This window comes from Amborella trichopoda, chromosome 2, assembly GCF_054954075.1.
Source record: "Amborella trichopoda isolate Santa Cruz 75 chromosome 2, AtrichopodaSantaCruz75HAP2 v2.0, whole genome shotgun sequence".
Taxonomy (NCBI): domain Eukaryota; kingdom Viridiplantae; phylum Streptophyta; class Magnoliopsida; order Amborellales; family Amborellaceae; genus Amborella; species Amborella trichopoda.
The window spans coordinates 57331705-57403793 of record NC_142337.1 but is presented as its reverse complement, the minus strand read 5'-3'; the positions used below and the strand labels follow the sequence as shown (position 1 = coordinate 57403793).

General features: G+C 33.9%; 3 protein-coding genes across 6 annotated transcripts; all 3 read right to left on the bottom strand.

The window, feature by feature from the left end:
* Positions 1 to 26413: 26413 nt before the first annotated feature.
* LOC18431317 (uncharacterized) lies at positions 26414 to 27856 on the bottom strand. Its single transcript, XM_006841442.4, has 2 exons — positions 27555 to 27856; positions 26414 to 27436 (listed from the first exon to the last, which is right to left on the bottom strand). Exons 1-2 carry the CDS (start codon positions 27685 to 27687, stop codon positions 26667 to 26669), a joined length of 903 nt encoding a protein of 300 aa, XP_006841505.1. The 5' UTR covers positions 27688 to 27856; the 3' UTR covers positions 26414 to 26666.
* Positions 27857 to 44102: 16246 nt separating this feature from the next.
* On the bottom strand, positions 44103 to 44847 carry LOC18431319 (chlorophyll a-b binding protein of LHCII type 1-like). Its single transcript, XM_088858803.1, has one exon. It carries the CDS (start codon positions 44740 to 44742, stop codon positions 44260 to 44262), a length of 483 nt encoding a protein of 160 aa, XP_088714929.1. The 5' UTR covers positions 44743 to 44847; the 3' UTR covers positions 44103 to 44259.
* An 18091-nt stretch (positions 44848 to 62938) lies between these two features.
* LOC18431320 (enolase (DUF1399)) lies at positions 62939 to 70382 on the bottom strand. 4 transcript variants are annotated; one of them, XR_016049763.1, is made up of 8 exons: positions 69905 to 70326; positions 69615 to 69723; positions 69102 to 69506; positions 68260 to 68517; positions 66636 to 67242; positions 66433 to 66557; positions 64244 to 64389; positions 62939 to 63493 (listed from the first exon to the last, which is right to left on the bottom strand). XR_016049763.1 is itself a non-coding variant. In XM_006841445.4 (8 exons), the coding sequence occupies exons 1-8, from the start codon at positions 70105 to 70107 to the stop codon at positions 63002 to 63004; spliced, it is 2289 nt and encodes a 762-aa protein (XP_006841508.1). In that variant the 5' UTR covers positions 70108 to 70382; the 3' UTR covers positions 62939 to 63001. The 4 variants fall into 4 exon arrangements, 2 of the variants coding, with proteins under 2 accessions (XP_006841508.1, XP_088714928.1); XR_016049764.1 differs by having other exon boundaries at positions 66636 to 67226; XM_006841445.4 differs by having other exon boundaries at positions 66636 to 67186; positions 69905 to 70382.
* Positions 70383 to 72089: the final 1707 nt, after the last annotated feature.

Below are 72089 nucleotides of genomic sequence, written 5' to 3'. Positions count from 1 at the left end.
AAAATATATTATATATCATATTATGCATTATATTATATTAAATAAATATATATTATATATAATAGCATAAATCAAATGTATGTAATAATTTATTTATAACATAACTATAATATATAATATAGTTTATATTATAGTTATTTTTAATATATATAATAAAATATATTATGTTATGTATAATATATAAATATATATTATATAAAATACATAACATAATATAATATACAATATTATATACTATATATAATATATAACGTAATATAATATATAATATAGTGTATTTTATATTTATTTTATTATATAATATATACTACATAATATATTATATACATAAATATATACTATATAATACAAATGTATTAATAATTCAAAATTAAATACATAATATATATAATATAACATAATATAATATAATATATTATAAATTATATTTATATTTATTTTATTAATATATATTTGTATTATATATAATATATAATATAATTAATTATTTTATTAATATTTATTTGATATAATATATAATATAATATAATATAATACAAATACAAATACAAATATAAATTAACAATATAAATATAAATGAGTAATGATCCTATGGGACCTTGGCACGCATAATAGCACAAGACCCCAACATATTACTGTTGGTTCGAATCCAAATCTCGAGGTAAGTTTTAAGTGTCACCGGTAATAAGAGTTCTCTCTCTTCCTTCAATCGTACTCTCTTTCATACTCCCCCCTTATTCATACTCTCCACGTAGGATTTACTTTTTTCCCTCTATCATTCCTCCTCTCCCCACTTGCCTCCAAATTTCACCGCAATAAAGAGAGAGCTCAAACTTTGGACTATAAAAAAAAAAAAATGAAAGAGGCTATATTTCATGGCAACATAGAGAGAGAGAGCGCTCGGACTTCGGCTATAATTCATGCAAAATCCCAACAACTCTCTTCTCTAAATTATCACTGTTTGGATTCAAATCACAAGAGTTTTCATATGGATATATTGGAAAGCTTTTGCAATTCTTCAACTAAATCTTCGATTTTTTATTTTAATCGAGGTCCTTTTGAGGAGTAGAGAGTGAAAGCAATCGCCTACCTTCTATGTAACTCCCTTCTCACGTAGAATTTTACTGAATAAAAGATATGGGTAACTCCAGTGTTTCACAATTCAAGCTTAGAACTTGTTTCCCATCTTCCATATTGTAGAGAGAAAAAGCCCTATTATAATTAATATCTAAAACCTTCAAATAATCCTTGGTAAACCCAAATACCACTTCATACCTTCGATTATTTGTAAAGGAAGCCTTTTCTTGGGTATTCCTAATTCATAGTTGGGTTTTGTTGGGTATTCCTAATTCACATATCTTTTTTGAAATGCATAAGATTGGGATGCAAGAGTCTGGTTCTTTTATAATAGAGTCTTCCACAATGAATATTGCTTTGAGGTCATAGATTTTATCCAATATAGGAAGAGAGTCTAAATACCGGTCTTTTTTCCAGTTCATTTTGACCTCGACAGTGGAGAACCTCTGCATATAACAATGGTGGGGTTGCTTTGTGAGAAGTTCTATGGGAGAGAAAAGTGAGGATTTGCAGGTCAGGAATGATATGTTTTGATTTTCCTCATTAGACATTAGGGTTTTTTGCATATCTAGTTTTAGAGAGAGAGAGGAGAGAGAGTATTTTTAGAGAGAGAAGACAGGGTGGGAGTTTTAAGAAAAAGACAGGCGTTAACCTTTGACTTTCTTAATAGGTTAGTGAGTAGCCCCTTAATCTCGCCTTGAGATTTGAGATTTGATCTAAAGGCTTTCATTAAGGGTCCTATGCCACTAAGTGTGGCAGGTCTCACAAGGTCATTTCCCAATATATATATAAGAAAGGAGGCAGAATAGGGTTTGAGGAACCAAGTTCCTATTTTAAGTTTTTACTAGCTGATTCACTTGGCCAAATTGCCAATTCTGCACCGCCAAATTACCAAATCGGACTGGTTTTTCAAATGCACGATTCAAGTCACTTATATGTTTTAAAGCCTTGCTAATTATAGTGTAGGTGAAACTATTGCAAATTGTGGCCCCTCACGCCCTTTTATTTAAGATATCAAATTAATATTGGCATAAATATATTGCTTAATAATATCGTTGTATTGACATGGAAAGAGTTATACATAGATATGAATATTACTAGGTCTACAGTGGCTTCAGTAATTCTAATGGGAGTTTTAACAACTAGACGACAACTTGTCTTCTCAACTCCTATAGCCATTAACTATTATAATTAATTCTATGAGGTAGGGACTTTATAAAATAGAGGGATTCTTGAGGAATGTTAATAAATAAAAAATAAAAAAATATGACGAAGAACGATGATTTACTCGCATTGTATACCCGTCACCATGGCCAATAGGATTTGGATTACCCCATGCTCCTTGTGTAGTTTGGGGACAGATCCAAGTATCGGTATTCCTATAAATGTATTATATTTATTTATTTATTTATTGTGTTTGGTTTTTATAGGGACCAACAAAATATTATAAGAGTAAGGTTATGCTCTGATTGTTTTATGAAATGTTTGGGACAAAACTTTTCTCATTTAGGTATATGTTATGGCAAAACATTGCATTGTATCACAACCCTAGGATACAATTCTCCATAGACAAGTTGGTTCTTAATTCGAAATTTTAAAGAAAAAAACTTAACTATCCTTAGTTAGAGAGAGAGAGTGAGAGAGAAACTTAAATTTCGATAAGACTATGCGATGTACGTTGATTTCATGCTATTAAGATAAAATAGAATTTCAATAAATTTCTAATTTAAGGTAATAAACAACTTACTAGAAAAACATTGCAATTGAAACCTACCCGACACTTTTTATATTCAAACTTACCCAAAAAATATTTTTATTTTCATAATTGGAGCTTACCAATTATATCGAAACACTACCCAAGGCCATGGTCCTTAGAGGACTAAACTTTTACAAATGAGCAGTTTAACACAATTAGAAAGAAGCCTACCAAGAAAGTCAAGGGAGTTCCTTTATGGAATTTTATTTTAATGGCACCAGAAAGAAATCAAGTAAAAAAAAGAAGAAAAACAATCTTAACGATAAATTCCATTGAAAATAATACAAGAGTCCATAAACATGTAACTAAGATGAACCCCATTTCACACATATAAATGCATGTGAGCAAAAACACACTATCTTATGAGAGATTTTACAAGCCGACCGCGGTACTGCTGCACTATAGGTGGCAACGGGTCGGGTCCAGCTGGATATGGACTCGAACTCAAATAGTATCACCCAGACTTGTCGAGCCCCGGATCTATTCATTGGGTCCTGGGTATGGTCAGATCCATTGCCACGTTATGGCTATGAACTTATTTGTTTATTTATTTTTTTGCCATTTTTTTGGCCATTATATACCCTGTGATTATGAGCTTCTTTTTTATGTTAATAATATTGTAAATGTGGCCAATACTGCGACAATATGAACACCTAGCGCATGCTTAAAGATACATTGTTGCCATCATATACTCTATGACTACGGGTACGGGTCGGGTTCGGCTGGACCCAGACCTGAATAGTATTTGGGTCCCAATTTTGGACCTATACCCAGACTCGACGTCGGGTATACCCGTCGGGTCCCAGGTCTAGTCAGATCCATTGCTACCCCTATGCTGAACATGTGGATTCATTTTACTCTAAACTTTTATTGAACAATAATTTTAGAACAATTGTTTTATGCAGGCTGGACCGCATATCTACAATATACCATCTAGAGGTATAAAGCATCATAGAGCATCCATCTCATAGATGAATGCAAATAGGTGGTAAATCTAAAAACAATTGTAACTAACCGTTCAAATGTTTTCTTAATATAATTATCATTTTTAGTTTTTAATTTTTTTTTTTCATACTCATGATTTCTCTCTAAAAATTAGGATCAAATTATATTTTAAAAACATATTTATTTCCAATCCCGCATTTCCACATGTGTGGCCGTAAGCTAACCGTGTACATAATTTTAACTCATTTTACTCCGAAGTTCTCTAATTTTTCTTTTGCCAATCCCGCATTTCCACATGTGCATGCTAACCGTGTCCATAATTTTAACTCTGAATTTTTCTTACTTTTCTTTTGTATTTTAAACATCTAAGTGAGACCCACGTGTGGGATGCATTGGACCCTTACTTTTCCCAAAATCCTAATTCTATTAACACACGAAATCTATGGCGTTCGTATCTTTTCCTTTGATCATGGCCATTCGATCTAATTGCGCTATAAGCGGTCCGCTTTTGTAAACGTTTTCCAACTATTGTCTCTTGCCATCTACCTATTTCATTTTAAGATAACTAAAATGTGCGGAAGACGAATAATCAAGGACAATATATAATAGAACTATGTGTTGATAATCAGGTACATTTATAAGGGAAAATTGACCCATTTTTCTTTTTGGGATTTCATAATAGGAGATTATTTATTTTTTATATAAGGAGATCACTATTTCTTATAGCTATTAGATGTCAAATTGGACGGCTTGAAGTATGTCACGAAGTTTAAGTTGGTTTTTTTTTTTTAATTCATTTTTTTACTTTAAATCTAGTCAATGGCACTTTCAAAACCACTTAATTCAAAACCTGCGGAACAAGAGTAATTCTGGTTTCCATAGAACAAAAGCTAATGGTCCCCTTGTACACTTTTCCTTTCCTATATTATTATTAGATATACATTTTGGTAGGATCTCTCAAGGATTGTTAGACGGCAAGTTGGATCATCCATAATGTTGAAAGGGCATTTTCTATAATTAAGGGGAAAATTTACCTTCATGTATGCTGTGACCTAATTTTTAATTGCTACAAGTCTACAACGTTACAACCAATTGTTAATTTAGAATGCGTAGTGGTATTTGTTTAGGAATTGTATACCATGAAACTATTTTGAAATAAAAAAAACATTATATATAATAAAATTATTATATTCATTACAACGAGATCACAATTATTTTTAACCATCATGTAAAATAAGATATTTAGAGTATGCCACAACTTTGACCTGTAGCAGAAAAACACATACCCACGGCTCTCTATGTCAACTGCTTTATTGCTGGAGTGATGTGTTTTTTACTGCAGTAAACTGTCACGCTCGTTGTATACGAGATATTTGGTGATTATTTTCAAATGGCTGGACTCTGGGAGACTGGACAAATGTTTTGCTCGGCTTCAAATTTATCAAACATTCTTAAGACCGTGAATATTATGAAAGAGTTTATCCAAGACTTCAATCTTTAACTATGAAAGTAAGCAAATGATTCACCTAGAAAAGGTTATTTGAACGTTAAAAAAGCTTTCAATTGATTGTACGTTAAAAAAACTTCCAATTCATTGTTTCGACCTCGACATGCATGGATAGAAAAAATAAATAAAATATTTTATGTTTTAAAAATAATTCATCTTATATGACATTATTTAAATTGTCATTTTTCAAAAAAAATCAAGTGTTTATAGATATGCTCAATCTAAATTATTTTCAAAGTTTTAAATTTGATAATTTTAGATGAAAATAGATTTTCAAGCCATTATGGGATTTTCAAGACATAATTTGTACTTCAATTGTTCAAGGTTAACACCTCATACAACTCCTACCCTTAATATTGCAAACGTTAGATAAATTTATGTATATATCCCCCTCAATAACTCTTATTTAAAAGTTCATTTTTTAAAGCATAGTATTACATTCATTCCCTCTTTTCATAGGTTTTTATTTTTTTCAAATTGCTGTATTTGCTTTTCCAACACGAGACCTTTGAGGTCCCAAATTGCCCAAATTTGGCGAAACTCCAAAGTTTAAAATGTCGGACCTTAAGGTCCAAAGTTATCGAAATTTGTTTTAAACACGAGACCTTTAAGGTCCCAAATTCTGATGGTCTGTTGATAAAAAAAAAAAAAAAAAATTTCTATAACTTCAAAGGTCCAAGACTTAAAGTTTTAAACTTTCGACTTTCAAAGACCGAATATATACATAGTGAAAGAAAAACCTTTGACTTTCAAGGTCTGAAACGAGAACAATTTGGAAGAATAAAAAAAAAAGCCAAAAAGAATGAAGTGTGGAATACCAAATTTGGAAGAAAATTTCTTAATTAAATGGCGGTATTCTAGGGAGATATACGCGTATATTATTCTAATAATTATGACAGACACCAGCTTTTCAAAGGCTACAAAACAAGAGTCCACTAAGGTGCTCATCGTAGCTAAGGAGTTAAGCCATGGACAAAGTCGAGATTTCTTGGCTGAGGCTTATTTAAATGAACAGTGTACGTTGAAAGATTCAGCGAATGTGATCAATTAGTGCAAATCTTATCATCAAAGATTCAGCCAATGTGATCAATTAGTGCAAATCTTATGATGAAAACCATACAATGGATCTCCATTATAAATGAAATCTTGTATGGTTTGCGAAGAAAGGAAGTCCCATTTAACCATGTCCATGGAGAGTAAAAGGAAGAAGCAGTCAGACTTCCTAATGTTGCATCTAGTGATTAGGATCAGTGCTGGTTAAGTCTGGCATTATTTAGAGGCCATATCACTTTTACATATCCCTCTTATTTCTTTTCCGGACTTTTTTGGCTTTTGTTTTCCTTTATTCCACTGATGTACTTTCATTCTCTCAATGAAATCTTGATAAAATAATATAAAAAAAAGTTTGTACATTGAAAGACATTAAGAAATTGATCAAAAAATAGTTTATCGAGAAGTTACTTAAAGTATCATATTTGTTGTGCGCGGAAGCTCTAAATTCAATGGGTTGGTTTTTGGCAAATAAAGTACGAGAAAAAAAATCGACAAAAAACAAGCAACAAGTAACAAAAATAAAGTAGGAAATAAATAAATGCAAAATAACATCAGGATTAAAATGGTTCGTCATAGATGTGACTACATCCAAGGGCGAAGATGATAGATATTTTTCACTTACTAAATCCAAAAAAGAAAATTATAAAGGCAACTTACTTCAGATAACAAGAGACTCAATCACCCACAAAGCCTTATCCCTCTATTTTTTTGGATCTTTTTCTCTCTCTAAATAACCCATTATATAGAAAAAACAAACCCAAATAAAGCTGTTACATGAGGTTTTTTCCCATAAAGTTAAGAAACATAACTTTAGTTCTATCTACTTATGGACCTAAGGCTCCATCCGTGAATCAACTTGTGGACCTAAAGCTTCATCCATACCTAAAGCTTCATCCTAATCTTGGTAGGACTTATCTACAAACTTAGATCCTAAATAATAGGCTCTCCCCAAATAAATAGGAAATTTAAATTAAAGGAAATAAATTCAAGAATTCAAGATAAATATCAACAGTTCCTATAAGTGGGAGTGCATTGAAGACACTATAAGTGGGAGTGCATTGAAGACAATCGCATTCGTAATTGTAGTTATATGTATATGTGCATTACCATTTTGTATTTTTCATTTATCATAAATTATTTCCTTTACTACTTTAAACTAAACTAGAACTTATGCAAACTAACTCTACCCATCTTGATATTCGGCTTTGGAGTGTATTGTATGAAATATGTGTGAATTGAATAATACTTTATTGCATTGATTGTTATAAGTATTGAACATGTATTGCATGTACTATAATGATTGTTAGAGGTTATTGGTCAATGGGCATGCATGAACTGAAAAACATAGATATAAATTCGAAATGTTTTTTGGGAATTCGATTTTGCGCATGTCACTTATTAATGCGGACATATATTTGACATAGAATGCTATTAAAAATCTAGGATGGTTGTTCATATTACTCTACCAAGTGGTGATGTTTACATGTGTATCAATTGGGCTATCAAACATGACAAAACCATGTTCAAAACATGGTAGAAGTAGGTGCTGTGAGGAGGTTCGGCATTGTCCTACCACCAATCCATCTCATGAGCCCGGTTTTGCAGATGGCATGGAATAATAGATTTCTATTGTGGTTTGAATTTAAACATAGTAGATTGCAAGTACTTAAGTTAAACTTAAGTTAAATGGAAGGACCTATGTAGCTCTTGAACTTTCCAAAATTTATACTAGATTTTTGTATTGTTTGGATACAAGCAGCAATTGACTTGAATTTATATCTAATTTTTGTCCACTCACTATCCCTTCTCTCTTGGCATTTAGTTTTTGTCCTCCCAATCACCCTCAAGAAATTGAGAAGTCATTCATTTGGAATGGCATTTAGTTTTTGTCCTCCCAATCACCCTCAAGAAATTGAGAAGTCATTCATTTGGAATGGCATTTAGTTTTTGTCCTCCCAATCACCCTCAAGAAATTGAGAAGTCATTCATTTGGAATGGCAAAGGGCAATACTCTACCTTTCCTAAAGGATCAAACTACAAACAGTATTACTTCCCACTTGCTTGAAATGTTTTTTAAGGTAACAAGACTCAAAGCCATAAAATTAAATAAAGAAAACAAAAGGAATCAAACCCACTCCAAAATGCCATCCAAAGGTTTCAACTTTCAACAATCAATTTCAGCTTAGTCAACTCCGTACTCACACCATATCCCTTGAAATCATGAACCTCAATGCATGCCCCATGGTGCACGAGTATATCAGCTACTTCGGTAGAACCTCAAACTGAGGCCCAATGCAGTGCTATTTGTAAGGTATTATCAGATGCATTAACATCAGCTCCATGCTTCAAGAACATAAGAATAAGACAAATGAGATATCAAAATAAATCCAACATAACGCAATCCATATAAAAATGGTTAATGACAAAGCAAGAGAAAACATAATTTTATAACCACATTGATTGACAATACCTAATTGTATCCCTTAAAAAATCGATCATGTGTTTTGTGATGGACGTTTTCTAATTAACTAAAAAATTACAAGTAGAAAGTTCAATAGTTCATCTATTAATAGATATTGAAATAGATTTATTTCTTCTTTCTTTTTCACAAGCTACAATGTTTGCCCCACAAGAATGAGAGATATTAATTCTAAGTTTCAAAATATCAATGTATATAACTTGATTTTAAAAAACATTGACATTAATTGAATCTTTGGTATGTAAGATGTCTATTTATAAGGATATAACGGAAAGGAATAAAAAAAAAAAAAAAGAAAAAAAAAAAGAGGATTTCATCATAGTTGAGAAATAATATTTAAGTTTTGAATGAATGTACGGAGTTAATTAATATAAAATTAAATGTAAAGTAATAATACAAAAACGGCAACTAAATTTCCATAGATTCGCATCTTCTAGGGAATCCAAACAGTGGATAGGCATATCCAAGTTTTTTATCAAGTGCTATTCAAATAGCGGACACCCCTATCCCAGGAATAGGCAAATTCCAGGATAAGCCAATTCCAGCATAAGCCTATCCCAAGTACAGGCTTCTCCAGGTACCCAAACAAGCCCTTAAAACATACTTTGTCGTAAGGAATAAATATTCGAATATTTTGATGAGTTCATGATATATATATATATATATATATATATATATATATATATATATATATATATATATATATATCATGAAAACATAATTTAAGACATTTTGTTCCCTTAATGTACCTTGCAATTCTTTTTATTGTTTCCAATGGGCTATATCTAGATTACTTTGATATCTACGTACAAAACATATACCATAGTTCAAATATGGTCTTATACATCGTACTGCATATAGCTTGTGCATAGATAATCATAAGTTTTTCTTGTTTTTCTACTGGACAATCCTTCTTGCATAACTTTACTCCTTTTTTAACAGGAGTGGACAATGGTTTACAATTTTTCATTTTAGATCTCTTAAGAATGGAGTCAAATTATCGCTCTTGGCTCAAGCATTACATTTTAAATTTTCTATTTCTAGTTATTTTTATTGATAGGACATAATATGCTTTTCCCATATCCTTCTTCTCAAACGGAGAAGAAAGCCATGACTTAGTTTTATCAAGTCTATTTACTTCATATTCCATTTAAAGGACAGCATAATGAAATGTTAAGTACTTTTGTCTTCAAAAATATTTTAAACCGTATAAAACTTGTTTAATTTATATATTTTATTTTTTTAGCCTTCAATTATGAAGGCTTCAAGTTGCTTCATTAGATTGTTTCCTTTAATTAGTTAATCAAGAATGTCATCTTTACATCTATTTGGTAAAGTTCTAAATCATAATATGCAATGATTGTCAAAATTATTCTAATGGGATATAAACATTGCAACAAGAGAATAAATATCAACATAATCGACTCACTTTCTTTGGGTAAAACCCTTTCTTACTAACCTAGCTTTAAATTTGTCAATTGATCCATCAGATTTTAGCTTCATTTTAAGTACCCATTTAGAACTACTAGGTTTCCTATCTTATGGTAAATCACATATATCAAACTTTATTTTTTTCAATAGAATCAATTTCTTCTCTCATGGCATTAAGCTATTATTGAGATTCTTGTGACTTCATCACATCATTGAAGTCAAAATGATCATTGAGTTCATATAGGTCAATAAGATTCCTTATCTCCTCACTCATGTAGACATAAAAATCATCAAGGTAAGATGAAGGAGCTCTAGACCTCTTTTGACTATTTAACATAGGGTATGTGGATACATTAACATCATCATGTGATGATGATCAGGGTTATCCATATCCACTATATGTGGTGGTTCTAAGTCACCTATGATATTCAGTAGATCATCATTATCCACAACAGGTAAGTTTTCTTCATAGAAATCTTGTAGGAACTCAACACCTCTGCTTTCAACGAGTCATTTATCTTTATGATAAAATATATAGCCCTTTGAACGTTCAAGGTATCTTATAAAATTACAAACTAGAGTTTTATTTTCTAACTTATTTTTTTGCTGATATAAATGAGAACATGTGTCGTTAACCTCTATTCCATTAAGTTGTTTAGATCAGGTTTTCTACCTATCCACAATTCATAAGGGGTAGAATCTATTATTTTAGTTGGAACCATATTAAGTATATCATGGATGTACTTATTGCTTCTCCCAAAAAGGTATTGAGTAGACTATCATGAGTCATCATAGATTTAGTCATTTCTAAGAGGATTTGTTACGCCTTTCAGCTATACCATTTCGTTGTGGCCTATAAAGCATAGTGGTATGTCTTTTAATACCATTTTCTTGACAATAAGCATTGAAAATTACATACATGAATTCACCTCCCCTATCAGTTCTAAGAACTTTGATGTTCATGCCCAGTCAGTTTTTATTTTCTTTTTATATATTTTATAAATTTCTAAAGCTTTGATTTATGGTGGATTAGATAAACATATCTAAACCTAGAAAAATCATTAATAAAAGTGATGAAGTACGACATCCTCTATGAGTTTTAATATTGAGATGCCCACAAATATCTGAGTGGACCACATTCAATAACTCATTAACTCGCTCCTTTTTATTAAATGGTTTTGTAGGTCATTTTTCCTGACAAGCAATGCTGACAAGTTGGAAATTCCACATTATTTAGATATGGAATAAAACATTTCTTTGTTGTCCTATTTATTTTATCTTTTCTTATGTGGCCAAGCTTAAGATGGCAAGTGTATGCAATCAATATAACAAAAATAAGTAGAAAGTTTATTATCAACTTTTTAATTTACACGAAGAAGGAACATATTATGCTCATTAATTAAGTGTTTCTAAGCATAAATTCGCCCACTCTTTCTTATTGATACTTTAAATGATCGGAAGCAAACATCAAAGCCCTTTTGAGTAAGTGACCTTATACTAGGGACAAAATATATATAAGTTAATATAAGATTGACTACCCCAACATGTAACCTCCATGTTCCTACACCTAATGTATCAGAATAAGTATTGTTCCCCATGCAGATGAGTTTCTCCCTAGCTTTTATTTTTTCAAAGTCCTTGGAAAAGCGTTTTATGTTTGCAATATGACACTTAGGTTTTGAATCTACCCACCATGCTTTGATGGCGTGGTCAGCAAGTAAGTATTCTATGACCACACAAACAACTTCATGCCTGTTACTCACATTGCTGCTATGCTGTGGATTTTATGAGTTTCTATTATGTGGGTATCGATTTTTAAAGTGTCTTAGCTAGCTACATAAGAAGCATTTTGGCGGTCATTGTTTAGTTTCTTGGTTGTAGGGTTTGGTTCATTTGTTTTTTGGACCTATTGTTCTTAAAATTAAACTTTTCTTGAGATTTTTTATTATTAAATTTGGATTGGCTCGATTTGGGAGGTCCTTGAGCAATCATGAGCTCACTCTTTGTTTTGAACCTCTTGTTCCTCTTATTACACTTTTTTTTGAAAAATCTAGTTTTTAGGTTTGGGTTGGCTAGGTTTGGGAGGTCTTTGAGCAAGCAGAAGTTCATTCTTTTTATCTTTGTTTATGTGTTGTTGTTCTAAGGCTAGTTACATGGGGAGTCTCCTAAAGTAAGAGATTTTGCATTCAATCTGACTACTATGGTCGCCATCCTCTAAAAAGGTCGAAGACTATTTAATAATGTGGAAACTTGCATGCGCTCGGGAACTTCATTTCCAACAGTGGCTAAGTCCTTAGCCATAACTAGCAATTTGTTTACGTGCTCCTCTACATTATCATCCTCCATCATTTTACTCTAATAACAAATAGAGGTGAATATCATATGTTGTATCATATTTTGCTTTTATTGCATTTAGCCTTTTTTTAGATGTTTCATAATATTCGAATACCTTAATCAAGTCATCTTGCATAGAAGTTAGTATTGATGTCTTAGCTAAGAGGTCATCTTTTAATAATCTTTGTAACTTTATATATATATATAATTAGTTTATCACGAACTACTGGTGGGTCTTTTTCTAGCACATATAAAATTCTATCTTGAATAAAAAGATATTTCATCTTCCTCTTCCACATGCCAAAATAGGTCTCATTCAGTTTTTTTAATTTTTGAAAGGTTTAGTCATTACAATTCTACTAGCCATTAGACTTGCTAGGTTATGAGGAAGAAGCCTAAATAACTTCCAGGTTCTAAGCAAAATGAGATTGTCAAAGAAATTAAGTAGAAACGACCAAAAATAGTAAGTGTTGGTTTATGCTTGCAAAGAAAGTTAATTGTTCAACGCAATAGTAAGAACTTCGGCTGAAAATATATAATTGATCAATGGGAAGAACTTTGGCTGGAAAATATATAATTGATCAATATCACGTTTAATTTTCATAAGCAAATGTTCGGTCCGTGATTGGAGTTGATGCTTGTACAATCAATATGTAAAACACGAACATGTGTCTCACATAGAAGACAAATCAATGTCGGTATAATTTTTTAAAAAGTCCATAATTTTTTTAAATATAATTTTAATAGATAACTTAATCATTAATACTAACGTAGTAAATACATCAATTGCTTTAAAGCATTAGCAAAAAAAAAAAGAATAGGAAAATAAGATTCTCCAAATCACAATCCCGCTTTTCTCTGTCTCCTCCCACCAAAAGTTTGAAAGAATGACCTATATAATCTTATGCCGGGGAAATACAATTTTTTTTTAATAATAATCACCCCTTATAATTTGGCAACAAGATCACTCACAGGTGGTCTTATTATAAACAATAGAAATTCTAAAAATAAATAACACATCAATAAAATAAATCTCAACTATTTGACGCCATTCATACAACCTAATACTGTGCTTGAGAATATAAAACAAAAGAACAAACAATTAAAAGAAAAGATGCCGGAGATTACTTCAACCGAGCTTTTTACACCCCACACGAAGTCACCACATCCAATGGTGCGAGATCAGCTGTCTAGCTTCAATCTCGAACCGAAAAAACTAATTTCGGCCAAACTAGTTAACCACCCTTAATCTCTACAAAACGCTAACTCCAAACCACCCTTAAATCTCTACAAAACCCTAACTTCAAAATAATTAGGCTCAAACCCTAATTTTATCAACCTTTAGAATGATCATGAGAGAGAGAGAGAGTGAGAGAGTCTCTATATTCCCTAGGGTCCTTTTTAAGAGAGAGAGAGAGAGTAGAGAGAGAAAATAAGAGAGTAGGGAGAGAGAGAGAGAGAGTGACCATACGAGATGAGTGAGCCCACAAGTGCCACGTTACTAACAATGCCACATTACATAACGGAGATTTGGACCCAGGATTTCTCGTTACGTTGCCATCGTTTTGTGGAGGAGGGGGTTTGTAACACATGTTTAAGGTTAATACTGGGTGTCAACATTGTAATGTCTTTTAGTATCTCAAGGTCACATATATAAAGGTTAATTTTGTGTGTTGAGATTGTAATATCTTTATGTATCCTATATTTTTTTTTAATAAAGTTTTTTTTCAACTTTAACTTGGTTTTTCTTCTTCTTTTTGTTTGCTTGTGCTTGTGAGTCTTGAGCTGGTGTGTTATTGTCATATTAATTGAAAAACATATTGTTTATATGTCTTTTTTTACATGGTATCAGAATCACGACGGTGGTGGTGATGCTGACTTCCTTGATGAAGAAGACCAATTGTCTTTTTAAATATAGATTCAGGAGGGGATCGTAACACCTATGGGTCCTTCGGTGAGGCGTTTGGCGTGGCCACGCCTTGCTTTTGTCCAGTAAGTTGGACGGTCCTTGGTGCAACTTGGACGGCGACAGGTCCGTGTTATCATTTGGGGTTGGTGAGATGTCTTAGAGTACACTCGTGTTTTGATGAATTGTCTAAGATACCCTTTGCTTTTGTGTATCACGTTTTCAATGAAACTTAAAAGCAACCATCTTAAAGATGGATGAAGTAGGTATTCCATAAAAAAAAAAACCAATAAAAATTAACCGTCTGAATGCGTTTTTATTAGAATTATTATTTTTAGTTTTTAAAATTTATTTATTTCTTCATATTCATGATCTTTGTATTAGAAATTACATATCCTTAAAAATTAAATCTTAAAATCCATCTCAAAAACATATTTATTAAGATGCTGCATTTCTTCATATGCTTACTTAGCCACATAGAAATCGGGTCCTTTCTAAAAATGTTGGACTAATTTTGTATTTTAACATGAAAGAACTGCTCGATGTAACTAAGTGTTAGTTTCGTATTTTAACATGAAAGAACTACTCTATGTAGCCAAGTGTTGGATTTTTTTTTTTATCACTTAGTCCCAGTGTATTTTTCATACTAATTGACAATCAATTAATATAAAATAATGGGAGAGTTCTTTTATGTAGAAATACTATCACAAACTTTTTTTTGACCAATATTAAAAACTTTTATGGCTAATGGAAAAGGATTACATCAAATTTACATCACGTGAACATGAAAGCGAAGACAGAGAAACTCCTCGCTTAGCCAACAAATCAGCCCAAGCATTAGCCTCTTTGTAAACATGCTGAAAAGAAACTGTGAGACCTCCTATCAAATCCATAATTTCACACCACATAGGCCTAAGGATGCAAGGAACTCTCTGCTTATTAGTGCACCAATTGATCACATTAATAGAGTCCCCTTCAACCACGCAATGATTCCTACATTTTTGTCCTTAAAAAATTTTAAATCTTGCAAAAGAGTTGCAAGTTCCGCAAAATTAGCAGTGGCTTGACCCAGAAGGCCCGAGTAACAAAAAACAATTCTTCCATCAGCCCCTCTCACACACCTCCCAAACCTGCCCCTGATACTATCGTAAAAATTATCTGACGTGCCCTTAAAACAATCCTTTACACCACAAATGAGTTTTTAGATTGATTTATTTCATAAGATCGTTGTATCCCTTGTTTTTTTACGTTTTCTTGGTGGGAAAAGTTTATACAAGGGTGAGGCCTTAAATAATCAAATTAAGGCGGACCTCATACATTCATTAGAAAAAGTTGTTTTGATGTCAAAAAATTCCTCATAAGTGTGGACATGAGAGAAAACGGTTTTCAACCCAAAAAATAATGTATTTTATAATGTATTTTTAGACGGTCAATTTTTAAGATTTTCAAGTGTTCAAAGATCTACTCGATCTATACTATATTTAAACCGTCAATTTTCAGGTGTTCGAAGATCTACTTGATCTATACTATATTTAGACCGTCAATTTTTAAGATTTTCAAGTGTTCGAAGATCTACTCGATCTATACTATATTTAAAACTTTAAATTTTATACTGAAAGTTGAAAGTACATTTTTCAGGCCATCATAAAGGTTTTCAATAATAAAGCAACATCTTTAGACATCAGTTAAAGGTGCGCCTTGTTGCCTAGGGCCCAGCCTTATATAAACCACACCCTTTCTTAATTGGCATGATGATTAGATATTAGGTTATTATATAAACCACACCCTTTCTTAATTGACATGATGATTAGATATTAGGTAATTATATAAACCACACCCTTTCTTAATTGACATGATGATTAGATATTAGGTTATAATGTGAAAGGGCAAAACATTTGGTGATTGTCTACCCAAGGGTGCATGGCAGCATTAGAGCATTTTTGGGATAAATAACAAAGTCGTGAAATATTTTTGAAGAAAGATCAAGAGACGTAATTGACATGATGATTAGATATTAGGTTATTATATAAACCACACCCTTTCTTAATTGACATGATGATTAGATATTAGGTTATAATGTGAAAGGGTAAAACATTTGGTGATTGTCTACCCAAGGGTGCATGGCAGCATTAGAGCATTTTTGGGATAAATATCAAAGTCGTGAAATATTTTTGAAGAAAGATCAAGACAATTTGTGCTTTTGTCGGGGAATAATGAACAAATTGATAAAATTTTGGGCATAACATGAAAGAAAGACCTATGTAATTTTTTGTCGGGGAAATACAACTTTTTTTTTAAAAAAAAAATAATCACCTCTTATAATTTTGGCAACAAGATCACTCACAGATGGTCTTTCTACAAACAATAGAAATTCCAAAAATTAAATAACATATCAATAAAATAAATCTCAACTACTTGATGCGAGTCATATAACCTAATATTGTGCTTGAGAATATAAAATAAAAGAACTTAACAAATAAATGAAAAGATGTCGGAGATTACCTCAACCGGGTTTTTTACACCCCACACTGAGTCACCACATCCAATGGCACGAGATCTGTGGTCTAGTTTCAATCTCGAACCGGGATAACTGATTTCGGCCAAACTAAGTAACTACCCCTTAAAATCTCTACTAAAACTTTAATATCCAAAATTAACTTAGGTCTAGAGAGGAGAGAGAGTACCACCTAAAACTTGGAGACATAAAATTAGAGAGATAAAGACGGAGGAGAGAGAGTGGGGCGTGCCCCTCTAGGAGAGAGAGGTGAGAGAGAGGTTATGGGAGAGAGAGAGGGGTTGTGTAGAGATTGGGAGATAGCACTTTTATTTATAATGAATATTTAGGTTTAACGTTTCTTAGGGTTTTTTTATAGTTTGCATCTTTCATGAGATTGAATCTAGACCGTTGATCAAGGTGACTTGTGGGGTGAGAGATCTGAGTCATCCATTCCATAGATGGGCCATCAACATTATGGAATGTGCTTGAACCATTATCCCCCTTTCCTTAAACCATTTTCCCATCAATATATTTAAATAAAATAAATATCATGCATTCCATAAAATTGCATGATCCATGTTACATATTCCATAAGGATATGTCAAATATTATCAAGTAAATAAATACTACCAAATATAAATAAGATAAGATCAATATTTAATATCAATTCAAATTAATCATATATCTTTAAAACAAAGTTGCTATAAAACAGATAAAGCCATGGTCAATATTTACCTTCCAAGATTTGACCACATGCCACAAAACAAACTTATCTTATCTTAAAACTTGAACATCAAGCAAAGAGAATCCAAAGAGGGTGGGGCGTGCCACCCTTTTGTGGCACATGTAGGCCCCCCACCCACATGCCACATAGTGGGCCCATGTGCACTATAGGCCCCATGGAATTTTTATAAAAAAATATATTATTTTAAAATTGAATAAAACAATTTAAAATATACATTTGAATATTTATAACTTTGTAAGAACAATAATTGTATTTTTATAAGTCCAAAATCACAAATAAAATATTGAGAGATTCATAAAAATTCAAATAATAAAACTAAAATCATTTCAATAATAAAATGAACATAATTAAATTAATACAATGGGAAAAGAATCCATATGGTTTTAGGAATCCAATATGTAATGATGGGGTACTCCACCTTCAACTGTAGACTACAGACCACACTAGCTTTATCGACCGGACCCAGTGTTTTTCATGACCCACAGTCCAAGCAAGGGCTCATTAGCCGGTCACCAAAGTCAGGTAAATGAATCAAGGGGTCACAATCCTAATCTGTGGATTACATGTCATCCCTTAGAGATGTCAATGTCATCACAACCTGATACGACCACAGCTCTATGACGCATAGGGGTATCTCTCATACATGCATACGCTTCACTCAAAAGTGCATATCTGGCTTTCCCAAACGATCTATCAATATGCATGCCATGTGATGGAACATGGATGAGGTTTTGGCCCCCGTCTCAATAGACCTACCATCACACAGAAAGGTCACACAGTCCCTCGGCTCTCTCATCTAGGCATTAAGCTCCGACCTCATCAAGGGCTAACCCAAAACCCTCCTCGGTTAATTCCTTATGCCCAGGTATCTTGGGTTTTACAACCGTCTGGCCTAAATCGATAAGAACAATCTGGTATAAGCAAACATCAATTGCTTAGTTTGGTCCTCGAGGGATCACGTTCCCACTGAATTTATGTTTCACTATAATGAAAGTATTTCAATACACACTCACAAAGCCTTTAAAGGCCACATAAACGCAACATAACAAACCCCCCATTCTTCAATTTCACACCATTTTTTTCTTTAAAATGGATGGCTCTTATTCGTTGCATTTCTATCTTTTCTTAGAAATTCTTTTTTTTTTTGTAGTTAATTTTTACAAAGGTGAAGCTTGCACCGATATTCAAGAGACGCCAATTCCAGAAAACTAAGAGGAATCAAGGGAATAAATAGGATTTTAGTGCTCACGAGATCATGGCGAGTTTTACAAAATAACCCACCGAGTCCTGTTACTATGCCTTTCACTAATGTCTCCCATGAAAATGGATATATAAAAATTAGTGCATTTAGGTGAGGCATGAGGTTATCTACTGCTAGTAGGCAATGAAAATAACAACATAAAAGGAAAACAATTATTTTTAAAAAAAAAAAAAAACCTTAATATTTATGATGAATTATATATTGGAACTTGGCTGTTGACCTTAAGAGCCTAATTATTGGGTAAATATCTATTGCATGCCAGATAAGGGCATCCCTCCAATTTGACAAAGAATAGTTACATAACATAATTAATTATCCAAGGATCATTATCTCCAAGCAAGTTGATGCAAAAGAAACATAGAGATCAACAACAAAAAAAAACATCTCATCAAATGTTAACAAATACTTGGATTAGTTGAATATGTACTGTTTAAGCAAGAAGTTGCACTTGTTTTCCTTTTTCTTTTATACTTTAATAATACATTATTAAAGTATTAAAAATAGATGTGCATGTGCCTTGGGATTCACCTAATGGATAACTATGCCCCTCGAATAATCCTATGCAACAAGTTGTAGAAAAATATTATATTGTTAAGTGATGATTATCTGTCTAATGATCATATTTAAGAACGCTAGCTGGGTCCCGGTAAGTAGTGTATCGATATTAACTTGAATATGTGGGGAGACAAAGTATTTTAATAGCTGATCTGGATCGGGGAACCGAAGAGATCAAGATCGGGGAACCGAGGGGATCGGGACTCAAGGGGAAAAATAAGTGTTCATAGATTTGCAAGATCTTTATCATTTTTTGAGTTTCGAATTTCCTTGTTTGTGTTGGAAATTGATTTCAGAGCCATTATGAAGATTTTCATTGCCGAAAGTGCATTCCGGACGAGGATTGTGTAAAGCCTAGGTCTTATAGAAACCTCATCCTTTAACTTTTAAAAAGTATTTTTCTTTTTCTTAATGGGTGCGGTTTGTAAAGAGACGTTTCTCTAACCAATGAAAGTAGAGCGCACCTTCAAATAGTATCGAGAATGTGGTTTCAATACTAGAAATCGTTGCGATAGTTTTACGATATATTTTCATCTTTAATTATAAAATTTAAGTTTCAAAAATAGTGTAGATCGAGCAAATCTATAAAAACTTTAAAATCTTAAAAATTGACAGTCTTAAAATGCTTTACAAAAAATAAAAAAAAAGATAAATAGGTATGGTTTTGCATGAAGAATGGGACAATTCAAGAAAAGGAAAGATGATATGAGAAAGGGTACCATCCCACATCTTGGTAAAAGTAAAGGGCTGACCTCCTCCATACAACGTTCGGGACATTTACCCACTACACTCGAAAGAACACTCGCATGCAAGAATTCAACGCAATTAACTTGGATTGCGTGGTTGGCTCATTAAAAAAAAAAAAAAAAAAATTATAATCCAAAATACAATTTTAGTAGGGGGTTCTAGGGACCTAAAATACATCAAATAAGTTAAAAAAAGAAAAAGAAAAAAAAATAGATATTTTTTCAAATATGTATAAGAGATGAGCTATTTAACATTTTAATATATTTTTAAAGATGGATGCAAATAGACTATCCATTTAAAAACAATTGTAATTAATGATCCATATGTTTCTTTTTAATATAATTATTGTTTCTAGTTTTTTTAAAAAAAAATTTAGTTTTTAAAAATATTTTATTTTTCATATTCATGATCTCCAAGTTAAAAGTTTATATATTTTCTAAAAATTAAGATCAAATTATATTTAAAAAATGAGAAAATATAGAACGAGACCATTTACCTTTGATACAAGGTGGTCACAATAATCTCGATCATTGAATGTGAAATTGGGTGGCTGCAATTATTCTATTGACCAAACTCAAACTTCAAAATAAATTTTTTTGAATTTTGTGACAAATCAAAGCTACCAAATTTTACATCAAATGGTTGTACTTGTAAAGAATTGTGACCACATTATATCAAAAGTAAATGGGTGCGGTTTGTGTAAGATTTAGGCACTAAACAATCAAATTAGAATCTACCTTCTAATAATGTCGAGAAATGTAGTTTCAATACTATCTAATAGCCTTAAAATATATTTTCATATTTATTTATAAATTTTAAAACTTGAAAATTAATATAGATCGACAAATCTATGAAAACTTGAAAATTTTAAAAATTGATGGTCCAAAAATATGTTACAAAATACACTATTTTCAAAACTTGAAATCCAATTTTTTTCTCATGTCCATACATCTTGATGTCGAGATGATCAATTTGAATATATTTGAGCATCAAAACAATATTTTCCATTGAAATTTATGTGGTAGGTTCCAATTTCAATGTTTAGGGCCTTGACTCTAAATAAACTTTTTTCAAAGTAAATCGTCTCATTGTATACAGTCCTTTAAAAAAAATATTAAATGTGAAGCCCGTATTGCGATGTGTGCGGGCTTGGCCGCATGCTAACCGCGTGCTTTTTGTAAACGTCCAACAAATCCAGGTCAATCCTATCTCATTTTTTATTATTTGCAAAAGAGGGTGGATAAGCAGTTGGATAATTTTTAGGCATTAAGAAAAGGATGCGGCGTTTGTCGAGGTTATGTACGCACGTGTTCTTCTCGAACCATGCTTCTCTCTCCGCAGTACAACACCCACCGACCCCCTCTCTGTCTAGTAGTACAATAATACGTTTGTTCAAAAGAGTAGTACGTTTTGGCTGTCCAAAACCACGGACGCCGCAATCTGTGTGCACCAATGGTTTAAAAACGGATCGGTGATCCGGATCGGGAGTCCAAAAAATCTATCCGGATCAGTGAATCGGCGATTCGGATCGAGAATCGGTCAGAATAAAGTTTTAAAAAAATTCGAAAAAATTATTAAAATTCATTATAAATATTGTTTTTTAAGAATTCAATAAGAAATGAAGGTATTTCATTAAGAATTTTCATGTTTTTGAATGAATATGCAAATATTGATACGCTCTTTCCCTGCATGAACCGTTATTCAGTATTTAATTTACATCACATAAAAGAAATAAAAAAAAAAAATACAGCAAATTTTCAAAAAATTCAATCATGGATTACAAAAAAAAATTCGATCATGGATTAAAAAAAAAAATCACAAATTTTCAAAAAATTCAATCATGGATTACAAAAAATTCGATCATGGATTACAAAAAATTCGATCATGGATTACATAAAATTCGATCATGGATTACATAAAATTCGATCATGGATTACAAAAAAAAAGAAAAACATAAAAAAACAAAAAATTCGATCGTGGATTACAAAAACAAAAAAAAACAATTCGATCATGGATTACAAAAAATTCAATCATGGGTTACAAAAAAAACAAAAAATTCGATCATGGATTACAAGAAAAAAAAACAAACATTTCGATCATGGATTACAAAAAAGTCGATCATGGATTACAGAAAATTCTATCATGGATTACAAAAAATTTGATCATGGATTACATAAAATTCGATCATGGATTACAAAAACAAAAAAACAAAAAATTCGATCGTGGATTACAAAAAAAGAAAAAAACAATTAGATCATGGATTACAAAAAATTCAATCATGGATTACAAAAAACTCTATCATGGGTTATATAAAAAACAAAAAACAAAAAATTCGATCAAGGATTACAAAAAAAAAACAAACATTTCGATCATGGATTACAAAAACAAAAAACAAACATTTCGATCATGGATTACAAAACATTCGATCATGGATTACAAAAAATTCTATCATGGGTTACAAAAATAAATAAAATAAAATAAAATTCGATCATGGATTACAAGAAAAAAAAACAAACATTTCGATCATGGATTACAAAAAATTCGATCATGGATTACAAAAAATTCTATCATGGGTTACAAAAACAAAAAAAAAAACAAAAAATTCGATCATGGATTACAAAAAAAAAAAAAAACAATTTGATCATGGATTACAAAAAAATCGATCAAGTATTACAAAACATTCGATCATGGATTACAAAAAAAAAAAAAAAATTTTGTTCTTCACAGAACCATTTTACATAAGCCATTTTAACTCAAAAATCCACCTCTAAGTAAATAAATTACATCCAATTGAGTATATTTTATGATAAACAACAATATAAGGAATCAAAACCCTAAATTTTTAATACATTATTTCTAATATATCATGAAAACAAAATCAAAAGGCGAAAAAAAAAAAAAACAGCGGAATTTTGGTTCCGCAGACATCTCAGTGTTCATCTCAAATTTCATGCTGTAATTGACCAAATTACGTAAAATTGAAAATTTTAAATCATACTAGACACAATAAAGATTAAAAACCCTAATTATTGAACTCATTATGTGCAAAATACGCCGTGAAATAAATCAAACGGCGGAAAAAAAAAAAAACCCAAACTTCTTATCTGATTTTGTGAACCGAAGCCTTCAATCTCCAAAAAACTCTGTTTTTCTCAACGATTATCACAAATTAGTAACAAAAGGTTTTGATTCACAGCTTTACGATCAAAATGCATACAAATTTTGAACGATTCATGCCCTATTTGGATTGAAACTTTCAGAAAAGGCGGAAACCCTAAAAAAGCAAGTTTCGTGATCCAAAAACACCAAAATTTTCAATCATTTAATCCTTGTAAAAGCTGAATAAAGCTGTTTACAGCCTGCAAATTAGATCAAATGCCAAAAAAAACAAGAAAAATGATCAAAAAATGACAAATTTCAAAGAATCCCGTGAAGAACACTGTGCAACCCCGTGTTCTTCACGGACTCGTCGATTTCGCACAGTGACTCGCCGAGTCACTGTGCAGAATCGTCCGGTTCTCTCTAAAACCGAACGATTCCCAATTTTTTAGCCGATACGATCCCCCCATTACGATTTTTGAGTCGATCCGGGCGAGTCCGGTTCGACTCGATTAAAACACCGGTGTGCACCGGTAAACCAGGAATGACGTCATCAATAGCACGGCACGCGCAAAACACTGCTGGATTCCATCGTCAAATATCCTTCGTTCCACTCCGCTCCGTGCTTACGTCATTGGGTCTTACCCTCACGTTCTCACTAATTATTCCAAAAATCAGCCGGTAAACTTGCAAGTTGAATAGGCCGAAATCAGCCGGTAAACTTGCAAGTTGAATAGGCCGAACTGGGTCTATGTTGGCAAAATCAAACCATAATTGTTAATCGGATATAGGTTTAGAAGCGGTTTAACCAATATAATCGGCTAGCCTACGGTTTCAATTGCTCTAATTGGGTATGTACAGAACCGTCAAAAAATTGAAAAAAATAAAAATAAAAAAATATAAAAAAAATATACGAAAAACATATAAAGAATGATTAAAACAAAACACATTCAAATGAAGTTGAAAATTAATGAGAAAAAATAGATTTTAACCCATGTTATATTTTTCAAAGGCTATTTTAAAAAATTTCTAAAAAAAATGGAAAAATATAAAAGTGAGCATTAATGACCAAAATAATTTTTAATCTTTACCATTATGTAAAGAATATTTAAAAATGCATTACAAATCAAATCCCTTGTTTTTTAAAATTTATATACATTTGTTTTTTAAATACCGGTTCATCATCCTAACCGCCCAAAACCGGGCGGTTAGCGGTTAGACAGGGCGATTTTGCAAACAATGAACTAGGTAGATAGCGGGCGGTTCAAAAAATATTAAGAAAACAAAAAATATAAAAATTACATTTGAAGTATGATTAAACACAATACATCTAAATAAGTCAAGAAGTAATAATAATAATAATAATAAAAAATAAATAAGATTTTAAAAATCAATTTGTGCCTAAAAATATTTTCCAAAAGATTTTAAAAATATGAAAAATGCAAAGCCTTTATAGGGAAAAAAAATACTTTCCAATCTTTACCAAAATGATAAAAAAAAATTAAAAACACATTACAAATAAATCTCTTATTTTTTTTATATTTTATATTTTAAAAAAATACCCGGCCGGACAACTAAAATTGGCCAAAACTGGATCGGCGAGTTCCCGGTTCTGGTTTGACCAACGTTCCGGGTTGAATTGGCCAACATTACTCTTCACCTTTTACATTTGATTTTGTCAAATTTTTTTTCTTTTTTCATTTTAGCCTTATATTTCAACATCTCTTAAGAGGTACGTATTACTTAAGTAGAAGGCTAAAAAAAAAAAGAACAACAAATAGGCCCAAAAAAAAACGATTGAAAATAGTGAGAAAAAAATACGAGGAACGGCCCCATTGAGGGTATAGATCTCTATAAAGCAAAATGTATGATAGACAACGATTTGTAAATATGATTTTACGAGAGAACAGTGTGCGTTGGCTCGCCATAAATTCTCTCCCATCTAAAATTTAGTAAACTTTTTCTCGAGCAAAAGCCAGTACTTTATTGCCCTTGAGTAATTTACTCCTTTTGAACATGGATGTAACATCTTCAACCCAAGGGCCAACTTGCACGCAAGTCTGTGTTTGAGAAAAGGGCCCCGGTTTCTATACGACCAACCCCACATATGTAAAAAATGAGGGCTTTTAAATAAATATATTTTTGAGATGGATTTTAAAAATTAATCTTTAAAGACACATAATCTTTAACATGGAGATCTGAATATAAAAATTAAATAAATAAATTTTAAAAATTATAAATAATAATTCTAACAAGAAAACATTTGGACAGTTAGTTTCTATTGTTTTTAGATGGAATACCTACTTGCATCTACAATTTCTGGACTGGACTATGTATGTAAAAATACAGTCCAACCTGCTTGAAACAATTTTCCTTGAGGGACTAGGATAATACCATCATTCAAAATGAATTGTTAAATTTTTTGATGCCAAAACCTAAGTACTTCAAAATTCAAAATCAACGTTTCTTTTCTATTCAATTGTTGATTATTATAGTAATTTTCAAATAAAAAAAACTTTACAACAACCTACGCGGGAGGAAGTCAAGTTTACATCATGCTCCCACAAAAGCATGTGAATTGATTTCATTATTTGGACAGTTTCTGAAAATGAGGAATTTGGAATAGCAGTTAACGGGATTCAATCGAGTAACTTGGGACTCTTCCAACAAGGAGCAGTATATAAACTTGACAAACTCAAAATAATAAAAGGCAATTTATAAGAATTATATTCCTTTTGTAATTCATGCATTAACAAATTCTTAGTACAATTATTTAAGGTTTTGATGATCAATTTTGAATTTTTAACAATTTTCTGCATTTTTATACTCCCCCCTCTCAATTTTATTGGTATTCTTTTAGACATTTACTGCTCTTTTCTTATTTTAATGTTGCTTATTTTCACTACTTTTTTTTTTCTCAAATTTAGAATTCATTTCCAAATTTATAGCCTCTTTATGTATTCATTTATTTATTTTTAACTCCTAACGCATGAGATGGGTGCGAGCAGGGCTACATTAACATTTCCAGAAATAATTTCCTCAAATTAAAATTTTAGAATAGTTAATGTGAAATTACAACACTCTTTAACATTAATGAAAAAAGAATCGACAAATCACCGACTTTTCACCGGTATATCCAATCCTCCGCCGGGAAAAAGCCCAACAATCTCAAACGAAGAATTTCGAATCCCACGACAGAAGACTAAAAGTTGCAGAAACCTCAAACCCTCAAAGTTTTCTCGCCTCTATTTACAGAGAGAATTCCCTTTCTCGGTCACAATCCCGCCGCTTGAGGAGCGGCCATGAAAGGAGCATCATCAAAGCTCCATAGCTCCATTGAAGCTCCAACCCCTTCTTGTATGGTCTCCGCGTTTTCAGTGGCCGCTCCGTCAAGATAAGGGATATCGAAAAATTTCATATAAGATTCAAAAGCAGATAGAGACTCTGATAACTTCTCAGCTGTGTTCTTCTCCCCTTCTGCTGCTTCTGCAACCTTAATTTCAGGTTTAGCCTCGCTGCTTCCTTTGCTCTCTGGTTCAGGAAATGGACTTGGTGGCATCTCACTACAACTCGCTAGAGATTGAGAACCAACCTCGACAGACAAACCAGATGCTTCATTGTTTATGTCGAAACCGTAGAGTTCCGAGGTGGTAAAGGGCTGGACATTGTTCGAGAACAAGAGCAAATCAGAGCCATTAGATTGCTCATTCAGGCCTAGGTCAAAGCTCTGGTTATCATGGTGATTGAGCCCCTGGTATGAGTTGGAAGAAGAGAAATTCAGGGTTCGAGGCTCTGAAACTGAGGGTTTTCGCTTAGGGCTTTCAAAAGGGAAGTTAAGCTTGGCCTTGCTGCCTCTGATCTCTCGAGCTTCTGCGTCATAAGCCCTGGCAGCTTCTTCAGCTGTGTTGAAAGTTCCAAGCCAAACCCTAACCCCTTTTCTCGGATCTCTTATCTCAGCCGCCCATTTACCCCATGGACGTTGCCTGATTCCCCTGTACAAATTCTTCCTCTTCCTTTTACCACCTTGAGAAACGGTTGAATCCCCTGTAAAATAAATAAAAACCCGATCAGACATCTAAATCTCCGTTCCTATGGAGGATTTTAAAGACAAACGCTAATTGTAAACCAAAAGAATGAAGGATTAAGGGGAAAAAAAACCAACCTGAAGAGAAAGGCCTTTTGTTGGAGGAGAGAGAAACCGATTGAGTCTGGATTTCATCTTTGTTGTAGCGGTAACCGCAGACTGTTGAGCGGCTCCTCGAAATGAAGTCGGAGATGATGGCACCACCACACATTTTTAGACAGAGAAAGAAACAATTGTTGATTTTTGGTTAGAGAGAGAGACAGAGAGAGGGGGGTTTTGATCTTCAAAAATGAGGGCAAGACAAATATGTTACTGTTTCCTTTGGGGAAGAGTTGAGGTCAAGGGTTTTTCAAGAGAGAGAAACTGAAATGTTAAGGCACGAGTAGAGAGAGAAAGAGGAGAGGGGTATTTGTACCCCCGGGCTGGTGCACCCTTGAAGTTTCCCAGATGGTCTGATGGACCCACGTGCACTGGACCGGACTAGTTTTCCTCCAAATTTCATCTACCCAAACTACCCCGCATCCACAAACCTTATTTCCATTTCGCCATTGTAGCGACCGTCTTTGCATACACGCAGCCGCCTTCTGCGATGGACAGTGAGGATTGGATCCGGCAGAAGATCTCACCCGTCCAAAATGAAGAGAAAGAAAAAGGGAATATAAGTAAAAGTGCCTCGCCGCAAGGCTTATCTGGAGAAGAAAAGTAGAGTTGAAAGCGGCGGCAAGAGAAAGGGACCCATCCCCTGCATGTAGAAGTAGTAAAGGGCGGATTTAGGAATGCATTGATTAATGATTAGTTTCATTGAACCGAAAACTACACTTTTCAAACTTCAAAGTTTGACACTGTTATATAAAAAAGTTGGTGTAGGCAGGTCCGGATTTGGAGACAAATTGGGATGGGAGAAAATATAAAGAAATGAGTCTTGAGGCCCAAGCAACAACGAAACGTGCTTAAACGCTGAGAATTGAGATTCATGCGTCGGGGGCGTCTCTCTTATCTCTAGGTATAAGTAATCTATTTTACATGTGTATGTTTATGGGTGGTTCATCTAAACAAGAAATTAACAAATTAACGGTCCAAATGTTTTCATAATAAAATTGTTATTTTTAATTTTTAAAATATATTTATCTTTTATATTTATAGGATTTTCGATCCTATGCACAAATGAACACGATCCCACTGTGGTACGGAACACATTCTTTAAAATTGTGGATCTTGTTCTTGAATAAATTAGATCTCTGGTCCCAAAATTTTAGAAGCATGATCCTTACGTTCCCGAAATTCCATCCCAACTTTCTTAGAACTTATTAAAAACAAAATTTTAAAAAAAAAATATCTTTTAAAATGAAATAAATATATTTTAAGCTAAATTTTTATACAAGTGGAGCTCCGCTATAAGAAAGCAAACTAATCATACACAAAACACGATCCTTCCTTGAATGGGGCTCAACCCTTTCCAAATAGAAAGAATGGACTTATAAAAACCATGTCCAATAACTTATCCAGCCGACATTTTCATAGAGGAGAGATCCTAAGTGTTTTGGTCACCAACAAATTTCCGAGATTTCTACCAAGTAGCCTAGGGGAGAAAGATTCTATGTATCAAATGCTATCTATGGTAAAACTTAATAAACACAAAATATCCCGTTTCTTCTAGAAAGATAGTTCTACGTCGGCAAAGCTGGCCTGACCCACACTAGCCTGAACGGACCTTGGCCCTATCCGAGTTAGGCCTAATAAAATATAAAGTAAAATTTAAAGATAGGGCGAGGCAATGCTTTGCCCATCTTGGCAGGCCACATCTTTTGTTGCCCAGATTTTCTGGGCCCATACCTATTGTTGTCCCAATATACTACAGCTCAAGGACCCACCCATGATCTCTCCGTTGGAGCGTGTGTTTCTCTTTCTATACAGTATATAGTTAAAATAATGAGGGGGTGATTCGAATTGGTCACACTTATACCCGTGTTGGATTGGGAGAATTGGAAAATTAAATCGGAAGAATCGATAGAATCGGTAATTTTGTCCCAAAACTTTTTTAAAAATAATTCAACAAAAAATTGTTCATTTTTTTTTTTTCACTTGACTCGATGAAGAATTGGTCGAACACAGTGAAGAATCGTCAACATCAGCTGTTCCGTAAAAAATCTAGCAAGTCTATCACTATGAATCAATTGAATTCTGGTTCTTTATCGGATCTGACACAGTCATAGAAATTCCTGGTCTAGATGCTCGATTTTGAATCGGATCACCGATTTTTTAATCACCGGCATATAGTAGTCCACCCTTTTAATAAAACCTCATTAATGAACCTAGTGTACCCAAGGCGCCAACTCTCTCTCTCGCGGGAGCTACCTGCGTCATGTTTTGTCAAACATTTGAACGTGACTAAATTATAAACATTGAATTTGAAACGCAGTAAAACAAATGCAAAGAGTTTGACGAAATTTTTATGGAATCCAGTGGAGAGACAGTCATTTGATACCACTCACTCCACGTTTTCATAAAAAATTGACGTGGCCAAAGCCACGCGAGTTGAGAATGAGACAAAGGCGTCATGGTTGTCAATTGCGGTGCGACAGCCCGTCTCGAACCGATCAATCACAGCTTACAGATTGTCATAATCGTGTACGCCCAGATCATGGCATGGCTTGCTCGCGCTTCTTTTCATTTATTTCAATATGATCGTTTGTCTGAGTTCAGCTCAGGCCAAATACTTGGCACAGGACCCTGCCGAGCTACTTGGCCGAGTTCGAGTAACTCGGTCCGAGTTCTGGCCTCACTACAAAAAGAGGTAAAAGATACCCTTAAGAATTAAAAAAGGAAAAAAAATATTTAAGTATATCCTATATTATTTTCTGTACATTGTCACATATAATAAGTGAAAACAAATTTTAAAAAAAATAGAGGCATGAGTAGGGTTTCAAAATGAGTTTTTAAGGCATCTTAGGGACCGACAATTTATAATGTTAGTTCTTTGAATAGCTAATTGCAGAAAAACATATATTACAAAAAACACTACTCAGAAGTAATAAGAGTGACTATGTGGTTTGAGATATTCCTTAGTCTCAATATCGAATTTATTGTGCCAAAAAACTGTGTTAAACTCGATGGAGTCTGTAGTGCATCTGCCTTTTTGGCAAGCAAGAGTACTTCTCTATGTAGTCCTTAGGTCATAGTCACTCAGACTTTATCATGACATATGTTCCTCACCTCTTTAACCTGTGTTTTGCTTTCATTGGCGCCATCATCATCGTGAACAATAAGCCTATGGCACTGGCCACGGCTCCCTTTCTCTCCATGCGTAAAGTTGTTGTGCTCGGCTATATCTGGCTGAGGCCCAACCGAGAGAGAGGGAGAGAGGGTACCGATGTTAGGAGGAGGAGAGTGTGAAGGTTTTTTAAACACCCTCCTAAAGGAGCTTCAATAATGGAGCAAAAGGCCCGCAAAATTCCAGATCTTTTGGCGGCCTTTTCTGGCATGACCTAACTCAACTGAGTAATATAGTACTCAGCTAAGTACAATATTACTCGGCCAAGTAGTTGACTACTCGTCCGAGTAGGTACAGTATTCAACGAGCAGTGTAAGGAGTCCCCAACGCTAGAGTACTCAACCTCAGCCTATTGCCAAGTCCGAATAACTAGGCCGTGTCTGAGCTAACTCGGCCAAGTTCTCAAACATTGATTTTTTGCATCTCATGTAGAGCATAAAATTAATGAAGCGCAATGTTTTCAAACTTGACCCGAGCTAAGCAACTCTGTTGAGTGGGGCAAGTAATGTATTTAGGTAAAATATCTATTTAGGTAAGTAATGTATTTAGGTAAAATATCTATCAAATATATATTAAGTGAGAGAAATACATCGCTTCTTATCGCATCAAGTGTACTTTAATGATTATCACCTATTTATTATTATAACTCTCTCTCCTGTTTTAAGATAAATCCTTCTTATTAATCAGTACATATCTTATCTCCTATTTTATATATCTTTTTTATTTTAAATAAAAATTTATTTGTTCTCTACTCAAAATCTTTTGATGTAACTTTTATTGGTATAGTGGATTTCAGTTTACCGTACCGTAAATGTAGCCCTTCTGAAGTGAACGCCATAAATCTTTATGTTTTTATGATATGTATTTCATACTTTATTTGTATTTAAAGCTTCTTTATTTGTGTAGCCCTTCAAAGTATTTCATACTTTATATCCACACACAACAAATTATCTTAAGTAGGTATATTGAGTGAGGAAGGAGATGCACATTAATACCCGTGCGAGAACATAGTACATACGATGACTAAATGCCACCTTGCGGTGTATGTAACTCGTTATGGGCATGTGTACATGTTTTTTGTACCGTGCAGTATTTTTCTCCTAGAATATGGGCAAAATGTTCCAAACCACAAAATAAAAAAATGAACAGCCATTAAACACCAATGCAGTTAATGATTTTTTGGTGACCCTTTTTTATGAGTAGTTTGCAAAAAGACCATTTATTTTTATTTTTTTTTATATAGAAATCATAATCATTTTCACTCTTTTGTATATAGAAATCACAATCATTTCTACTCATTAGATGTCAAATTGGATGGTTTGGAGTGAATCACAAAGTTTGAAAAAAATTTTAAAACTTAATGTTTATTTAATGACATTCTTACAATTACTCATTTTAAAATTTAAGGGACCATCATAATTGTAACTTTTATGTACAAAAAATAAATAGTCCATTTGTAAACAATCCCATAAAAAATGAACTGCCATTAAACACCAATGCGGTTGATGATTTTTTTATGACTCTTTTTCAACGAAAATGTGAGTACTATCCGTGAGAGGACTTGAACCTTCGACTGAAAATTACATTGAAAAGTTACTTTTCATTATTATGCATGGGCCGCTATACGCTCAATGAAATTGTAATGAACCACTCATTTTATACTCCCTCAAATAGCCTTGATTTATCTTTCTATTGAATTTTCCTCGTTGAAAAATAAGAGGCAATTCTCTTGGGTTTATTGCATCTCGTGCATTAAAAAATAGTTTTTTTATACCTATGTTTTCATTGTATCTTGGATAAATTAGAGAGAGAAAAATATCTTCACACCGTCTGTTTTTAAGTTTTATATATTAAAAGATCCAAAGTTTCAAAACATATATTGGATCATAAAAATTTCAAATTTTGTATCCTTGAACTCTTTAAGCTAATTTTATCTCTTCTAAATTAATTTTTTTTACTCCAAACAAATATTAAAAAAATATATTATTTTTAAAACACCATCCTTACTCTATTTTTCAAGTGTAGTTCACCTAAATCTTCCTCTTTCCCTATTTCCCCCCTTTCTCTCTCTCTCCCTCATGTCTCTTACTCTCTCTATCTCTTCCCCGTAAGGATTGATTGCACGCTCTGACATAGCATGGGATCCCATTAGAGAGACAGAGAGTAATTGAAAAGGAGAAAAAAAGTGGAGCATGAATTGTGGCTTGCTTGAATAAGAGGCCTCTCTTCTTCCCATGCCATATTTTTGCAAAGGAGAGAGAAATCACTCTTCCTCTTTCTCTCTCTAACTAGCCTGGAAAGGTGAGGACCCTAGATTTGGATTAGATAGTTGTCGGGTTCTGAAAAAACAGTGAAAATTACTTATGGTTTTTAGATAATAGGAAACATCTCTGTAATTTATTACTTTATTCTCTCTCCCCGTGATCTAACAAAACCCCCCTCTCTCTCTCTTTCTCCGTATTTTCCCTATTCTCTCTCTATTTTGCTTTTCTTTCTCTCTATGTCCCTGCACGGAGCTCGGTCGTGATGGTGGAGCTCTGCTGCAAGAGTTTGAAGTACTTGTCAGACTGAATCCAAGAATCGGTCATTGAGGGTAGGGAATGGAAGAGGACCAACAACTAGGATCTTCTTCGTGGATGAGGGGTCAGCAGAGCTGTTGGATATGGTCAGCTCCACCATGGCCAAAAGTTCTTTCTGGTTCTCCATGGAAGAACTTCTCTCTCTCTCTTCTCTTTATATTGGTCTCTCCGAATTGTTTTTGTCATTTCCAAAATCCCTCTCTTTCTGCCAGTTTTAGAAGAGCCTCCTCTCTCTTTCTATCTTTCTCACAAATTGTTGTGCTCCAAATTTTCAGAAGAGCCTATTTCTCTTTCTATTGTTCTCTCGAAATTGTCTTTTTTTCATTTCCAAAATCTCTCTCTCTGCCATTTTTAGAAGAGGCTCTTTCTCTTTCTATCTTTCTCCCAAATTGTCTTCTTTCCACAATTTTTAGAATCATAGGACTGTAATAGTTGTGGGTTTGTATAGGATTTCTAAGGCAAATGCAATGAATTTACTATATTATTTTGGGAGGTCAAATATTTAAAATTATGTTTTATTGGGTGAGGGTTGGGGGTTCTCATATGAGTTTGCAAAGAGGGGGCACCCAGTTGTTGATTCTGAATTATTATAACAAGAGGTTAGAGCTTTTGATCAAATGAAGATGGAGGGTGTTAACTCTAAGCTTATGAAATATATTTTAATTAAGAATAATGTGATAAAAAAGTGTTAGAATCTGGTTTGGGAGCTTGGTTGATCACTGCAAACATGGTTCCAATAGAAAATATGTCTTCAAACGTGACAGATCAGAGGGAGGATATGGTGTTAGTGAGAGATACAGAGCTTTTTTTGTTTTTCAGAAACTCGGAGACCATGGTGAAGGCTTGGTCCCTTAGTGAGAGAAAGATGGTGGAGATGGCTCAGTCTTTCGTCGATAAGGGGAACCTGGTGTTGAAGAGAGAGAAAGAGCATGTGTACTGAAAAGCAAAACGTATAGAGAGAGAAAAGAGAAACATATGGAAAGAGATGGGAGTTTAGAAGAAGATGTAATTTATAAATTTGATTGAGTTAAAAAATAAGATAAAAATAGATAAAAGTTGGTATATGAGGTTAGGAGATATAATTAATAGAATATCGAAAATAAGTTTTTAAATCTTGGGTTACGAAAAAATGCAGTTTAAAAGTAAAATTTATGGAGATATTTTTTCAATTAAAAACCTTATTGTACAAATGAGGAAATTTTATAAAAAGCGCCATCAAGACATCTTGAAACCCAAGTTAAAATATTCAGTTTGTGGAATGGTAATTGTCTTATAAAAAAGGCTGTAATCCGGTATTGGTCCCGTCTACATAGGGTCTCGGGAGGGGTGAGCTAGAGACAGTCCTAATCGCGGCTCTACACAGGGTCTCAAGTAATTGTCTTATAAAAAAGGCTGTAATCTAGTTTGTGGAATGGTAATTGTCTTATAAAAACGGCCGCAATCCAGTTTGTGGAATGGTAATTGTCTTATAAAAAAGGCTGTAATCCAGTTCATGGAATGGTAATTGTCTTATCAAAAAGGCTGTAATCCGGTATTGGTCCGCCTACGCAGGGTCCCGGGAGGGGTGAGCTAGTGTCACACCCCAAGAATTTACAATAGTGATATTCCTGAGATGTGACAGTCAAAATATATATACATCTCTTGATAGGACAAATTTACAGTGGCGAATTCTTACAAAGTAACAAAAGAAAGTTTAAGCACAACTACAATATCTTCCAAAGTTGATCATGACGAGCACTCAAAATGAAACCGCAGTTATCCTGAAAACTCAGTAAGTGATCATCACAATCCTAAAAAAATCATGATTGAAAGATATCAATATTTTCAAAAAAGAGATCTATTAACAGAAATGCATTAACAATTTCACTTTAAAAAAAACATAATTAAGTATAATCCGAATAATTGAAATGCATATAACATTTTAACGGAAGTGTATAATTCAAAGGATTTCACAAATTACCCTACTGGTGTCCCAAGTAGGTCACCTATATACCCCATCAGCGTCTTGATGGATCCATTTAATCCCTATCGACGTCCCAGATAGGTCCACTTAATCCCTGCAGATCCACTTATACCTCACCGGCGTACCGGATGAGTCCACTTAATCCCTATCGGCACACTGGATAGGTCCACTTATACCTCACCGGCGAATCGGATGAGTCCACTTGCATACTTAAAGTATTTCTAAATCTCTTTAAACATTCGAAAGCAGCAATATCATGTACTCAACATATCACTGAAATTATTAATATGAATTTCACTAAAACCATTAATAACAGTTGCTTTCAATAACATTTCAAAAATACCCAGTCAAATATTTTGGGCTCAAATTTAGAAAGGTAGCAGTTCGTAAGGACATTCTAGCATAATTGCCAATCTAGTATGTATAGAAAAACTCTTATAGAAATCCAAGAATGCGGAATTATCACAATTTATGGGATATCAATTTGCAAATAAATATTTCACAGACAATGCAATAATCAAATGCAAAAACATCAGTTTTCAAATAAGAAGGCAGTTATTTGCACATGAATTTTACAATGTCTAAATATTCAAAAACAATATAAAGAAATTTCACAATTTTAGTAAAAGCAGAAATATCACATTTATTTCTAATAATTTTGCAGTATCTAAAATTCTCTAACAATAAACAATAAAATAAATTTATTTCTAAGAATTTACAGCATTTAAAATTTCTAACATAAATAAAATATCACAGTTTTATTAAAAAGATTACTTTTCAAAATAATGAAGTCGCTTGAGCATAAAATTTATCGCGCCTAAAATTCATGATAATATACAGAAATAATTATTTCATTTCATTTTTAAAGAGAACGGATTATTTTTCAAGATAATAAAGTCACTTACCTAAAATATTTGAGAGGAAGATCTCAAAAATTTTCTAGGGTGGGAGTCCTCGCCTCTCCTTTTTAAATTCTTAAGACACCTTATTATTTTATTTTATTAAGTTACACTTCATATATGAGGTGTAACAAGTATATTACATCTGAACGTTTAAAGCCCACGTCCACTAAAGGACGTGGCAAGGCAGCAAAAACTTAAATCAAAAGCTTTTGAAAGTAGTGATGGTCCCTAAGGACCATCATGCTCATATGGACCACCACTTATTAAAAGTTTCTTTCTTTTTTTTTTTTTTTGAAATTTTAGGATTTTTACATTCTTCCCCCCTTGGAAGAAATTTAGTCCTCTAAATTTGTGTACCTGATTATTGAAAAAGACATGGATATTTTTCTCTGATATCGTCTTCTCGTTCCCAAATCGATTCCTCCCTTGAATGGTATTGCCATAATATACGGACCAAAGGAATCTCCTTGTTGCGTAACACTTGTACCCTTCTATCCAGCATCATTGGCTGCTCAATGAAGGGTAGATCCTTCCTGAACGGCAAAGGTTCATATTTCAAAATATGGGATGGGTCGGACTGATATTTTCGTAGTGATAATACATGGAAGACATTATGGACGTTTGCCAATTCGGGTGGTAAGACAAGTCTATAAGCGACACCTCCGATTCTTTCTAGGATTTCAAAATGGTCCGATGTAACGTGGGCTCAGCTTTCCTTTTTTGTAATACCTTTTATTGGTGAGATTTTTAGGAAAACTCGATCACCTTCCTCAAATTCAAGATCTCTCCTTTGGTTATCGGCATAACTCTTTTGCCGACTCTGAGCTGTCTTGAGCCTTTCTCAAATTAATGTTATCTTATCTATGGTTACCTGGAAAATTTCTGGCCTCAAAAGTTTTTTTTCACCAACCTCGTCCCAACAGATGGGTGACTTGCATTTCCTTCTATACAGGGCTTCATATGGTGGCATCTGAATACTGGCTTGGAAGCTATTATTATAAGCAAACTCAATCAGGGGTAAATGGTCATCCCAGCTTCCTGTAAAGTCAATGACACAGGCCCTCGATATATCTTCCAAGGTTTGGATGGTCCTCTCTTATTGTCCTTCAGTTTGGGGGTGAAATGCAGTACTAAAGGTGAGTCTCGTCCCCATGGCTGAGTAAACCGAGTATCCCTGTCTGATACAATACTGACCGGAACTCAATGCAACCGCATTATTTCCTTAATGTACAACTGGGCCAGTCGATCCAAAGTGTACGTCGTGCGAATCAGCAGAAAGTGGAGAGCTTTGGTCAGCCGGTCGACAATGACCCAAATGCTATCATGTCTTGAATTTGTTCTAGGCAAGCCAGAGATAAAATCCATAGAGATGTGCTCCCACTTCCACTCTAGCATGAGTAAAGGCTGCAACAACTAAGCGGGCCTTTGATGCTCAACTTTTACTTGCTGGCATGTTAGGCACTTAGACACAAATAATACTACCTCTTTTTTCATATTATTCCACCAAAAAGTTTTCTTCAAATCCTGATACATTTTAATACTCCCGGGATGTATTGTATAACGAGAGTGATGTGCTTCTTCTAAGATAGCTTTTTTCACACTCTCATCATTCGGGACACAAATACGACCATTGAATCTTAGCAAATCCTCACTACATATAGAGAATTCATCTCTCTTTCCCAGCTTCACCTCTTCTATAATTATTATTAGCTGAGGGTCTTTTTTTTGTGCCGATCGAATCTGTTGGATTAATTGGGGTTCTGCCTTAATGTTGGCAATCATACTTACCACACCATTAATTGACAGAGCCGGATGTCAATCCACTATTTCACTAACAATCTCATTTCTTGGATCATTAGATGAGCTAAGACTCCTGTAGATTTTCTACTTAGAGCGTCAGCCACAACTTTAGCTTTTCCTGAATGATAATGGATTGTACAATCATAATCTTTTAAGAAATTCATCCATCTTATCTGCCGCATATTTAAATCCTTTTGAGAGAAGAGGTATTTCAAGCTCTTATGATTCGTGTATATTTTGAATTGCTCACCATATAGATAATTCCTTCACATTTTCAAAGCGAATACTATTGCAGCTAGCTCCAAGTCATGAATTGGATATTTTTTCTCATATTCTTTCAACTGTCTAGATGCATGTGCCATTACTTTCCCATATTGCATTAATACACAGCCCAAGCTTTTATGTACAGCATCACTATAAATCACAAATCCCCCACTCGCCTTAAGAATAGTTAAAATAGGTGCTGAAGTTAATCAAGCTTTTAGTTCTTAAAAACTCTCCTCACATTCACTTATTCACTCAAATTTGACATTTTTCTGTATCAATCGGGTCAATGGGGTTGCGATTCGAGAAAATCCTTCTACAAATTTTCTGTAATATCCTGTCAATCCCAAAAAGCTTCGAACTTCAGTCACATTACTTGGTTGTTTCTAATTAACAACGGCTTCAACCTTTGAAGGATATACTGATAGACCTTCCTTTAATATGACATGCCCTAAAACTGTCACTTGTTCAAGCCAAAATTCACATTTACTAAGTTTGGCATACAATTTCTTTTCTCTTAATATTTGCAATACCATTCTTACATGCTGCTCATGTTCCTTCGGATTCTTGGAATAAATTAAAATATCATCGATGAATACCACAATAAATTTATCCAAAAAGGGCTTAAAGATCGGATTCATCAAATCCATAAATGCAGCCGATGCATTGGTTAATCCAAAAGGCATGACTAAAAATTCATAATGGCCATACCTTCTTCTGAAAGCTGTCTTGGGAACATCTTCACTTTTAATCTTAAGCTGATGATACCCAGATCTAAGATCAATTTTTTAAAACACTTGTGATCCTCATAATTGATCAAATAAATCATCAATTCTAGGTAATAGATACTTATTTTTCACTGTCACTTGGTTCAACTGTCTATAATCGATACACAATCTCATAGTCCCATCTTTCTTTTTAATAAACAATACCGGAGCACCCCAAGGTGACACATTGGGCTTGATAAAACGTTTATCTAATAATTCTTTCAATTGTTGTTTAAGTTCCTTAAGTTCTGCAGGTATCATTCTGTAAGGTGCCTTAGAAATTGGGGCTACCCCTGGTAATAATTCGATAGAGAATTCAATTTCCCTATCAGGCGGTAATCCTAGTAATTCTTCAGGGAAAACGTCGGAAATTCTCGGATAACCGGAGTGGTATCCAAATTTATTTCTTCCTTCTTATCTTCTTTGATATAAGCTAGAAAGCATTGACACCTTTTTCGAAAGAGGCGATCAGCTCGAATACAGGAGATTAAATATGATGGGGAGTCTTCTTTGATACCATTAAAGTAAAATACTGGTTGATTCGGAATACTAAAGGTAACCATTTTTTTGCAACAATCAATACTTGCATGGTATGCAAAAAGCCATTCCATGCCTAAGATTACATCAAAATCTTGAATGTTTAGGAGTATTAAATCAACAAACAGTTCCTTTTCTTCTATCTTTATTACACAGGATTTGTACACTATATTGGTGTTACTTGAATTTCCCATCGGTGTGGCTACCTCTAGAATGTATTCTAATTGTTCTGGTTCTACCTTTAAGTGGCATGCAAAGTGTGGTGACATAAATGAATGAGTAGATCCAGGATCAATCAAAACATGAGCTACTTTTTGGAAGATAATAAGAGTACCTTGGATCACTGATTTTGAGGCTTGAGCATCTTACTGGGTGATCGTAAATACTCTTCTCTTCATCTGAGGCTTTTGAGCTATCTCTCCTTGCTTTGGAAGCTGTTGTATCTGTAAGCTTAGTACATTCTTTAATATGTTGCCCCAATTTTTCATATATAAAACATGCTCCAGTATTCCAATAACAAGGGCTCGATCAATGTTTTTTCCCACATTTTTTACATGGTTATGTTGGGCTTTGAAATGGCAAGGGCATTGGCTTCTTGTTTGCCCTTTCAAACTGTTGTCGATTAGATGGTGTGGGTCTGACCTGACTTTTCTAATTTTTCATCTTTTGGTAATCTTCGAAATCTTTTTCGACAATTTGGGCTCGATCCACTATTTCAGCATAAGTTCTCAATTTTAAGACTGATATTCTGCTTCTAATAGCTGGTCTGAGACCCCTTTCAAATTTTTTCACCTTTCTTGCCTCATTGTTAATCATATGTAGTGCATACCTGGCCAATTTGGTAAACTTGGCCTCGTACTGTGCTATTGTCCGATTTTCTTGGATTAATTTCAGAAATTCTATTTCTTTTTGGTCTCGAATAAAATCTGGAAAATACTTTTCATTAAATGCCTCTGAAAATACCTCCCAAGTCAAGGGCTTATTTTCTTTGACTAATACTCATTTTGCCATTCGCCACCAATGTTGTGCTTCTCCTTTTAACATAAAAACTACCAAGGCCACCTTTATTTCATCAGGACATTCCATTACCTCGAATATTTTCTCCAATTGCATAGTCCATCCCTCGGCTTCCAGTGGGTTTATAACACCCTTAAAAGAAGGTGGGTTCAATTTCTTAAATTGTTCGATATTACTCCCGCCATTTCCAGTAACTGTCTTCCTGGGTGAATTGTTGTTTTCCATCTAATGTTGCATTAGAGCAACCATATTTTCCAAGGCTTTGTAAATTCCTTCCAAATTAGCTTCAGTTATTCTGGATCTTGACTTCGTCCCAGTCTGTACACGCAATAAATGTGATTTTAAGTACATTCTTCTTAAATTTCCTAAGAATCTTAAACCTATTGCTCTGATACCATAATTGTCACTCCCCAAGAATTTACAATACTGATACTCTTGAGATGTGACAGTCAAAACATATATACATCTCTTGATAGGACAAATTTACAGTGTCGAATTCTTATAAAGTAACAAAAGAAAGTTTAAGCACAACTACAATATCTTCCAAAGTTGATCCTGACGAGCACTCAAATGAAACCGCAGTTATCCTGAAATGTTTACCATAGTTTGATGAGTTTGGCTACTCAGTAAGTGATCATCATAATCCTAAAAATAATCATGATTGAAAGAGATCAATATTTTCAAAAAGGAGATCTGTTAACAGACATGCATTAACAGTTTCACTTTAAAAAATGCATAATTAAGTATAATCCGAATAATTGAAATGCATATAACATTTTAACGGCAGTGCAAAATTCAAAAGATTTCACAAATTACCCTACCGGCGTCCAAAGTAGGTCACCTATATACCCCATCAGCGTCCTGATCGGTCCACTTAATCCCTATCGGCGTCTCAGATAGGTCCACTTAATCCATGTAGGTCCACTTATACCTCACCGGCATACCGGATGAGTCCATTTAATCCCTATCGGCGTACCAGATAGGTCAACTTATACCTCACCGGCGAACCGGATGAGTACACTTGCGTACTTAAAGTATTTTTAAATCTCTTTAAACATTAGAAAGCAGCAATATCATGTACTCAATATATCACTGAAATTATTAATATGAATTTCACTGAAACCATTAATAATAGTTACTTTCAATAACATTTCAAAACTACCCAGTCAAATATTTTGGGCTCAAATTCAGAAAGGTAACAATTCGTAAGGACAATCTAGCATAATTTCCAATCTAGTATGTATAGAAAACTCTTATAGAAATCCAAGAATACAGAATTATCACAATTTATGGGATGTCAATTCCCAAATAAACATTTCACAGACAATGCTATAATCAAATGCAAAAATATCAGTTTTCAAATAATAAGGCAGTCATTTGCACATGAATTTTACAATGTCTAAATATTCAAAAATAGAAGAAAGAAATCTCACAATTTTAGTAAAAGCAGAAATATCACATTTATTTCTAATAATTTTGCAGTATCTAAAATACTATAACAATAAACAAGAAAATAAATTTATTTCTAAGAATTTACAACATTTAAAATTTCTAACATAGATAAAATATCACAATTTTATTGAAAAGATTACTTTTCAAAACAATGAGGTCGCTTGCGCATAAAATTTATCGCGCCTAAAATTCTTGATAATAAACAGAAGTAATTATTTCATTTCATTTTTAAAAAGAACGGATTATTTTTCAAGATAATGAAGTCACTTACCTAAAATATTTGAGAGGGAGCTTCCGATAAAAATTTGACTTGAGAGAGGAGCTCACTGTGTTTCGACTAGAGAGAGAACGATCTCAAAAATTTCTAGGGTGGGAGTCATCGCCTCTCCTATTTAAATTCTTAAGATACCTTATTATTTTATTTTATGAAGTTACATGAGGTGTAACAATTATATTACACCTAAACGTTTAAAGCCCACGTCCACTCAAGGACGTGGCAAGGCATCAAAAAATTAAACCAAAAGCTTTTGAAAGTAGTGATAGTCCCTAAAGACCATCATGCTCATATGGACCATCACTTATTAAAAGGTTTTTTTTTTTTTTAAAAAAAAAATTTTAGAAGTATTACAGCTGGAGACAGTCCTAACCTTGGCTCTACACAGGGTCTCTAATTGTCTTATAAAAAAGGCTGTAATCCGGTATTGGTCCCACCTACGCAGGTTCCCTAGAGGGGTGAACTGGAGACAGTCTTAACCTTGGCTCTACACAAGGTCTCAAATAATTGTCTTATAAAAAAGGCTGTAATCCGGTATTGGTCCAGCCTACATAGGGTCCCGGGAGGGGTTAGCTGGAGACAGTCCTAACCTTGGCTCTATACAGGGTCTCAAGTAATTGTCTTATAAAAAAAGGCTGTAATCCGGTATTGGTCCCGCCCACGCAAGGTCTCGAGAGGGGGTGAGCTGGAGACAGTCCTAATCTTGGCTCTACACAGGGTCTCAAGAGGGGTGAGCTGAGACGATCCTAATCTGGTTTTTTATTGGTCCCGCCTACGCAAGGTCTCGGGAGGGGTGAGCTGGAGACGGTCCTAACCTTGGCTCCACACAGGGTCTCAAGAGGGGTGAGCTGAGACGATTCTAATTTGGTTTTTTTTTATGCATAAAGTGGTTTCTCTCATAACTCGAATCCTCGCTCTTAGGCTGGCTACTCGAGCCTCAAACCAAGTGACGGCCCGTTGCCACCCTGTCTCCTCTTATAGTTTGTTTCTCTTGTCGTGCATTTATGATTACACATTTCTTGTTGCACACGGATTCTTCTTTTGCGCTGATACTCACTCTTATGCACGGATTCCTGCGCACCTACTTCTGCGCACTTACTTCTGTGCACTAAATGTAGTGTATTTGCTCGAATGCACTGAATATTGTCTCTATTTGTGCACTGTTCCTTGTACACAGGGGTGGCAATGGGCTGGGTGGCGCGGGAAGGCCCTTGGCCTGGACTGGGCCAAGCAAAAACAAGCGCATCACAGTTCAGCTCGGCCCAGCCTGATGCTGATTTTTTTTTTGTATTTGCTTTGTTCTTTTTTAGTTTTACCCGGCTGGGCTGGGCCGGCCCTCAGGGGAAGAAAACCGGGGTTGGGCCAGGCCTGGTTCGGTGCGAGCCCTACTTGGACACATTGTCTTGCAAACCTATTATTCTTCATCTATTCCATTTGTGACCCAAATCCATCATTCACTGACCAAAACACATGGCCCCAAGCTCGGCTTGCTAGTCAGCTTGGATTTGTGGCCGGCATTGCCTGACCTATAAAGAGATTTTAAAAAGGGAAAACCATAAGATGGAAAATTAACGTTTCCTTCCCTTAGATGTTACCACTTCCTAGATTGAGAGGCCTAACTTTATCCACAGCCGGAAAGACCATGAAAAATAGCTCAACCCAATATCTCTCAATTTATCCATTCTTAAGCTAGAATTATTTATCTTTTCAAACATATTCCTAGTGAATTTTCCATGAGTTTGTGACAAATTCAGCCAAAAGAAGACTAAGAAAAATATGAAAAAAGAGGAAAACATTGGATTAATCAAAATCCATGTTAAAACATTATAAGCTCTCAAGAATCATCCAAATTTACATAATTCAGTGGAATGATGGAAGACCATCACTACACAAACCCACAACTCCATCACTCTTACACACCCTTTTCACAACACAACACTAAGAAAGGGAAGAAGAATCACTTTCCGGGCACAAAGTTGGTGGCATAGGCCCAAGCGTTGTTCTTCACTGGGTCTGCAAGGTGGTCAGCCAGGTTCTCCAATGGACCCTTTCCTGTAACAATGGCTTGAACAAAGAACCCGAACATCGAGAACATGGCGAGCCGGCCGTTCTTGATCTCCTTCACCTTCAGCTCGGCAAAGGCCTCAGGGTCCTCGGCCAGGCCTAAGGGGTCAAAGCTGCCACCGGGGTAGAGTGGGTCGGTCACCTCACCCAAGGGACCGCCGGCCACACGGTAGCCCTCGACCGCGCCCATGAGGATCACCTGAGTGGCCCAGATAGCCAAGATGCTCTGAGCGTGCACCAGGCTTGGGTTCCCCAAGTAGTCGAGTCCACCCTCACAGAAGATTTGCGCACCGGCCCTGAACCACACGGCCTCACCGAACTTGACACCATAGCGAGAGAGTAGCTTTGGGAACACACATCCCAAAGCGCCGAGCATGGCCCACCTGCAGTGGATGACCTCGAGCTCTCTGTTCTTGGCGAAGGTCTCAGGGTCGGCAGAGAGGCCAGCAGTGTCCCACCCGTAGTCACCAGGGAACTCCCCGGTGAGGTAGGATGGGGGCTCCCCGGAGAACGGGCCCAGGTCTTCACTCTGTCGGGGCCGTACCACGGGCTTCCAGACACTCGGGCCTTGCTACCAATTCAATCCGCCTCATGCTCACTCTACCATCACCACGGACAGTGCTCCCGAACTCGGACTGGGTGGCTGCGGCACGGCCTTGCCGGCAAAAGAGGGGGAGGAGAGGGACATCGTTGCCATGGCGTTGCCTGAGCAAAAGGATGTAGAGGCTGGCCAAAGCTGGGAAGCCAAGTGAAGTGAAGAGAAGAGATGGTGTTTTGGTGGTGGCTTGTGGTGGTGTGTTTATGTAGGTGGTGGCGGAGGCCTCTCTTTAATCTAATGAATATCTGAATCCTTGTTTTGATTCGCTACGTTGCTGAAATGGGGTAGCTGCTGTGGGGCCTCTATCCCCTTCTATCCATTGCAAACCTTCGCATCCATGATTTTTCCACGGACTGATGGGTTATATCGTTCTTGATCACATAAAGTTCTTTTCTTTTCTTTTTCTTCTCTCTCATTTTTTTTTTTCGTGGCTAAAAATAAACTCATGTGTGGTGACTGGAGCACGTATCAAGAGAACAACATACAATGCCAACTTCTAGCTGCCTCATATTTTTTGAACTCCACTTGTGTGCCCATGGGACAAAACCTTTTTAAACAAATAACGTTAGTGAAAATAAGTGGTTTACAAACGGACAAGGACTTTACAAAAAAAAAAAAAGAAGAAGTAAAGCCTTGAAACCTCGTTTGGATAACGTTTTCGTCGTAGAAATCTCAATGATGGCTCTAAAATCAATTTTCGGTTAGAAAATATGCTTAATTTATGATCTAATGATAATTATATAAGGGTAATATTATTCATAATTTAAGTGAGTTCTTTATCCAATAATAAGTTTCCTATCAATTTTGGAGGAGAAAAGAGAGGAAGGTTGATCCACCCCTCGAGAATAAGAAATCGTTTTCTTTTACTGCTCGATCATGGCATATATGTTTATATCTACGGTTTTATTTTTGTTTTTTTGTAATCATTAACAACGATTCAAAAAAGATTTACATGTCTTTCAGGTTCTTAAATCTGTAAATATGTAGCTTATTTTTACATATGGTATCAGAGCAATGGTTGGCTTTCATAAATACTGAGTAATCATTAACAACCATCCAAAAAAGATTTACATATTTTTCAGGTTTTTAAATCCGTAAATCTATAGCTTATTTTTACATGTAGTATCAGAGCAATGGTTGGCTTTCATGAATACTGAAAACGCTAAGTTTTTATAAGCGGCATCTAGTTGGGATTCTTAGTCGAAAAAATATAATAAATAATAAAAATTAAAATAAATAAATAATAAAAATTAAAATTAAAATATGATCCCTGGAATGGTCAGTTGCTTTCTAGTTTTATCCACCTTTAGTTGAACTTGAATATGCTTCTTCTGCGGTTTAAACTTAATCAAAATCCACTCTTGACGTGTGTATATATATATATATATATATATATATATATATATATATATATATATATATATATATATATATATATATATATATATATATATATATATATATATATATATATATATATATATAGGGAAAAGATGAGATTAGCCCACTAGCTCATGTGAACATTTGAACTCAACGTCCTAGATTGAATCTGGGCCGATCTGACAATCACGGATGTCCGATAGTGTTTGAATTTTTTTTTTTTCTATAAATCTAAATCACTTGAAATTTTAGGCGTTGTTCATCAAAAATAGGTGAATCTTTAAAAAATATCAAAAAAAATATTTGACATGAAATAAATTGAGCAAAATACCCCTGAAAAGTTTTGGGGGGTATTTTGGTAATTTTTTTTGTGAATAATTTTTTTATATTTTAATTAGGTGCGCCTTGATGAGAAGAACACAAACGTAAAATTTCAAATGATTTAAATCTGTATAAAAAAAAAATAAAACTCAAGCACTACCGGACATCTATGATCGACAGATCGGCTCAAAATCAATTTGGGCCCTAGTGGGCTAATCCCATCATTTCTCATATATATATATATATATAGTGCTTGTTAAGTTTGAGTATAAGAGTTTTTAGTAGTGGTCTGAGTACTTGTGTATTGAGTGTATTCGCTTGAGCAGAAGTGAACTACCCTGGTGGTGTATCAAGCTTATTTTATTTGTATCAAGCTTGTCTTATATAAGTTTTATGTTCCGATGTTTTATTAGTCATGGTTCTATTGTTAATGTTGTGTTGTTTATTATATTCTTGTTGCTTTGCATTTTATTATTCTGGTTCTGTTGTTTTGTTTAACTGATTAACAACAGTTAAAGCCAAGTTCTATATATAACAATATCAGAGCCAAGTTCTATTCAGTGGTGAACTGATTAATTGTACAAATTTAGATTTTTTGGTAAATCTCAAGTCACCGTGACCCAAAGATCGCCATTGAGCCAGAAGGCATGGAAGGTGTAGTGACTGTTTCCAGTTGATACAGATTAAGACTATAAAATCGAATATGGAAAATTTGTTCAGAACACTATCTAGTAAGACAACTTCTACTAACACACTTCATGTAAATAATACGGAAGAAGTTATTATCGATAATATCGAAAAACAAATCCACAATTGGAACATCCCAAAAGTTCCTATAACGGATGTTTATAAAAAGAGGACTTTTGATTTTAAAAGTAGCTTCTCAATTAAAACTATTAAGAAAATTATTTTTGTCATGGAAACTCAAGACAGTTTCCAACTTCTATCCTCAAGGATGGTTAAAGAACATAAAAGAAAAGATTTCAACTATCTGCATATTGGCCTGGTCCAAATAGTTGTTAAACCCTTAACCAGGATAGGGTTAAACAACTATGTTTTGTTTTGCTTAAGGGATAACAGACATAGAAGGTTCACCGATTTTTTATTAAGAATCATCGAATCAACTCTTTGCAATGGTTCAATATATTTTAATTGCTTTGCGAATTTAACTCTGAATCTAGAAACTCAAGGTTTTGATATGGATCCTGAATCTTAAAAGTTAGCTCTCGTTTATAGAATCGGTTATAAAGTTATGAACACTCTATATCCAAATGCGAGGCAATGGATACAAAGGGTCAGACCATTTTCTTTCAAACAAATATGGTTAAATCTAATCTGGTTATACCTGAGTCTGTATCTTGAACACATGTTAAATTACCGAAAAGATGGTTTTTTCAGTCTAAAAATCAGACTAAGATTCTTAAAATTAGAGTCTGAACAAATAATCGAATATCCAGATGGAGAAATTGAAATACAATTTCCATCGTCTAGAAAAACTAAACTAAGTATTTCCAATACACTTCCTAGAAATCCGCCAAGAACCTCAACCTCCTCTATTCCTCAATCAGATTATGAAAAAGCCCATAATGAAAGAATAATCCTAAAAGGACTTAGAAATGCTTCAAATCAAGTCCAACATCCAGTATATAGAGTAAACACTCCTAGTTCTTCTCAAACTGAACCAGAGGAACCAACCCTATTAAAATTTGACTTTGATATACTTACAATCCAAAGTCAATACGAGTTTATCATTGATAGAGAATGGATTAAAAGAGATTACCTTTCAGAAGAAAACAGACAAATAAGGGAATGATTTTTCCAATAATTTAAAGAAGAATTAATGGATGCTTTTAATAAAAAGTTAAATAAAATTATAATACAACATAGAAGGAATGTGAAATTCTTCAAATGACTCAAGTATATCCTTAAAAAAGAAGGGATTAAGCTTTCAGAGTTTAAAATAAATATGGCTGAAAAGGCCTTTCAGACCTTTCACACTATCGAAGGTGAAACTGTCGAATCTATCCATCGCCCATAAATGAGTTTACAATTAAAATGAGAGAAGCTTGAAACTAAAGCTTTCGCCCTTTAAATTGGGGCCTAAGGAATCTGAAAATCATATGGCCAAATTAGAGGAAATATCATACATCATATAACAGAATAATTACACAAATCTCTTCCTACAAACTATAGGAAAACAAACTTCTAGAATTGAAAATGTCTTGAATAATTTGAAATCTGTACGGCAAGAAAAAAAAGAAGAAAATCAAAGGGAAACAATGTCATTCAAACCACCACCAAGTATAGAAGCAGGAAAATTCAGCCTGCAAGGAATAAAGAGAAAAAAAGATTATAAAGAATTGGTTGATGAGTTAGTCAAAAGACTTGCAAAACCGAATATTAATGAGAAGGGAAAACCTCTCATCGGTGAGCTACAAAGTTCTACAAAAAGATCAGAATTATACAAACCAAGAAATTTTTGAGATAGAAAATGCATTTTAAACAGAAAGCTTCACAATCTTAACATAATAGATTATGGGGGGAAAACTAGGCAAGTTGCCCAACTAGAATGTATTATCTTATATCCACTCCTGTTGATCTCCAAATAGAAGAACATCATTATTTCTAGTTCTGTGTCATATTCATGAAGGTCAATTGTAAATTAGAATATAGATGGCTTGTCGGAAAATCAGATCCTTGATCTTATGAAACACATGACAATATATGCCACCGCTTATAAAGCAAGTGGAAACAAAGATCATGAAATTGCCATAGCTATCATATGTGGCTTTACATGATGGCTTAGAGGATGGCGGGATTTTCATATGGATGAGACTGCAAATGATCAAATCCTAAATGCTACTAATCAATGGATTATTAAAACTGAAGCCGGGCCTGGACAAGTCCAAGAAAATGTAGTTGACGAAGGTGATGCAGTTAATACACTGATCTACACTGTCACCCTTCACTTTGTTTTAAATGGTAGAGATATTTTCTACTCTAGATTATTATCTAGGGAAGATAGTAAGGTAGATCATTGGAAGGAAAAATTCATAGCTGGACTTCCCCATCTTTTTACTGAAACGGTTAAAACATGGCTGAAAAATAAACATGGATGAATTATTCCTTATTCCGTTTATACCCTTGGAGAATTATAGGTAGAAATCTGCGCTGAAGGCCTTGCTTTGTGCACAGACCTGAAACTTCAAAGAAAATTAGAAAAACAAAGAATGATAGGGAAGAAAGAACTATGAGACTTTTGTGAGCAGTTTGGGTATAATACTTTACCCTCTTCTAAACCCTCTCACAAAGAAAAATACAAAAATTTACAAAAGTCAAAATTTAAACAATCGTAGGGAAGAAAACAAACATTTCCTAAAAGATTTATGCAAGATCACTCTTTCAAACAAAAGGGAAAAAAGAAAGATACATGTTTGTTATAACTACGGGAAGGTACGTCTTTATAAAAATAAATGCAGAGTTAAAAAGAAAATCAATGCACTCGAAATCGACGAAGATATCAAAAAACAATTATTCTTTTAGTGAATAGAGATAATTCTGATAGTTCTTCTAACTCTAATGGAGAAATTTTACTTAGAGAAATAAATGATGAGGATTTGATCCTCACTAGCTCTGATGCTGATTTAGATGATGATGATACTCTTGGAAATGCCTGCCAACGCAATTTCTACAAAGCTATCATTGATATGAATAGTTTAAACCTAAATACTCTTACAAAAGAAAAAAGTTTAATCATTGACCTGATTGATAAAATTAGTAACCTAGAGGCTAAAAATGAAGCCTTGGTTCAATATATCGACATGGCAAAAGATCCATATAGACTTACTACTTCAAAACCTTCTCTCGTACCAACAACAAAAGAATACAATTTCCACGACATCCTTAAAAGGGTTCAAGACAAAACTCAAACTATCGGGGAACCTTCAATTCCTGATTTAAAATATGAGATAAATAAAGTTCGCAATGAATTGATAACCTTGAAAACTAGAGTTCAATTCTTGGAAATGGCAACTGCTACTTTTAATAGAAAAGAATGTATTCATGATGAAAATACTGAAGTAGAATTCAACAACTTGATGAATGAATATCACCATAATCTTCTACTGCCAGAAGCGGAAGATACACTTCCGAAAGTTATAGAAAATAATGACCCTGAAACTTCAAACAAATGTAACATGCTAGAAAAAATCAAACTTCAAAACTGTGAATATGTCAACCTTTTAGACAAAGTCATAACTCAACGATGGTATACTATCGTTAAAATAGTAGTACAAAAGGAATATAGTTTCCAAACCACTGCTCTTATTGACTCTAGAGCAGATCTAAACTGTATAAATGAGGACCTAGTCCCTACAAAATACTTTAGTAAAACTATCCAAGTTTTAAACATCACTGATGGAAGTAAAATGTTAATAAACTATAAACTATCTAATATAGCAGTTTGCAATAATAGAGCATGTTGTAAATTTCCTTTTATCATAGTTAAAGGATTAAGTCAACGGGTTATTATTGGAACCTTATTCCTAAATATGCTTTACCCTATTAAAATTGATGCTACCGGTATTGAGGCTAAGATTGAGGGACATAAGGTAAAATTTACCTTCATAGATAAGCCTAAAGTTCATGAAATAAATAACATTAAGAATAAAATCTCTACAAAGGAAAAATTCCTTTTTTATCTAAAAGATGAGATTAAGTATAAGACCATTGAAGAAAAAATATTATCTCCAGAAATACAAAATAAAATTACTACTTTCAAAACAATTCTTGAAAAAGAAATATGCTTTAATGTCCCTAACGCTTTTTGGAATAGAAAACAACATATAGTTGAACTTCCTTATGAACCAGGTCTCAATGAGAGAAAAATACCTACAAAAGCAAGGCATATTCAAATGAATAATAGGCTCATTGAAATTTACCAAAAATAGATGCAAGAATTACTTGATAAAAAACTTATTAGAAAAAGTTCCTCACCCTGGAGCTGCTCACTCTTTTATGTTGAGAAGGCTTCTGAAATCGAAAGAGGAGCCCCTAGATTGGTTATAAATTATAAACTATTAAATAAAGGATTAAGATGGATTCGGTATCCAATTCCAAATAAAAGAGATCTCTTGGATTGATTGGTAAATGCCTGCGTATTTTCAAAGTTTGACTTAAAATCTGGATATTGGCTAATCTAAATAATAGAAAAAGATAGTTATAAAACAACCTTGTCCATTTCGGGCATTATGAATGAAACATTATGCCTTTTAGTTTAAAAAATACATCATCTGAATTTCAAAACATTATGAATGTTATATTCAATCCTTATACCAAATTCATGATTGTATACGTTGATGATGTACTTGTTTTCTCTGAATCCACTGATCAATATTGGAAACATATAAGCACAATTTTAAAAGCTGTTAAAAATACTGGGTTGGTGTTATCAGCAAAAAAGATAAATCTTTTTCAAACAAAAATAAGGTTTCTTGGACATAACATTTATCAAAGAATGATCATTCCCATTAATAGGGCAATTGAATTTACGTCAAAATTCTCATATATCATTAAGGATAAAACCGAACTTCAACGGTTTCTTGGTTGCCTAAATTATATCTCTGATTTTTATAAGGACGTTGCTATAAACACTAAATCTTTGTTTCAACGGTTAAAAAAGAACCCTCTTGATTGGACTGACGAATATACTAGAGCAGTTAGAAAACTAAAATTGAAAGCCAAAGAATTACCTTGCTTGGTATTATCTAATCCTACAGCTTTTAAAATTATTGAAACCGATGCCTCTAAACAAGGGCTAGGTAGCGTACTTAAACAAAAACTTCATGAGCAATAACAATTGGTCCAATATACTTCAAAAACCTGGAACCTAGCTCAACAAAACTATTCCACTGTGAAATTCTTGCCATTGTTCATTGTGTAACTAAATTCTAGAGAGACCTGCTAAATCAATGTTTTTTTATTCGTATTGATTGTAAGGCAACTAAGGATATCCTTGAAAAAGATGTAAAAAATCTCGTCTCAAAACAAATATTTACTGGATGGCAAAGTATCCTTTCAGTGTTTCAATTTAGAATTGAACACATTAATAGTAAAAGTAACCATCTTCCTGACTTTTGGACCCGAGAATTTGTGCAGGGAAGGCAGGAGAAAGCAAAATCAAAATCACTAAATGGATACAGTTCTCAGTCTGAATAAAGGGTTGGCTACACTATCAATATCTCCAAGGAAGTTCAAGAGATTGATATATCTCCCCTGCCATCTCCTTTAAGCACTAATAGTCCTTGTCAAAGTGCTAATAGAACTCATTTTCTTGAGACGACTTATATATCACTCATAGTCGTTGAAAATGATCACAAAGCAAAAATTCCTACTGAAATAGCAGCAATATATTTACGAAACCACATGCATCCCAATATGGGATAAAGATGTAGAGAATGGTTTGAGGCCATACTTATAGAAACAGGATCGATGACTATAGTTCACCACTATAGAAATAATGACACAGAAATTGCGTACTCAAAATTCCAAATTCATAAGATCATCACTTATAAAAACTGGGGACTTGATCATTTAAAACCAAGGACGTTAAATACCAAAGGATTTAAAATTAAATCATACCATTATTTCGAATATATAAAAGCATGGAATGAAGTATTGGCCTATCAAAATACCAAGAATTCACATAGTTGATATGTACAGTTTAAAATAACTGAACTTGTAGAATTCCCTAACTGGTTAAAAAATTGGTTCTTTTTATAGGGATCATGCAGCCAAATACTTCCTTCAAAAATGCAAGTATCACAGAGAAAGTTTTCTGACTACAATAAACATTGTTTAAAAAAAGACTATCATTTATACATCATGGCCTTATATCAGGTCCTTTGGATTCTTAAATGAACATATCAGCTATCAGAAGACGATATGGACAGATGGAATTATATCCCAGAGTTACGCCGACAAATATCGCTAAAATGGTGGGACAGCTATTAAAATAACTCCTTGGATCCGGAAAAAATTTATATGAAATTAGTACCTTCCTCCTTACAAAATTCTAATATGGATGTAACATAATACGTTGCAATAATGCAATAGAAGAATCCAAAATTATCAAAGGCATAACTTAAAAGGAAGCTACTATTAGCACTTGAAGAAGATGTTGATAAAATATCTACATCAACAAAAGAAGAAGAGGAGACTGAGGATTATAGCCCTCTAAATGGTGATGATTATGCAAGGATCAATTTTCCTCCAATGAACTAAAATAAATTCTTAAACAGGGATGGTACGACTCCAAATTTACCCAAGGCACTTGTCCCTAAAACTACCAACAAAATACAAGGCTATTACAGCCACCGACATATTACTATAGCTACCAACAAACTTTTTAAGAATACATGGCACATTTCCACTATGCAAATGGAATCTAACTTTTCCAAAAGGTGTCGGTGCATTATTAAAGGGGTCATTGTGGATTTTAAACCATTTCAAATCCGGCTACTTCCAATCTATAAAAAGAAGAAGCCACATACATTAAGGGGGAGAAGAGTTCGAGTGTTTGAGTGCTTGTTTGAGTAAGAATCAGTGTGCTTATTAAATTTGAGTATGAGAGTTTTTAGTATTGGTCTGAGTACTTATGTATTGAGTGTATTGGCTTGAGCAGAAGTGAACTACCTTGGTGGTGTATTAAGTTTATTTTATCTGTATCAAGGTTATCTTATGTAAGTTTTTTGTTCCTATGTTTTATTAGTCCTGGGTCTATTGTTCTGTTTAACTGATTAACAATAGTTAAAGCCAAGTGATATATATATATATATATATATATATATATATATATATATATATATATATATATATATATATAACTCTTTCTAAGGCCTATAGGTGAAAATGAACAATGATTTCGCCTACCCTCACCGCCATCCAAACTTCATCGTACGGTTACATTTGTGCGGTAGTGTTTCAATTTTTATTTTTTTTCAACAAATTCAAATTACTAGAAATTTAGAGCATGTATACATCTTGAGGCGCACCTAATAAAAATATGAAAAAAATAATTCGGAAATAAAAATTGACCAAAATACCCCTATAAATTTATGGGGGTATTTTGGTCAATTTATATTTTACGAATTATTTTTTTCATATTTTTATTAGGTGCGCCTCACTAAGATGTACACACACACCAAATTTCAGATCATTCCGATTAGCAAAAATAAATAAAAATTGAAATACTACTGTACAATTGTGACCGTACGATGAAGTTTTGATAGTGATGAGGGTATGTGAAATCACTGTTCAATTTCACCTATAGGCGTTTCGTAGTATCTTCTTATATATATATATATATACATATATATATATATATATATATAGAAGATGCTAGGGTGATCCCACTAGCTCACATAATAGTATAGGTCTAATGGTCCAGATTGAATCTAGGCCAATCTGACGGCCGAGAGTGTTTGAATTTTAATTTTTTTCCCCTACAAATCCAAATAACTTGAAATTTTAGATGAATACTTTTCTTATCAAGATGCACCTAATAAAAATATAAAAAAAATAATCTGAATAATTAAAAAAAATCAAAATACCCCTAAAACTTTATGGGGGTATTTTGGTTATTTTTTTCATGTATAATATTGTTTTAATATTTTTTGAATATTCATCTATTTTTTATCAACATACGTCTAAAATTTTAAGTGATTTGGATTTGTAGAAAAAAAATTAAAATTCAAACACTATCGGACATCCATGATCGTTAGATTGGCCCAGATTCAATCTGGACCATTGAGCTCTCTTTTTTTTGTGAGCCCATTAAACGTATATGCTGATGCATATCTTGCACTTGCTGAGGATGTTTGTTTCATTGAATTTAGATGAGTTGCAATACAACCGCCATATAAATTTGCTCATAAAATCGTATCTCTCTCGAGTAATTCATAACATTTTCTCAAAATATGTAAAAAAAATAACTGATATGGACATTCTTAAGAGTAATTTCAAGTCAGTGGGTTTTGTTTTGCATCTTCTTATTGGGTTCTATATTGCATTCTGAAGATTGCGGGATCATCTTCTCATCTCTTATATAAAGTTAATGGATAAGAATAACATTTTTGGTGAAAAAAAAGAAAAAAAGAAATATAGAACCCAATAAGAAGATCTTGGGGTTCTAAAAGAGAGGAAAGGATTTCCATTACATGTACATTCTTTTTTATGATAAAGAGAAATACAGATATTGTTGATGTAGTATCACTCTATAACCTGATGCGTTAGAGAGAAAGGGACAGTCTTGCCTGAGTTGTAGAAAGATATAATGATAGAGAATCTAGAATACTTTTTAATGCTAATTTTTTTTTTTTTTATTAACAAATCAAAGAAGTAGTTTCTCTCGCTGGATTTAGTGTATGCGTGTGCACATGATTTCAAGTTACTGCATAGTTTTATATTTGGGTATTCAGTTGAGTGTGAATCTTTTCGTTGTGCGACTCAACAATAAAATTTATAAGTAACGGTGGGTGATCCTTATTTTAAACTAAACATGTTGGAATGATTGTGTAACCGCCAAAATGATGCAATCACGAGAACTTGGATGGTATTAAAATATTTGATGATTCCTAATAATATTTTTTTTTTGAATAATTTTGACAAAATAAAAATAATTTTGACAAGGAGCTCCTAAATTGGTGTTGAGCCATTACAGATAAAAATCAAACTCAAATGTGGTTTTTTATGTGTATGACTTGGTGGAATAGTGTGGTTAGTGTGAGCGTTGCAGACTTAAACGGTGTTAAACCCAAAGAAGTAACGTCTTCGTTATCTATAATGCTTGTGATCAACCAACCCTATAGTGGACATAAGGATTGATTGTTCACAAACAAGAGACCATTTGCATGTCCTAAAGGAAGAGTTGTGATGATGCATCGGTTTGCTAAAGGTACTTGATTTTAAAATAATGAAATATTAATTACTCAGTTTTATAGGGAAATACAATTTTGTGAGTATAATTATTTTAAAATCATGGCAACTATAAATCCCTCTGCACTTACTGGATACTTAGCCAGAATTGAAACTCTGGACGGATCTAAGTTCTCTGATTGAAAGCAAAAGAATGAAATCACTCAAGGCATTTTGGATCTTGATTTAGCCTTGCGTGAAGATGAACCTCCCAAACATAATAATGAGAGCACTACTGAACATACAACTAAATATGAGAAATGAGAAAGATCTAACAGGATGAGCCTCATAATTATGAAAGGGTCCATCAGGGGGCGATTCCTGATGAGGAAAAGGCTAAAAAGTTTCATGAGCAAGGTACAAGACCAATTTGTAGGTCTCACTAAAGCCTTGACAGACACCCTTATGACGAAGTTATTGACCATAAGGTATGATGGTCACCGCTCTATCAGGGACCATATTATGCAATTGATTGATATTACAAATCAGTTGAAGTCAATCGACATGAACATCTCAGAGGTTTTTTGGTGCAATTCACTCTCCACTCTTTGCCTGCGCAGTATGATCAGTTCAAGCTTGTTTATAATACTCAGAAAGAAAAGTGGAATTTGAGTGAGGTTCAAATTATGTGTGTTCAATAAGAAAAAAGATTAAATCAAAATAAGCTAGAAGTTGCCCATTTAGCAGAGACTAACTCATGCAGAAAATGAACCTTTAGAGCATAAAAAAATAAAGGTTATAGGATACATGCAAATTATTAATCAAAAGGGACTACTCAGATTCAGAACAAAATGACCGGAAGGAAAGAAAATTCTTCTTTCACATAAAGAAGGGGAATTTGAAGAAAGATTGCCTCTAGATGATAGTTTTGTAGTAGACCTGAGAGATACTCTTAATGTGCCAATTGTTGGACAGGTATGAAAATTAGATATTTATAGTTTTAATTTAATTTTAGAAATAAAAATTACTTCTTATTTCATAGTAAGTGTATTATGGGTTCTGGAATTATGTGATGATCTCTATAAATTGAATTTGAATTCTTTTTTTTTTTTTTTTGTAATCTCTTTTATCCTTTCATGTACATAATATGAAACATGAAAATATGAATGATAATAGTTTATGTTGTGGCATAGAAGGCTGGGGCACATCCCAATAGAAAGGTTGCATAGATTAGTCAAGTAAGGAGCGTAGTTTGTAACTCAAATGTGCCTATTTCTCTATAAGGGGCCCTAAACACTGTTGCTGATATAGTGAATCACATTCCAAGTAAAAAAACTATACTAAAAACCCTACTTCAAGTTATAGACTTGTAGGAAGCCTAGTCTAAAACAGTTGCATGCTTGGGGATGCTCTGCAAAAGCCAGATTTTATAACCTTTGGAAAAGAAATCAGATTTAGAGTCTATAAGTTGTTATTTTTAGGTCCTCTAGATTTATGGAGAAGCTTGTGAACGAATGCAGTTACCTCAAGTTCAGTGGGAGCAAATTCACTATTTTGGTTCTATATATAGATGACATTCTACTGCCAACAATGACATTCATATGTTGCATGAAGTAAATATTTTTTATCTTTGATATGAAGGACTTGGGTGTAGCTTCATGTGTGATTAGCATAAAAATTCATCAAGACAGATCTCGAGGGATTCTAGGACTAATACAAAATGCATATATTGAGGGGTTTCTCAAGAGGTATAATATGCAAAAGTATTCTCCATGATATTGCACCTATTAGTAAGGGTGATAACGTCAACAAATTACAATGTCACAGATATAATTTAGAAAGAAGAATATTCCTTATACATTAGTTGTGAGAAATTGAATGTCTGCTCAACAGTGCACCTGTCCAAATATAGCTTTTGGTCAGTATGTTGGCTAGATATCAGATTAACCAACGGCTACAACATTGAAAAGCGGCTGAGAAAGTAATGATGTATATGCAGAAGATAAAGAACATTATGCTCACATAAACTAAATCTGATCATCTTGATGTGATTGGATTTTGAGTTACAGATTTTACTGTTTATCTAGATGATAGGAATTTGACATCAGGTTATATCTTCATGATGACTGGTGGAGCCATTCCTTGGTAGACTCGTCGATTATGGTAGCAAAATTTGCAGCTTGCTATAGGCTATCAAGCAAGCTTTGTAGTTGCAGAATTTTATCTTGGGGCTTCGGTTTGTAGATTTTTTCCAAACCACTAAGAATTTTTTATGATGATTCTGCTGCAATTTTTCTTTTCTTAAAAACAATAAGAGCTTGGACTTATCCAAGCATATAGAAATTAAATATCTTGTTATTAAGGAGAAGGTCAGGGAACTTGTAGTGTCCATTGAGCACATCAGTACAAAACTGATGATCACTGTTACCTTAACCAAGGTTTTGAGTCCTAAACGGTTCGTAGATCATGTTGATCATATGGATTTAATTAACATATGGGATGCACTTGGTCAAGGGAGTTATATGGCTAGCATACAGTATGTGACACTCTTTCTGTTTGATTTATGCATATTGGATGCATCAAAGTTCGTGTTTTATATGTATACATAAGGATAACAGGATATAAAGTTTTGGAGCGTATTTAGAAGGGATATAGATTTTACCATGTCATAAAGTTTTTGTCTACCATAAAGGTATAGAGAGTGTTAGTGCCAATGGTTTAAAAACCGGATCGGTGACCCGGATCGGACTTTTCAAAAACCGATCCGGATCGGCGAATCGGCGATCCGGATCGGAATAAGGTGAATCGGTCAGAATAAAGCTTCAAAAAAATCCGAAAAAATTATTAAAATTCATTATAAATATTGGTTTTTAGGAATTCAATAAAAAATGAGGGTACTCCATTAAGAATTTTCATGTTTTTGAATGAATATGCGAATATTGATATGTTCTTTCCCTGCATGAACCGCCATTCAGCATTTAATTTACAGTATTTCGTGCTCATCCCTACACTGTTGCTGTTGGGACTCGATATGTGAATAATATGGCTGGGATAGGGTGGCTTCAGAATCATCATCTCTCTCGTTTTCTCTTTGAATAATATGGATTAAAAAAAAAAAAAACAAATTTTCAAAAAAATCGATCATGGATTAAAAAAAAAATCACAAATTTTCAAAAAATTCTATCATGGATTACAAAAAAAAATTCGATCATGGATTAAACAAAAAAAATCACAAATTTTCAAAAAATTCAATCATGGATTACATAAAATTCGATCATGGATTACATAAAATTCGATCATGGATTACAAAAAAAAACAAACAAAAAAAACAAAAAATTCAATCGTGGATTACAAAAAAAGAAAAAAATAGTTCGATCATGGATTACAAAAAATTCAATCATGGATTACAAAAAACTCTATCATGGGTTACAAAAAAAGCAAAAAACAAAAAATTCAATCATGGATTAAAAAAAAACAAACAAACATTTCGATCATGGATTACAAAAAAAAAACAAACATTTCGATCATATATTACAAAACATTCGATCATGGATTACAAAAAATTCTATCATGGGTTACAAAAAAAAAAAAAAAATCGATCATGGATTACAAGAAAAGAAAACAAACATTTCGATCATGGATTACAAAAAATTCTATTATGGGTTACAAAAAACCAAAAAATTCGATCATGGATTACAAAAAAAAAAAAAAAAAAAAAAAAAAAAAAAAAAAAAAAAAAAAAAAAAAAAATTAATTTCCGTACGGAATCGGCGATTCACTGTTCGGACTCGCCGATTCTGTACAGTGAATCGGCGATTCACTGTACAGAATCGTCCGGTTCTCTCTAGAACCGGACGATTTCCGATTTTTGGGCGATCCGGTTCCTTTTTCACTATTTTCGAGTCGAACCGGGCGAGTCCGGTTCGACTCGGCGTTTTTTAAAACGCTGGTTAGTGCTAATACTATAACCATGAAACGACAATGTATCATTTATAGAATACAATTAGCCTTCATGGTTTGGTATTAATAGTTTTACTTGTCAAAGTGTTGATTTTAATAGAGTATTTGGCATACTTTAATTGAGGATGTATTTTTTGTTATAACTATTGTTAGGCCAAGTGGAAGAAGGTTAGAAAATATCCCTAATTTATGTTCTAATGATAATTATATAAGGGTAATATTGTCCACAATTTAAGTGAATTGGTTATCCAATATTAAAATAAAGATTAGTGATAACAATCACTCCCACTAATCTTCATCTTAATATATATGATGGGGATAAATGAAGAAACTATAATAAGAAAAGGATATAGGGTGACGGTCCCAGCTCTTACTCATTCTTCATAAGGAAGTTTCTCATCAAGCTTGGAGGAGAAAAGAGATGAATGCCAATCCACCACTTGAGATAAGAAGTCGTTTTCTTTTATTACTAGATCATGACAGGTGTGTTTAGATCTATTGTTTTATTCTTGTTTTTCAATAATCATGAACAATGATCCAAAAAAGATTTACATGTTTTTTAGGTCCTTAAATGTGTAAATTTGTAGCTTATTTTTACATTTTCTCCACCGATTATGAAATCTATGGCTCAAAAAATAGTACAGATCTTGCGGAATCCATGAATACTTGAAAACTGATGGTCTAGATAAGGTGTTATAATGTACAATATTCTTAGAATTCGAAAATCCTAATTTTTTTTACTACTTTAATGGTCGGGGTGAGATGATAAATTTGAAGGTTCTCCATTGCCAAACTGAAAGTGAGTTTTGAGGTGAGGCCTCATTTATTTGGATAGGGCTGCAATATCCTCCATACTTAAAATAGAAAATATATGAAGGAGATGGACAAAATTTTATGGATGGCCTTTACGTGTGTCTGAGGATGCACTTATTGCAGTGAGTCCACGCTTCCAAAATCCCACCTGGAGACGGATTTTGTATTGGCCATCTCGATGAATATGGAAAAAATGAATTTGAGCCTTCAAAGCTCCATCGCGTACCCCCTTTAACGGATTATTTATTTTATTTCAATTTTTCAAGGACCGTCAAACGGTTCAACTGAGCTAATCGGACGGGTGGTAAAAAAGTGTTAAAAAAATAAAAAATGCCAAAAAATATATGACAAGTTAGTTAAAGCAAGATCAAACAAAGCGCATCCAAATGAAGTTAAAGATTTTTGAAAAAAAATGGATTTTAAAGAATCAATTAGTTTCCAAGGGTATTTTTAAAAAATTTCAAAAAAGATAGGAAAACTTAAATAGAATAAATGGCCAAAACAATTTCCATTTTTTTCCCAAATGATGAAAAATATTAAAAATGCATTACAAACAAAATTTTCTTTTTTTTTTCTTTTTTTATTTTTTAAAATTTTTTAAATACTAAATTGACTGAAACCGAAACCGTCCAATGGCCGGTTACGATTTAACCGGGCGGTTACAATTTGAACCACCTGATTTTTCCCTACACTGCATAACATTAGTTTTAAAACTTGTCCATTTTTATAGGGTGAGATCTAAGTGTTAAAAAACTCAAATTACAAACTATTTTTTAGAGTAATCACCTAGTGATTCTAAGGTCATCACCAAAATTTCACATTGAAAAAATCTCCCTAGGATCAAGGGAGTAGAAGTAAACTTTGCTCCCGAAGGAGCATATTATATGTGCTCAATTTTTATTATTCATAAATCAAAATGAAACATTCAAATTGTAGAATTAGGTGAGAAGTGTCATTTTCCATCATTTCTTGAACAAATAAAGGGTGGTAATTCATCAAGGACGCATTTGGTTGGAGCGCAAATATTTCCCCAAAAAAAATATTTACATAGGTAAACACTTTGCGGCAAAAACATATGCAAACTTTCTTTTCTCTATGTGTCTTTTTAATATTTTTGGTTAATCCAATGGGAATGACAAGCCCCTACTCGTTTTTTCAATATATTAAGGAGGAAGTTAGATTTTGAAGATGTTAATTGGGGGGGTCAGCGATATGAATGGATACCAGTATGAATGGATACAACGATGTAGTAACTGGGTGTGTGGTATATCCCAGTGGAGATTTGGGCGCCTACTCTTATGTGAGAATGATGTAGAGAGCTCCTCAAATGGCTCAACAATACTACCGGCAACGCCCTTGGCCATTCTACATACTACCGGCAAGGCTCTAGGCCATTCTCGATATTTGTTTACACGTTTAAAAAGCATTGTGTAATGAATTTTATTACACAATGCTCAACCATGCCACCGGTAAGGCCCCAGGCCATTCCCTTACCAAACATATGTAAGGCAATTTTACTGTTTCAAACCAACCAAACGTGCCTGCGCAATTTCGAACCCTAAAGCTTGCAGTTCATCAAAACCAAAGCTAACCCAACCAGGAAAAAAAAGTTCACTATCAAAAAAGGTCCACCCCAAAGCTATATTTGTTATCAAAAAGCAAGCAGGCGACCCATTTCATACAAACCCTTGCCTCCATCCACATGAGAATTCCTTGTCTGACTACCACCCTTGTAATCAGGGTCTGGCAAAGCCATTACCATTGCAGCATTCAAATACCAAGGTTGCAGCCATGGATCCACAATGGACGAAGAAAGAGAGGATGAAGGGTGCAAAGTAACTGATCCCCAATCTCTACTCCCACGTTTTGCTTCTTTTAGCCTCTTCCTGATCAAGAAATTCCCCACATCTTCTCTTCTAGCTTCACACATTGTCTGAACCATGGCTGTACAAATAAGCAACACAAGCACTGCATCTTCTTCAGGTAACACTTCCATGGCAAATAATTTCCAGTTCATCAAAGCTGTAGCCTTCCCATTTGGACTGTCGGGGGTGAACCTAGCCATTGTCAGGAACCCCTCTTCCTCTTCAGGTTTTGCTCCTTGGACCTCGTAATGGAGTTTTCTGCCATTCATTAACCTCACCTGTGCAACCCCAACTTTATTGAATGAGAAACAATGGGTTTAAAGAGGGAAATTTATCAAAGTATACCTCGCTTTTCAACTATTTAATATTTTATCTTTTTTTATAATTCCAAACCAACGTCGAGTCGATGTAATTTGAAATTAAATCAAAACAAATGGATAAAATATCAAATAGTTAATATCTTGGTGTGTTTTAACAAAAGTCCTAAAAGAACGTTATGGAAGAAAGGAACATGAGGGAAGGAGTATTGATAAGGAGAAAGGAAATTATTTTGGATCAGTCGGATATATATTTTCTACTAGGTTAGTATGAAAGGTGTATATTGCAATCAGTATATATTAGAAGGGTAAATACAAGATAAGACAATATATACTTTCCCTTCACACTTCGCATAGTTTACTTCTCCAATTGAGCATACAACGGTCAACACTTAGTTGGACATAGGAGATTGGATCTGTGGAAATAAATCACAATCATAGTTTTCTAATACTTTTCAGCTCCGGCCAGATTACGATCTCCACTATCCAATGGTTAATCATCAGGGGCAATGCTATTGTGGTCCACATAAAAAAGAAAACCAAGTACCATGGTTCTTATCAACAAAACAAAAAAAAACATGGGTTTCTCAGTTTGGTAACTTCCTAGGTGTCAAAAAACAAAACAAGAATTTTCAGGACATTGCCAAAAATTTGTCAACCATTTATTGAGACTTGAGAATGAAAAATCGGATCTAAGATCAGAGTGCATACCGTTTGGGGTGAATCTTTGTTCTCCAGCCAGAATCGGGGCTCCTGATTACATTGTATCGTAAAATCATAACCGTTGGATAAAGACCAAGTTACTTTTCGATCTTGTGAGCCATCTTCTCTTGGTATTGCTGTTCCCGCTACATTTCCTGTAATTCAAAAATTAAAAGAGGGTTTCTATGAGCAAATAGAAAGCACGCATGAAAAGAACACCTTACCAATGAAATTGCAACTTAACCAAACAAAATATCTTCCAAGAAATTCATACAAGCCCACCATATTTGGTACCAGTTTTATTCCTCCTACAAGTCACTTTTTTTTGGGGCAAGAACGGTCATTCATTGAAGGAAAAAATTGGTATAGAAGTCAGGTGCATCTCAAAAATCCATAGAAAAATTTATTCCAATGCTAGAAAAACTTCCACTTAAACCATCTCAATTCAAGAATGTATAGTTATGAAAAAAAAAATTTTATTTTGAATCATGACAATAGTTCCTCTCTCAATCTATTAACTTGACCGTTCATTTTTAAGTGTTTATAGATCCGCCTAATCCACACTATTTTTTAGATTTTAAATTTCATAATTAAAAATGAAAATAGACCTTGAAACCATCATATAATTTTCCGGAACATATACTGTATCTTTCGACACAGTTTGGGGGTGCGCCTTACTTTGATTGATTGATGTTTGTACCTTATACAAATCATACCCTCTATTAAAATATTTTCTTCTACAAGATCATTTATTTGTATAACAAGGACACAATCACTCCTTGCAATTAAATGCTGACTCACAGCCTCGAATGTGTTTGGAAGTTGGAAAAAAAAATTAAGACTTCTAAGCCTTGTCAATGACCCACACCCCCAAGCCGCAGGGATTTTAAATTTGATGGCCAACTATGGCTTTGACGTCATTATAACAAAAGTAAATAGTCTTATACATGCTATTCTTTTGGGAAACTTCACATTAAACTCGTTCTTTTGTAACTTTTCTTTTTAAGGATTTCTATCTTCAGTTATCTTCTAGCAAGGGCGAGCTACTTGTGTCATTAAAATTAATTTGGGAAAATATCAACAAAAAAAAGAGTTGAAACATCTTATATAGAGGGATCAAAAGATTGCAAATTACAAACGAGAGAATATGCTTTTAAAATTCTTATATCAATCAAGTACGTCCTTAAAAAAAGTTAAAAAAATTCCAAAACTGCCCCTATTCAGTGTTTAAAAACCCAAACATTTTGGACATTTGAATAACTTTACTCCAAAGAGGTCTTAACTGAATGGTAATTAGGGGTAAAATTACGAAAGCACTTCTAACTACTCTAGCCTCCCAGGCAATTTGAATTATTATTATTATTATTTTTTTTGAGGATGCACTGTAGAATTTTAAAATTATATATTTAAATATAAAAATGTAATTTTTTTATCGCTTTAGTGATATTTTAAACGGTTTATACCCCTTTTTTTTAATATTTTTCCAGTAAATTTTACGCATCATATATGCCAACTTTCTCGAGGTAAAAATAACTGAAGGACATGAAAATAGTGTTGGACCCCATTTGTGATGGGCTAGTGCGAGTGGAGAGACGGCCTTCTTAAATGTCATCATCATCCAAGTACAATTCTCACTTGAAAAGTTGAGCATGTGCGATTTATATTGCCTGTCTTTCTCTTTCCTCGCTTGCTTCCAGACTCAATGAACTTGGGCCTTCTTAAGCTCCCTCAAATACAATTGAGGCACATGCACGCAATAACACATGTTGAGTGATTTCAAAGTGACAAAAAGTATTTACAATCAAATCGGTGATCGAGTTTATCGAATCGGTTATTTAAATTTTTAAAAAAAAAATTAAAAAAAAAGTGAGGCGAGTTCTTACCGACTAGTTCCCTATATATTTTACAATAACCGATTTGTCCCCAACAATTTCCCATCCGTTTTGGCTTGTTCTAATCCACATCGATCTTTTTTTAAACCTTGACACGATCGAATCAACATTTTTACTTGTAAGCAGTGCAAGAATAAGCATTATTTGAGTAATAGTATGATTTATATTTTATTTTTTTTTTAACCTGGGGGAGTGAATGGTTTGGGGGTATATGCCTGGGTAAAATTTGAATAGTTCAAAAGGTACGTTTTTTATAAATTTCTTAAAAGAAAATAGTAGAAGATAAGGAAAGAAATCTTTTCTTACCGGGAGCAATTCCTACTGAACCAGCAACATAAGACCATGAGCCAAGGCACACTTGTATGATCCTCTCCTCCCACTTCACACCCACTGGAGCTTCGCCTCGGCGTCGCCAAATTCCTCGACCAACTCTGTAACTTTCTAGCCTCAACATCAACCAAAACTGCCCCAAATACAACCAAAAAAAGAAAAAAGCCAAGAACCCTCACCGAATCCTAACAACAAAGCATTCTTTCCCGGCATGGTCTAGCACAGTGCGAGTCAACCACCGACCTTCTTGCGGCCTGAACTTATTCATCCGCAAAATTACATCAGAGACCATGGCTCCACGATCATCCGTAACTAAATCTGGAACACATTTGAGAAGATACGGTGCTTGTATAGGTGGTGTAATCGAGGCCACTACTCTGAGCTTCGATCCCATACTTTGCTCGATTTCTCGACTCAAAGTGAGAGAAGGGGCTCGTAATAGGTCGTTCCATAGGAAAACTAGTCTCTCCTGCAAAGTATTTGACCTAAAGCAACCAAGTTTTGATCTCCAGAGTTCAATAACAAATCCCTTGGTGCCGAATTCACATTGTAGGTGCCATGTTTGTTGCCATGAATTTTGTGTATTAGAAAGTAAGCTTGAAACTGGGGGGTCAATCTTGCATTGCCTGTGACATCTCAAGAATCTTAGTTGAAGAAATGAGCCCTTGTTCTTTTCTTCCCATTTCTCCTCTCCTTTTTCTTCCCCATCTCTCTTGATAGATATGCATACCTGTTGATTTGGAGGAGCTGCATCACTGTAAAAACTAAACCTGCAAAAACAGATACCTTTGCCTCCAAATTGCAAATTTACTTAGGGGATTGAGGAAATGAACAATAAAATGTATTGACTCCAGATATAAAAGATGGAGTGAGTTAGTGATGAGGAGGTAATATGCATTAGGAATGGGTGATCCCATATACAGACTAAATTTTGGTGAATAAAGAGCTTTTAAAAATTGTAAACTGGTCGTCATTTGAATTTATCAAGTTTATACGAATTAAATACCTTAAAAAAATGAATAATAATAATAATAATATTAAAAAAAAAAGATTTTGTGGGTTTTTTAAAAAAAAGGAAAAAAAAAGAAAGAAATAGCACTTATTGTTTTTTAAAATTGAGCTCAAAATGAAAATTGACTTTTGAAAAAAAGCTTAAATTAAAAAAGGAACAGATTTAACCAAATAAAAAATTTATCACAAAACGAAAAAAAAAATCATCTTTGACTTCATCTAAATGGAGCATAGATCCAAAATCATGTTTTATTAAGAGAAAATATATACAAAAAATAAAATAATTGAAAAAAATGGTGGACAGAGAACAAAATTCGATCTTATGAATTTTATGGTTTTGATGTAGAAAATTATTTTTGCTTCAATATGATAGGAGCATTTTGGGATAAATTTTGACAAAATTTGGTGAAACAATAAGAAAGAACTCTAAGATTTTCAATTTATATTTTTGAAAAAGTTCCCAAACTTGGGACTCTGATTTTTTATCCCAAAAATGATTGTTTAGATATTAGGGATCGAAAACAAAATTTTTGATATTAATCTCATGATTTCTAGTAAGAAATGAGGAAAAAACATCGAGTATAGTGAAAGTTTCAAGGAAAAAATATTTATTTATTTATTTTTATTTTTTTCTTCTCCTCGTACTTGGACAGTACCGAGTTGGGGGCAGAGACGGATTACGTCTTGCGTGGTTCCATTCGCTCGGAGATTTTTTTAGACGGAACGATTTCTTTGCAAGAATTACAGTATTAAGTTTCATAAACGCGAAGAGAGAGAGCGAGAGAGGTTTACCTCAATTAAGAATCTGGGACCCAGTGACTTCCATTTCTTGTTGATATCCACAGCAGAGACCTCAGAGAAAATGGTGGGTTTCAATAAAACCCTATCAAAACTGGCTCCTGCTTTCTGATAGGGGCGATCGAATGTGCTTTCCCAAAGCTTGGCCGTGGTCCTCACATCTTCACTAGTGCCTGAGCCCCATTGCCCCACCACTTTCCCCAAAATCTCTCCAATTTCCCTCGTGTCCTCAGCATAAGATATAGGAAAAGTCTAGCAAAGAAATCAAAGTTAGGAACCTACCTCTAATTTGAAACCTAAATTTTTTGAAACTAACTGAATGCGATCAAAACAGTACAGAAGACATTTCTCCAACTGATTCCGAATCCACCAGAAAAATATCCAAAAGTCTGATCCCTAGTCTACCTATTCGAATCCGCTTCGGATCCTCATATAGAAAAAAAAAAAGAACAGTGGAATTGGCCTCTAACAAAGTTAAAGGGTAATTTCTAAAACCCTGTTTACGACCCATATATGCTTTCAGAATAAGAATTTAAAGGAGCACACAGCTTGAAGAAAAGGCAAAAGAACAGGGAACTACATAAAGTTAAAAATTTAAAAAGAAGTTCAGGAAAAACTTTGATTCTCTCAATAACAAATTTTATATTTTCCTTAATACACTTTCAGGAATTTTTTGGAAAGCCAAAAGCCCAAAACTTTAAAAATCTGAGACTCCCCTCTGGGCAGCTCTGTCGCTCTCTGGTCCACACCATTGGCTCAAGACAAAGAGAATCTCTCTCTCTCTCTCTCTCTCTCTCTCTCTCTCTCTCTCTCTCTCTCTCTCTCTGAGTTAGAACCTGATGAGTAGTCCACATTAGGAGTATATCGGAAGTTGGCACTACGCATGTCTTCTGACTCCCATTCGTTCCCAATCTCTGCAACATATATAAGAAACCCTTGTATCTATGTTTAGCGGCTATCAGAAACGATGTCTCCCCCATGAAAGGTTCAGAAAACCTGGCATACAGTGACCTCAGCTCACCAGATGCCAACACGAGATCCAAGCCATCCACTCTCAAATCAGATGGATCGTCACCCTCCATTGCATCAATCTCCTCGAGATCAAACCGCTGAGATGGATACTTTCTCTCCCAAACCCCTCTGCATCGATTCCAAGCATAATCTTCATTTTCTTCATCAAAAATTGCAGGTTTCTCGATCAGTTTCCCAAACTTTGAAACGCAATATCGCCGAAAAGCCACCTGAAAAATGAAATTAAGGTCTAGAACTTCCGTAATTGGAAAATACTTGACTAGCCGGAAATTCGCCGAAAAACTCGCTGGAATTTGCAGAAGGGGTAAGAGACTTACCGGATTCAGGCAATGGGCAGTCCATATCCATTGGATGTCTAATGGCGGCAAAAGCAAGGTGCGGCTACCTGAATTCTCTGCAATTAATGGCATCCATAGGTCCCGATACCTGAAATTCAGTGAGTAGTTTCCAGCATCTTATGAGAAATTAGAGGAAACATCAAAAAGCAGAACTTCTTGGCAGTAAATTTGTCACCATTTAACGAAAAGAAGTAGGATGAGCTCCTATGTCTAGTGTTTTAGGTTTTGGAGTTTCTCTCCAGAAGAATGGGGATTTGATGATGAAAGACCTTCGAATAGCTCGATGGAGAGAGGGAGTGTGAAGAAGCCATGGAGAATTGACGAGAGTCTTGAGGAAGCAAAGGTGCCTTCTCGCTGCTGAAACGAGATCAATGCTCACCCTTATTCCATGAACAGAGGCGTCACTCCCTCTGTTGCTCGTTGCTGCAGAGTACTCAAACAATAAGAAGCCATCGCTGCTCGCCCGAGACATGCTGCTCTCTGTATCTACAAAGATGCGACCGCGTGTGCTTGGGTCTAGTGAGAGAGAGAAGGAGGTGAAGGAGAAGTATTAAAAACAGGAAAAATCCAGAGAGAGAAAGGCATCAACGGACATGACATTCGACATATAATGAGTTTTTCCGACACACGTCAGAAATAAACACGTATCTCCCCAGTGCTGTTGAGATCGTCCTAATTCCTTTTTCCTTCTATGTTTTTAATTCGTGGTGTGGTTTGAATGGCGCCTCTATTCAATCCAAGTAAATCGCATTTTCAACTAGTACCGAAAAAATATAGCGCGGATGGAGTTTTTTTTTCTTATTGTACACAGTAAAATTTTGACATGTATATATTTTTATTTTATATATATATATATATATATATATATTATTGTTTTGTACATAGAGGTTTTTTACTAAATAAAAGCATTTTTTATCGTGGTGATATCGGAAAGTATTAAATACTACTTGTGAGTGATGTCTTATTTCATGTGAATGACGACGACCCCTTCTTAATGACAAAAAATATGAGGCTCTAAACAATAAAAATAAAACGCGCTTTTAAATAGTATCGAGAAATATGGTTTCAATATTGAAAATCTTTGTGATAGCCTTAAAATATATTTTCATCTTTAATTATAAAATTTAAAGCTTTAAAATAGTGTAGATCGAACAGAATTATGAAAACTTCAAAATATTGAAAATTGACGGTCCAAAAATAAGCTATAACATGTATTATTTTCAAAACTTGAAATCTATTTATTTCTCATAGATCTATGCATCTTGATGTCGAGACGATCAATTTGAGGATATTTGGACATCAAAACAACCTCTTCTAGTGAAAATTTTGAGGTAGGCTCTAATTTAATTGTTTAGAGCCTCAGCTCTATATAAACTTTTTTTTAAAAAAAAATGCCTTATGTACAAATATTATAGTATCTAAAAAAAATTTTGTATAATGATAAATTACTCCATAGTGTGGATACCCTAACATAACCTTAAAATGAATTTTCACCTCTAATTATAAAATTTAAAGTTTAAAAAATAGTGTAGATTAAGGTTATCAATGAAAACTTGAAAATCTTTAAAATTGACGGTCCTAAAATGCATTACAAGATGTACTATTTTCAAATTTTGAAATCCATTATTTTCTCATATATCCCGAGATCGAGATGATCAATTTGAGGATATTTGAGCATCAAAACAACCTCTTCTAGTCAAATTTTTGAGGTGGGTTCTAATTTAATTGTTTAGAGCCTCGCACTTATATAAACTTTTTTTTTTTTCTTTTATCTTTTGTACATAATGGAGTCATAGCTACATGCTATAGAGACTTGAAATCCACCGTTACTTTCATCAACGAACGGTGGAGATGAGCTCAAGCATGGGTTTTCAATTTGCTAACATCACGTTTAATTTAATGAATGTAGTTTCTACAAGGCCTAGGTCAAACAAAGTAAAACCTTACCTCAAATCTCCCACCAGAGAGTACTTTGGGCATGAAAAATCTTCATAATAGCTTTAAAATCAATTTGCTACACCAACTAAAGAATTTGAAGCTCAAAAATTTATATAGATCTTGGATATTTGTGAATACTTATTTCTAATATGAAATAGATTATCTAAATAATCTTTTACAATATATAAGACTTAAATTTTCTAAAAAAATTATTATTATGACCATTATGATCAAGCCTGAGATAGTCGACTGGATGGTTTTTAACACCAAAACGTCAATTTTTTGTGAGTTTATTTTTTGGAGTTTATTTTCATGAAAGTTCAACCATGGTTGGAATTGTAATGTTTGATTCCCACCAAGCGTAGGGGCCGTTTTCCAACTGCCTCAACCAAATAAATATATATATATATATATATATATATATATATATATATATATATATATATATATATATATATATATATATATATATATATATATATATATATATTAAATTAATAAATCATTATTTTGAAG

What these genes read in the sequence shown, in the direction of transcription:
- LOC18431317 (XM_006841442.4), bottom strand. Translation starts at nt 27,687, where the DNA reads ATGTGTGGTGGTGCCATCATCTCCGACTTCATTTCGAGGAGCCGCTCA. An exon ending in CAAAAGGCCTTTCTCTTCAG is followed by an intron (nt 27,437 to 27,554) that starts GTTGGTTTTTTT and finishes TTTATTTTACAG; the next exon opens with GGGATTCAACCGTTTCTCAA.
- LOC18431320 (XM_006841445.4), bottom strand. Translation starts at nt 70,107, where the DNA reads ATGTCTCGGGCGAGCAGCGATGGCTTCTTATTGTTTGAGTACTCTGCA. An exon ending in CTGCCCATTGCCTGAATCCG is followed by an intron (nt 69,507 to 69,614) that starts GTAAGTCTCTTA and finishes TTCATTTTTCAG; the next exon opens with GTGGCTTTTCGGCGATATTG. An exon ending in GTCCCAGATTCTTAATTGAG is followed by an intron (nt 67,187 to 68,259) that starts GTAAACCTCTCT and finishes CCAAATCAACAG; the next exon opens with GTATGCATATCTATCAAGAG.
- LOC18431319 (XM_088858803.1), bottom strand. Translation starts at nt 44,742, where the DNA reads ATGCTCGGCGCTTTGGGATGTGTGTTCCCAAAGCTACTCTCTCGCTAT.